General features: G+C 38.3%; 3 protein-coding genes and 1 long non-coding RNA gene across 4 annotated transcripts; 3 read left to right on the plus strand and 1 right to left on the minus strand.

Annotated features, from left to right (window-relative positions):
• Positions 1 to 17,200: 17,200 nt before the first annotated feature.
• Positions 17,201 to 19,063, plus strand: LOC110707474 (pentatricopeptide repeat-containing protein At2g36980, mitochondrial-like). The gene has a single exon (XM_021885485.1). It carries the CDS (start codon positions 17,201 to 17,203, stop codon positions 19,061 to 19,063), a length of 1,863 nt encoding a protein of 620 aa, XP_021741177.1.
• Positions 19,064 to 19,485: 422 nt separating this feature from the next.
• Positions 19,486 to 21,715, minus strand: LOC110707423 (putative clathrin assembly protein At1g25240). The gene has a single exon (XM_021885446.1). It carries the CDS (start codon positions 21,358 to 21,360, stop codon positions 20,143 to 20,145), a length of 1,218 nt encoding a protein of 405 aa, XP_021741138.1. The 5' UTR covers positions 21,361 to 21,715; the 3' UTR covers positions 19,486 to 20,142.
• A 20,882-nt stretch (positions 21,716 to 42,597) lies between these two features.
• LOC110707494 lies at positions 42,598 to 47,917 on the plus strand. Its single transcript, XR_002508508.1, has 4 exons — positions 42,598 to 43,366; positions 44,556 to 44,654; positions 45,648 to 45,741; positions 47,698 to 47,917. It is a non-coding gene; the product is annotated as an uncharacterized LOC110707494 (long non-coding RNA).
• Positions 47,918 to 48,585: 668 nt separating this feature from the next.
• LOC110707475 lies at positions 48,586 to 50,295 on the plus strand. Its single transcript, XM_021885486.1, has 4 exons — positions 48,586 to 49,131; positions 49,231 to 49,543; positions 49,679 to 49,878; positions 50,206 to 50,295. The coding sequence occupies exons 1-4, from the start codon at positions 48,586 to 48,588 to the stop codon at positions 50,293 to 50,295; spliced, it is 1,149 nt and encodes a 382-aa protein (XP_021741178.1).
• The last annotated feature ends 21,794 nt before the right edge of the window (positions 50,296 to 72,089 follow it).

The following is a 72,089-nucleotide window of genomic DNA, read 5'->3' on the forward strand; positions in this document are numbered from 1 at the left end:
TTGACTCGAATCAGTTTGACTTTATGGCTTTTATTTTTAAAAAAAAGTATGCATATTTTTAGGGAGCAATAATGTACATGTGTTTAGGGAACTTAAGTATTATTATTTATTGGAGGATTAATATCTGACTTACCCCCCTAAAAAAAATGACGCGCGCACACAAGACTCCCTTAATCATGGTCAAGACATGTGTATTAGTGTGTGTATTGAGTGTAAGTGACATGCTTGGACTCTTGTGTAAGACCATGGGACTTAGTGCCTAAACTTGAATATTTATTCAATTAAGCATTATTGCCGGCAAAATTAACCGAATTAAACAGGAAACTGATTAATTAAACATAAGGTGATGACTCGACAAATAATCCGAACTGTCGGCCAAGCAACAGGACTGGCGTCACAATATGGTGGTTGGCGCCAGAAATTTTAGTACATGCCTGGCGCTACACACCGTACAGTGGCGCTACAGCTCAGATTTTAGCACCAATATTGGAGCCTCGGTCTGGGACTGTTTTCGATATTATTAGTCAACTGGGGTATGCCTAAAGTCGTACTAGGTCAATTCCGATTAAAAGAAGAAAAAACTTTATTGACTCGAATTAATTAATTAATTAATTAATTAATTAGGCAAAGTTCTTTAAGTCATTAATTATAATCTCAACAGAAATCAACAAACGGTTAAGAAGAGCATAGGATATATATGCACAACAAATAATGCACAATTAGGCAAGTAGGCACAATATGATGCAATGAGTTCGCAACCTAACCATGGCTTTAGTTCTGTAAAGTTCGGAATATGGTTTAGTCAAATAGGGTCCATGGTTAATTGTCCAGATGCACTGCGTAGAAGCCTAACCGTGAAGAGTTAACGCGTGTGGATTAAACACCGCGAGTTTTTAGAAAAAACTCGCTTCCATGGTTTGGTGAATTCAACCTCTCAGATGTACCCTTTGTTGCAAGAAGCGTTCAATCGGGTAGATAGAGCATGAATTCCCAGAGGGTTATGTCCATATGTAGAACACATATGGGTTTCAGAAAAGTGAGAAAAAATTCAATCCGGAAGTAGGATCGAGCAAACAATACGAAAAACCGGTCAAAATTAGAACGCATATTTCTGGCTCGGTATTGGGGGAAATTGGCGCCAGCAAACAGAGACTGGCGCCAACTTTTAACTGTAGTATCTGGCGCCAATATTGGCGCCTGGCACTATGGCAAAAAGTGTGACGCCAAGCTCTGGCCCCTGACGCTACTTCCCACATGCCTCAGCAGCTTTCTGTGCTCAATAAAATCATCCAGTTTCGCGCGGTGTTATTTCAGTCCTAGTTGTGAAAGTCATTTCTCAAATTTCCTACGCGTAAAATCCTATGTTTTTGACTCATTACAGATGGTCTTTCCAATGAGAACCTTTTTATGCATATGACAATAATGTTAATCAAAATTACGCGCATGAAATACTTAGAACTTTTCGAGTCTCATCCACTCATTCTAAATCAATACCGAAACAAATTCAGGAATTAAAATAGAAATCCTCCCCAGTGGAGTCGCCAAAAAACTGTAGGGAATAATTTCAAGCCTTTAAAATCCCACTAGCTCGAACCCCACTGTGATCATACACTAAAGTGCAATGGCGTCCAAAAGGGAAGAAGATAGAGCAAAAGAGTCGCCAACAAGTTTTTAAGGAACTTGTAAACCGTTCCATAGGATGAAGGTTACACCCCTTAACGATCCAAGAGATCGTCAACTCCATAAGGTCATGAACCAAATAAGGGTCCGGGGATGATGGTACAAATCCAACCTAAAAGAGATTGAACCTTCCCTAATAATAGGCCTCTACTTTATTCTGCTCGTATTCATGTGCGCTTTCTGATTAACATACAATCAATAGGATTAACCCTAAACATGTTTAATCTATGTTGGTTGAATTTAATGCACAAATAAACTATTATTGACGATCACTTGAATTATAATAACAATTAACCTAACAAGATTATTAATTATCTTATTAAGCGTGATTGCAAATACCAATTCCCTTTAAACATGCAATAAAAGGTGATCAAGCAATAACAATAATAAATATCAAGCAACATAATAAATAATAATAATCAATCATAATCAATAATCATGATCATAATCATGACAATAATAAATATTAGGGAGAATATAGGAAGCATCATAACAATCATATTCAATATTAAAAATACCCTAGGCATGATACTGGGAATAACATAAACAATATAAACATGATTTCTACATCATAATATCAATTAAACCATTAAAGTACTTACTTGGATGCCTCGTACCTCTTTTTAATAACAAAATACACACGTTAGTAACTTCAAGGAAAATAATAATCAAAACAATTAAATTAAATAATTGAAATAGAGATTTGGGACCAAACCCTCAGAAATTAAAACCTTTCACGTCTAGGGCGAAGGCAACTTTGAATATGGCTAGGTGTTTCTAGATCTTGCGAATGCGGAATTTTGTATTAAAAAGCAAAGTATTAAAGGAAGAATGAATGAATGATGTAGAATTATTGATGAAAGAGATGAAGATGATGAAAAGAATTGGATTGATGAGTAATTTTGTGAATGAAGAGAGTTAATTATTGGTCAATGAATATTGATCATTGGTGAAAACCTAAGAATAAAGAGAATTGGTGACTCTTGTTGAATCCAAACGGAGTTTTTCATACGATATTTATAGAGAAAATCATCCAAAAAAGATAATTTATCAAAACAGAGTCTGAAGATCGCAGAAACACATTGGCGCTAGCCCTGGCTCATTGGCGCCAGGACCAGTAGCTAGCGCCAGGCGCCAATGGCTGGCGTTTGGCGCCAATCCTGATTCCAGGCGCCAAGGCCTGGCGTTTTCGAAAATCTGATAAATTTCCCGTACTGGAAGATAAAAAAATATAATTTCAGTCGAAAATGCTATTTGATCTAATTAAAACTCTGAAGAATCCTAATTGAATTAAGAATGATAAAACCTTCTAGAATGTTCTAGAAGACTAAAACCATTCCTAATTTCATTAGGAATGATAAATCATATTAGGCCCTCCCCTAGATCATTGGGCCATACTTAAAGCTCAAAGCGGGTTTAGTAAATTGGCCATAACTTCCTCAATATTCATCGGAATTGGGCTTATAATATATCGTTGGAAAGGACTTTGCAAGCCCCATCCAACTACACCATTATTGGACCCATATCATGGAACAACCAAACTGGATTGGCTGTTTTCTTAAAATAAAGTTTTCAAAAACAGGAAGAAGAGAAAAGAATTAAAACTTTCCGCAACACCAGACCTTTCCACACTTTCGTTTCATTCGATTATGATTCGACGTGAAAGGTACTCATCACTGGGTTTGGTTTTTGGGGAGACACAAATGGGTGTCTAAACTACCCTTTTCACTTCAAAATTCCTTCTTCAAGCACTCAAAGGATTCCATATTTTACTCGAGGTTCTGTCCTTAAACCAAGGCGTGAAAGGTAGAATCGTTTGAGGGTTTGGCCCCAAAATCAACCTTATTTTATTTAATTTAATTTAATTATTGTTTTATTATTTCCTTGAAGTTACTAACTCGTTTATTATTTTGTAGTTGCAAACAAACAGATTCAAAGTAAGGATCACGCTCTTTTTATAATTGTTATTTTTCTAACGATTTTTATGTTGTTAGAATTATGATTAAATTGGTTTTTATATTAATATTGATTCTATTATTTATTTTGATCACCATATTGCATGTTTAAAGAGAATATGTAATTGAAAATCACGCCTAATAAGATAATTTGGACAACCGGTTTAGGTTCCTTTTTAATCTTATTATTAATTGAAGTGATCACCAAATTTTTAGAATTATGTGTGCATTAATTTTGAACCAATTTAGTTAAATAATAGTTTGGAGCGAATTGAATCTTTGTTTGTATGCCTTTGAGATCGCAGGAATCACTTTTCACTATAAGAATCGAGTAGAGGCCAATACGGGCGAATGTGACTCCATGACTCACTTCGTACCATCACCCCCGATCCTCCTTTCGTGGTTCCGAACCATATGGAGTTAGTAATCTCATGGATTATGAATGGGGTGTAACCTTCATGGGTCAATCGTTGTTGCCTTCGTTGTCCGTTATTCGTGGTTGTCTTTTATGATCCGTGAACGGTTTACAAGTTCCTTAAAAACTTGTTGGCGGCTCCCTACTTTATTTGTCCCTAATCGTATTATGTCAATTCCCACTTCCTATGAGTGTCGAGCATATTCACACATGCTTTTAACGTAGGCGCACTTCGAGCGATGCCTACAATTTGGGGAAGGTCGGTACCCTCCATTACTCCACTTATATTCTTCGTCGCGTCATTAATAAGTACACAATGACACACAAAGAGTCTCAAACACACACTAACACACGTAATAATAGATGTATAAACCGTAAATAATGTACAAGGAGTCGTAATATATAAATATGTCAAGTGTCATCATGGTATGTACAAAGAGTCATAATACAAAACCCTCAGTTAAAAATCTCTAGAATCAGAATCAGTCGCGAATCCACCCTGTGCATGTGGTTCGCCCTGGGTATATGGGAACGGCGAACCAAAGAGTCCCTCGACCATCCGAGTATGAGGAGTAGCGTCCCTACTAGTCCTCGTAGGCCCAGTAGTAGCCAAGCTCAAAGCAGGACCCGTCCAGCCGGAGATTGGAGTAGACTGGCCCAAAGATACTGGAATCTCGGCGAAGGCATCGTCCCATACAGCGGAACCGAGAATAAGCCCGACAGCGGTGGAGGAATCCCGGATAATGGAGCTGAGAATGAACCAGAATCCAAAGGAGACCCAAACTCGGGAACTGGAGGCTGTGAAAATGACGGACGCTGAGAAGACTGACCCTGCTGCCACTAGGCCTCCTAGAATGGCTGAGTAGTCTGAGGCTCTCGCTGAGAACGCCGGTGAGCCTCAGGAGATCGTCTACCACGACCAAGCTCCTCCTCGTCCGAGCCTCTAGGCCTCGAGCGCGAGCGGGACCTCCGTCGCTCCTGAAAAAACACAAAATCAAAAGGTGTCAATGATACAAAATAAAACAAATGGCAGAAATGAAAAAAATAAGTGATACCTCAAGAATGTCGCTAGAGCTCCGACAACTCGCACCACGCCGAAGCTTGATGATGCAATACTTCGGCGCGTCCACCAGCTTCATAATTCCCATCACCTCCGGGCGGTTAGGCTGAGGATAAAACAAAGAAAAATCAGTAATAAGCAGCATTAAAAGAGTGGATAATGCGTCAAAGAAAACTCACCGGCTCAAAAACCTCGGGCACTGATTCCTGCACCTGTCTATAACCCTCCGGCGCGTCGGCAATATCGTCCTCCGTGATACCGATCGGCCCAGGGTAGCGGACAGACTGAGGAGGAATCTAAATCCTCCCCACAGGGTGGATGGTCGTCTGAAAATATGATCGAATAATCAAGTTATTCGACTATTTAAAACAGAGACTAGCAAAGAAGATTCTCGAAAGAAATTATACCTCGAGAAGACGGGGTGGAGGAGCCAGAGAAGGAAGCAAATCCCGTGCGTAGTCGCTCTCCATGTAAACGAGCTCCTCCCACGGAAGAGTGTAGCGCTCTCCCCTGTTGATCAACCCTCTGATCAAACGGGAGTCCCGCATCGACTCTGGTGGGGATGAAGGCACCACAAAGCGATCGCCGCTATGCTGACGAACGACTCGCTCCCCCAAATACCAGACGAAGCGCTCAGTACCAACCAAAATGGTACGGTACACTGAAAGACGTAGGGCCTCGGGTAGATCAGTCATCCCGGCCCTAGGACGATGCTGGACATCGATGGGAACCTGGAAACCATAAAAAGTTAGGCGTGAAATGACAGAAACAACATCAGAAGGAAAAAACGCAACAAAGCTAATCCTTACGCTAACGGAAGAGGTGCCTTGGCGTAGTAGCCCACGAAGCGCCGGAACAGACTCCACCCGTGACTCTCCTCGGTCACGCCAGCTGGCTCCGACGGGGAAGTCATGGACCACTCCCCGACGCCGGCGAGGAGCCAAGCCTAGGAAGTACTCGTAGAACCATAATTGCAACAAAAATAACATTCAGCACACGAATCGAACAAGCCGAAATGAAACAAGAAGGGAAAAGATCATCACCTCTACGACTCTCCACATGTCGTAAACGATGATAAGGGACTCGTCATTTAGCTGACGGCAGCCATGACGGAGAGATAGAAGAAGATCCGCGTACCCAAGACTGGCCCAGCTGTAGGATCCTATCTCGGGAATCCTGGCCAAAGAGGGGAGGTAGCAGAGGAGCACGCGTGAACTCTTGTTGGGAGAGAGGGTCATAGAGATCAGGATCAAGATGAAGATCCGCACCCGCTGCTCGGTCGTCGTATCCTCCATATCAAACCCGCGAGCAAGAACTGAAGCCGACTCCGATCGTCCACTCCTAGGACCACCTCGAGACACCGGTCGGGTCCTGATGTGCTAAACGACCGGACCCAACAAATCAGCTACCTCAGCCGATGTCCAAGATAGATCAGACATCTGGCCTACTGCCCGGTCAGTAAAGCGCTGCCCGCTGATCATGCTGAAGTCCAGGAGGGTCACCGTCATCTCCCCCCAAGCAAAGTGAAACGTGTTGGTAGTATCCCAGAAATACTCCAACAATGCGCGAACGACCGTCGCGCCGTAGCCCCGGGGGCTGCGAAACCCTACAACCGCCACGTAGAAATCGACCAAGCCAGACGACTCCCATAGTGCGCTCGTAGCAGGATTTCCCGTAATGACCTGGTAAAGTCGAGGGATCAAATCACCGGCCCCGGAACCATGCTGGCGAAGTGTGCCATCGACTATGCCGGAGAGTGCGTGGTGATAGATGTGGTTTTCACGGCTGAAAACCAACTGGTCTGGGGTCCACGAAGGTGGAACCCACCTACCCCTACTCGTAGAAGTCCGAGGCTCGGACTCCAAGACGTCGTCGTCCACGCCCTCAGGGACAGTGGGAGTGTCCTCCCGAAAAGCCCGACGGCGGCCGCGGGTAGAAAGGTCGCAATCTATTATAAAAATCTAAATGTTTAGCATCATTCCCTAAAAATTTTTAAGTTGCATATTTATAATGAAAAATAAATATCTAAATACTTAGCATCATTTCCTAAGCTATTTAGTTGTATATTGAATTATATGCTAAATTTGATTAAAATTTAAATGTTTAGCATCATTTCCTAAACATTTAATTCAAGTCGCATTTTTAAAATAAAAATCTAAATACTTGGCATCATTTCCTAAGTTATTTAGTTTTTTATTGAATTATATGCTAAATTTTTACCTCAAGGCTAAAAATTGGCAAAATTATGGTATTTAGTTTCTCCATGACAAACTAATACTACAGTTCTCCTAACCGCATGATACTATGTTCTCCATGACAATATATTACATATGAAAATATGAATCAACACATCATTTCACAAGATTCACCACTATTTTTTCACCATTTCAAAGCATGAACATTATTTCACAAACTAGCACCCAAAAATGGTGATTTGCTCAATTCTTCATCAAATCATGCAATTTTTGTCTCAAATTTCTCACAAACACACATGTACACATATACAAGTAAAATCATGGCAAGAATTTCAACATAAAGCTTCAAAATCCAAAAACCCCCAAATTGATTTTTTAAGGTTTGTCATGAGCGCGGCAAACCTGAGCCTGGTCAGAGAATATTCTTAGCTTTTTGACCAGTTTGGCTGACTTTCCGAGTTTATTGGACGATTATTATTCTCCGTCCCTATCGACTACTTTGACTATCGTTTTCGAAACTGACGTTTCTACAAACTCAGTCAAAGTGGGGGCTTCTGTAGACATCTAAAAATGTCTCCCCAAAACCAAATCCGATGATAAATAACCTTTCACCGCCACTATTGGTCGGGTTTAGTATTTAATCCCGAGAGTGCTTAAAAAATTGTATTTTATTAAATTCTTATTTTTGAAAGGTCTATGGATCAGTCTTGGTGTTTGGTAAAAGCATAGTTTTAATTTTAGCCCAAAATTGTTAATTAATTTTAAGCCCAAACCTTTTTATTTTATTATTTTATTATTTATTATTTTTGGCCCAAATATTTTATTTATTTTTATTTTATTATTTTCTTATTTTAGCCCGAATAATAAAAGTCGGAAAAAAGCCCGAAATTATCAATCGGCACTTAAAAAGCCGAAAGAAATTAGGGTTAAAAATGAATTTAGACAAAAATGGACTGGAACTAACCGTGTCACGGTACAGCTTGACCGTGTCACGGGAACTGTTCCCGTCTGACGGTGGGACTTCCTGTGACACGGGAGGTCTGCCGTGACACGGGAAGTTCCGTGTCCTTTCCGCGTAAACCCTTAACGCGTTTTCCGTCCCTTTTTCTGAAAATTTCCCGCATCACTCCAAAACTGACCGTGTCACGGGAACTTGTACCGTCTGACGGTACAGTCTAACCGTGTCACGGTACAGTCTGACCGTGTCACGGGATACTTTTTTAGGGTTTTTACCATTTTAGGGTTCCGTGTGCTCCCTCAGCACATTTCCCTATAAATACCCCCTCATTTCTGATGTACGGGGCAACGAGAATTCGATTATTCTTATTTTTCTCTCTTCTATGCTCTTAACCTAAACACTAGCCTACCCTTTTCACTTCAAAATTCCTTCTTCAAGCACTCAAAGGAGTCCATATTTTACTCGAGGTTCTGTCCTTAAACCAAGGCGTGAAAGGTAAAATCGTTTGAGGGTTTGGCCCCAAAATCAACCTTATTTTATTTAATTTAATTTAATTATTGTTTTATTATTTCCTTGAATTTACTAACTCGTTTATTATTTTGAAGTTGCAAACAAACAGATTCAAAGTAAGGATCACGTTCTTTTTATTATTGTTATTTTTCTAACGATTTTTATGTTGTTAGAATTATGATTAAATTGGTTTTTATATTAATATTGATTCTATTATTTATTTTGATCACCATATTGCATGTTTAAAGAGAATATGTAATTGAAAATCACGCCTAATAAGATAATTTGGACAACCGGTTTAGGTTCCTTTTTAATCTTATTATTAATTGAAGTGATCACCAAATTTTTAGAATTATGTGTGCATTAATTTTGAACCAATTTAGTTAAATAATAGTTTGGAGCGAATTGAATCTTTGTTTATATGCCTTTGAGATCGCAGGAATCACTTTTCACTATAAGAATCGAGTAGAGGCCAATATGGGCGATTGTGACTCCCTGACTCACTTCGTACCATCACCCCCGATCCTCCTTTCGTGGTTTCGAACCATATGGAGTTAGTAATCTCATGGATTATGAATGGGGTGTAACCTTCACGGGTCAATTGTTGTTGCCTTCGTTGTCCCTTATTCGTGGTTGTCTTTTATGATCCGTGAACGGTTTACAAGTTCCTTAAAAACTTGTTGGCGGCTCCCTACTTTATTTGTCCCTAATCGTATTATGTCAATTCCCACTTCCTATGAGTGCCGAGCATATTCACACATGCTTTTAACGTAGGCGCACTTCGAGCGACGCCTACAGCGGGCGAAGTCTTCAAAGACTTAGCAAGGGTGGAGGCAGTGTTGTCTCGTCCCCGCTTGAAGAGCTTGTAGAGGGATCTGGGAACCTCTCCACCGTGCAAATGAAACTGCTTATCAAACATACATCCGGGAAATCTTCTTTAGTGAATGTCGAAGCAAAGGGCCAGGCGGGTTATTACCTTAGCTTTTATTTCAGCCGCTTTAGCCTCTGCCAGATCCTTGCGGATTTGGGTGGATGACCGTTTAGGGGTCTTGTCTTCGGGGAGCATCCTTAAAGCCTCTTTTGCAAAAAATAAACAAATAAACTTAGTTCAATAATATAACGAGTTAGACAGAGCAATAGTACAAATGGAAAATTGCCAGATTTGCAGTAGACGTACGCTTTGAGAACATTGTACTTAATCCGCAGAGGACAAGAACGTCTCATCTCTCACCCATGCACACATAGGTATCCAATTCGTTGGAACCTTTATTACGTCCCCGGTTGAGAGATTCTCTGTTTCAAGTTCAAAAAACTTTGATTCTATGATTTCTTTTAGTCTTCCTCCAGAATCAAGGGGAGAAGGTCAGGTTTCTTATTATACCGGTGAAGTTCCCAATTTTCATACCGGGTGGGGACAGACAGCAAATAGAACTGTTGTTTCCAGTTGTCATACTTGGACACCTTTTCCAAGGTCATTTGATATTTTAGGTATGTGGTCAGAGTGTACCACGCCCTTCAACCACCTAGGCTGCGGCTAAGGTAGTGCATGTGTGCAAAAACTTCCCAACCAGGATTCAGACTCTTAATCTCGCACGCGGCGACATATCTAAGGATGTTAACCCAAGAGTTTGGGGTTAACTGCCAGACGCCTAGGCCATAGCCCCGCCCAACCCCTCTCATAGTCCTCTCTCACACGGCTCTCTCCTCCTCCTCGGCGCACGGTGGTGTCTCGTGGTGGTGGTGGTTTGTGCGGTGGTCGGTTGTCCATAAAGGTGGTGATCACGGTTTTCCTCAATCACTCGACCAATCTAGTATTGGTAGACGGCTCGTTCGAATCTCGTGGACTAAGTAGAGGAGCAACGCTTGGGGCTCTATTCTCTCCCTGATTTGCCTGTCGAATAGCTTTGTGGAATTCACGCGTCAAAGGTATGATTATGTATCTTGTGTGTTATGCATGTCATTCTTGGGATTGGTACTTAATTGTATATGATTCATATTATTTCCGCTGCGTAGTACCTATAAACTCCTACAGTGAGGGAGCAAGTGGGACGAACTAAATTTTCATGAACATAAATTGAACAGTGAAAGGGAGTGAAGAATATAGAGCAAGTGGGAGTAAGGCATAGGAATCGGATGAGGAAATGGAAGGGGTAGAGGGAGATTGGAAAATAGTTATAATGGTGAAGTATTGATTGATTACATGAGTGATTTTATAATTTATTACATTATGAGTCGTGTACTGTATTATTATAAAGATAAAAGAAAATGACGATTATGGTTGTCATACAATGTACTGAGAAATTGGTTGGTGAAAAAATACCTGAAACAACCAAAGAGATAATTAGAGAGAGAATGATCATCATCTACAGAACAATCTATAGTAAGAATACAACTCAAAGAACACTATTATCCCTGTCAAAACTTGTATTTTAACAAGATTTGTGTACTTATCAATAGCTCCCTTTCAGCTCACTATGTATTTTCATAATTCAACTAAGATAATGTGTTATTTGATAATTGCAATATAAGATCACATATCACCAAATAAGTGATTTCAGTAGCTTATGAGTTTCTCTTAAATTCAAGTGTTCGAATGTTCATTTGGTCTTCTGTACATTGCTTTGCAGGTATATGAGCTGTGAGACTGACATTCTTCATTTATTTGTAGGTCTGTAGGATAAGTTTATCTGAATATAGGCTGTAGGAAGTAAAACATGCTTCCGAAAAGACATTTATTGTTGAATATACTAACAAATTATCGAGTAGCTGACTGAAAGACTAGCATCTCAGCTGGCATCCAACTATTTATGAGTTGAGTATTATAACAAAAATATGCCGCACCCCACAGGTAATTCAAGATATAACAACATCATTCAGAAACACACTTCATCTCACATCTAATAATATTCAAGCATGACCCTTTGATATTGAAAAATGCTCAGTCAACCCCAGGAATATGCATATGGAAGTGTTAATGGATCATGAATTGCCAGAAACCTTAATTGCTTTTCTTGTAAGAGCTAAACTATAGATCATGAGAGTAGAATTGTCAAGATACCGAGATACATGTAAATGGAGAGTGAGAAGGGAGGAATCTAGGGAATGTTAAATAAAATCAGAAAGCTATATAAATTAGTTTGACATGTAAAATCTTCGAAAAATTCACATTCCTTTTTTAAAAGTAAAATTATTTCAGACTGTTCAAATTGGAGTTCTTGCCTTGAGGTTATATTGTAGTTGGGTATTATTGATATGTATTCTTGGCTCGAATGGTATACATTAGATTTGCTATATTGTCCTCCTATACGCTTCTACAGGTCTTGGTCTTACGATATCCTAGAAAAAAAATCATAAACGGTTATCCCTAATTTATCCTTACATTAGTTATATGATAGTTAGCAGTTAGTACTGTGAGAGTATGAGTTATATTCAATTTTTTTTTCTTTGTTGTCATTCATTTCAGGTTGTTAACTTCATGGACAAGATGCGTCTTTTGAAGTAGAACATGGAGGACTATTAATTTTTACGAATGAACCACCTATCACACATGCATGCAACATCAAAAATAATGCAAGAAGAGCCCATTATTATTGAATCTACTATTGTGACACTGGGGATCCCCTAGTGATGAGTGAATTTATGTCACTCTTAGGGAGTAGTTTTAGAGTCATTTTCGTGATTATTTTCCTTTATTTTCCCTTTTATTCTCTTGTTTTCTTTTTAATAAAGTTTCTAGTTTATTTCTTAGTTTTATTATGTTTTAATTTAATTTCTTTATTTAATTAGTTTCTAGTTTATTTTCATATTTTATTTGCTTTCGATTTATTTTATTTCGTTCCTTTTCTTTGTTACTTTCATAGTTTTTATTAGTTTTAAGTTTATTTTGTTATTTTATTTTATTTACTTGTATAGTTTTATTTTATTTTTATTAGTTTAGTATTGTTTCTTTTATTTTCTATTTTATTTATTTTATTTTATTCTTTGTCCCAATCCCTTTCCTCGGTTTTGTGTGTAGGTGTTCGGGTTTTAAGTCAAGTGAGTTTGGTTTCCGAATTCATGTCAAAAGTCAAACTCCAGCCACAACGAATCACCAACGCGAGCTGCAACCACCACCACCATCACCCACCAATTTCACCCACCTAACAACTCCCTTGGCAGCAACCTACCACCAAAATCACCATAGTGCCACCACCATTTCACACCAACCCATTAGTCCCCGAAAACACCACTCACCAGCCACCAACTCCCACGCTGCCACCAACCAAAACCAGCCTCAACAGCCACCACAACCGCACCTTCAATTCCTTCACTCACGCATCAACCAACACCACCAATCACCCCCGCAACCCCAGCTCCACCTACAACCTTCACCACACCACCAAACTAATCCACGCACCCCAACAACAGCAATCACCACCTACCCAACAACCATCGCCACCGTTGCTGCCTCCAATCAACCACTAAACAATCCGCAACCAATTCCCCTGCTCCATCTCCACCACAATCAACCACAGCAGCCGCAACAACAACCCAGCCACACCGCAACCCACAAAAACAACCCCTGCACCACCGTCCACCTGCAACAATCAGTCATGAAACCACCAATTCGCATAAGCAACGGCAAAAATCAGAGCAATCGCAAATTAATCGGGTTCGGGCAAACCGCATAGGAGTTCGGTCGAAGTGCCAAAATAGTCAGAAACTTTTGAAGTTGTCTAAATTGAATAGGTGTGGTCGAACACACCCATGATTCGACCGAACCAACCCCGTAGTTCGGCCACACAAACCCATGGTTCGACCGAACCACTTCACGAGCCTCGCACATGATATTTAATGAGATCAAACAATTGAAGCTTGGTGATGGCCGTTGATCTTCGATTTGTGATTATGATGTGCGGTGATGATGGTGTACAGTGGTGATGAAGTTCAAGCAGCCAAGAAAAGTCGAACAAGAAGATTGGAGTCCGGTTGTTTTGTAGGAATTGATTTTGTTTTTAATATTTAATTTTTCTTTTATTTTTTATTTCTTTCTTTTCTTTTCCCTTTTTCTTATTTCTTTCTTTTATTTTTATATTGAGTTTCTTATTTTATTTTTTCCTTTTTACTTTCTTTTATTTACTTAGTATTTTTTTATTAGCTTTGTATATATACCCATTTTTAGGGTAATTAGAAGGGGAGGAAAAACAATTATCATCTATTCTATTCTCTAAGTAGTTTTTAAGAGAGCTACTCTCTAGGTTTAGATTAGGATTAGAGTAATTTAGAGAGAGAAAGTGAGGGTTTCACCATTGTTGAGCTTGGATATTGAAGAAGAAGATTGATCATCTTGTTTGTAGATTTTCACATTCAATCAATGAGAATCTCTAAATCTCTCTCCTCTATTTTAATTATTATTTTAGTTGTTGGTATTGCTTGTTAATCATGTTTATTCTTGATTATTTGTTAATTAATCTTGTTATTAGCATGATTAGTGAGTAATTTTCCCATTAAGGGGATGATTGTGGTGTAGTTGGATCTTGAGCATGTTCTAGGGTTTAGAATTGATTTATTTGTGATTAAAGTCTTTATTTTCTTGATATTCTTTAATCTTCTTGCAAGTGCACATTGTTGGTTAATTAAAGGTGAATATTTGCTAACAAGAAACGGAAGTTGACTTAGTTAAGGTTTATTACTATCGATTGTTATTTAATAGTACCTCCTAGTATACGGTTCTAATGTGGAAACATAGAGGCTATGTTAGGAGAAACCAATTGACCCCGTAAGGCGGCTAGATTGGATCCTTTGTTTCGATATTCGAGCATGTTTAGTTCATAATTAATTCAATTTCTATGCCTTTGTTTATATTTAAGTGAATGTTATACCTAAACCATTTCCCTTAATGTTTTATTTCTTATTTTAGCATCTTTAGACTTTAGTTTATTTATCTCTTATTCCGGACTAGCTTAATTGTCGATAACATTTGGTGGTGTTTATTCGTTCTCTGTGGTTCGACCCCTATGCTTGCCTTATACTCGTATTAGGTTTGTTTAGGTCGTATAAATTGTATTTGATCTAGGGATAGACAATTGACGACGCGTTTATTCCCTTGTCACCTAGCAGCAGTCTTTAGCTGCAAACAGGAAGACATGACCTCTGTTAAGAGCTATGTTAGCCATTCTCCGATCCCTTTAGTGAGCTCTATCAAGGTATGAATTCTCTTTTTTCATAATTAATTAAAATATACTCGAGCTAGATGTATCCCTTTAATTTCCTAATAGATTTAAGTTGCTTTATTAAATTATTTCAGCCATACTTGAGTAAGGTGATGAGGTTCTTTATTTGAGCTCAGTGATAATAATGATGATTAAATTAGCAGAAGAAAGACATTGGTCAAGTATGATGGTCGAGGCTGGGGAGAGATTTGCAAAGCTTACACTCTTTAGATTAAAATGCTTAATTGAATAGCTCTCATGCAAACAACCAGCCACCTGGAAAAAAAATGAAATCCCGTTGCAGATTATGTGCATCGGTTGATCATGAAATGCTTCCCTTAAGTGAATTTACACTCTTTAGAATGCTAAATTGTTGGATTTATTTAATGGGGTAGATTGAATGCTTCCCTACTGTTGCTTCATTAGCATATGGGTTTGAGAAGAAGAATAACGAGACGATTTTGGTTTTCGATCTTGGAGGTGATACTTTTGATGTTTCAGGTGAGTTCTTTAGAAAGAAAGGCTCCAATTGTGAGAAATTCTATGTATTTATCTGCATTCTACATTAGTCTACTTTTTGATGCAGTACATCAGATTATCTTACATTGCAACTCTTTCTGCTTTTTGTAGTTCTTGAGGTTGGAGACGGAGTTTTCGAGGTGTTATCTACATCAGGTGACACTCATTTAGGAGGCTACGACTTCAATGAGGTAGGAACAAGGAATAGGTTCTTTATTATTGTGCAGTGAAATGATACAATTTTTGTAATTGCTACTGCAGAGAATGGTAGATTGGCTAGCAGAAACTTTGAAGAAGAATGAGGACCGGTATTAATCTTCGGAATGACAAAGAAGCTCTTCAGCGTCTAACTATAAAGCCGCTGATGATTGTTTAAATGTTGTTTAAGGAATTAGGTGTTACCATTTCTTTGTATTCAAGGCTAACCTAATCAAGGGTTGAATCTTTGAAGCGTCTAACAAAAGTAGTGTATCATGTACATATTTTTGCGAAATACAAATTAGTCCTTGTACTTATCTAACTATAATCAAGATACTTAAATGAAATCAATTTTGTCATTAATTGCGATAAAAAAATTGCGATAACTTGGGGTAGCACGCATGCAGTTGCAATAATCTAACCATGGAATACACCTCTTGTTTAAGAGTTTTTAATGTAATTGCTTTTTTTTTAATTTTTTTTTTACTAAAACAGATGATTTTTTCAAAAAAAAAAAATCGATCCATATCCAGCAAGTTACATGGAATCGGGAACAGGTGTCGGACATACAGACATGTCCAAGTGTCTGATCCAGCAAATTCCAAAATTTTAAGACACGAGAAATTTGTCCGATATTTGAACACGGGTATGGGGACATGTCTATACGTCACTTAATTGATGCCAAATGTTTCTACAGAAATCTTGTTGTACATAATTGATGTCAAGTGGTGCTGTCAAGATGTTTGTGATTGGTGGCAAGAAGGGATATAATGGTGAAGTACTAAGGGCATGGTTGTCCATTCACACTAAATATCGGTGATTTTGATCAACAAAAAAAAGTAGAATAGTAGACAAAATTAATCAAGGTTTCCGAAATGGGATATTAAATACCGCCAACAAAAATGATAATTTACTCTAAATTAAACAAATGTAACCTATTAAATATTGTAACTATTTATCTAATATTTTTGGAATGAATACACATTTTATATATTAAGTTTATTAACGCAATTATCAAAACAATCATTTCTCCAAAAAAAATTAGTCATGTATTATTTTTTGTTTAAAACAAAGATTATCTTTTAAACAAATTTCCTCAACTTTAATTAATTAAATGGTTACATTAGGTATTACGTATTGGCATTACGAGATTTAACCACGCTTAATTAACCTATTAATAATTTTGCCAATGCACACTATATTAAACACACCAACATTATTATTTTAAAAGTTTTTCAGCTGACATATTTAAACTTACATCTACATTTAATACCGCTCTTTTGATTAAAAAAAAAAAAAAAAAGAAAGAAAAAAAACGTGGTTTATACTTTCCGTTCAATTTTATAAAATCGGGGGGCGCCCGTGTTGCGGGTGCTCCAACAACTAGTCAATTGAAATTTGCCAAAGTTAGCAAACTGGTGTGCCACACTATCAATGAACAAAGCTGTTTCCTCCGATTTCAGAAAAGGTGAAGAATTTGGGTTTGTTCTTTGAATTTAACAGAGCTTCAATATATATTATGTCTTCAAATTTGTTCAAAACCACATCAATAATTCTGGCAACTGTAAAAGCAGGACAAATAGTGTCTGCTCGCAAGATGTTCGACGAAATGCCTATAAGAGATACAGTTGCTTGGAATGCGATGCTCACATCTTATTCTCATCTGGGTATTTACCCAGAAGTGTTTTCGCTGTTTCGGAAGATGAGAATTGCTAATACAAAGCCTGATCATTTCACATTTACTGCTACTCTAAGTGCTTGTTCTGGTGCAGGAGATGTGAAATATGGTTCTGCAATTCATGGTATAGTTGTTATTTCTGGGTGTCAGAATTCACTTCCTGTTCGCAATGCTCTTATTGATATGTATGGAAAGTGTATGATTCCTTACAGTTCTGAGAAAGTGTTCGAGGAGATGCAACTGCCGAATGTAGTGTCATGGTGCTCACTTCTGTATTCCTATACAAATGCTGGTCTTTTAGGTGTTGCTGCAGAAGTATTCATCCGTATGCCGGAAAGGGTTGAAATATCTTGGAACATAATGATTGCAGGTCATGCGCGGCATGGAGACTGTGAGTCGTGTTTGAACTTGTTTAGACAAATGAGAGAAGATGGCGGATGTCCTGATCAATGGACTTTGAGTGCCCTCGTAAACTCGTGTGTTGGAAGGGAGGAAACCAACTTTGGACTCATGATCCATGCTTTTGTGACTAAAAGCGGATGGTATACTTCTGTTGAAGTGCAAAACTCAATTTTAACCTTTTATACTGAGTCAGAATCTCGAGATGATGTTAGCAAGGCCCTTAAGTCCATGGACTGCTGGAATCAGGTTTCCTGGAATTCTGTCATTGATGCTCATATGAAAATGGGGAATACCCATGAAGCATGGATTTTGTTTCAGCAGATGCCAGAAAAGAATGTTGTTTCCTGGACATCGATGGTTGCTGGATATGCTAGAAATGGACAGGAATCAGAAGCTATTTGGCTGTTTGTTCATATGTTGAGAGCTTCTGTTAACCCTGACGAGTTAGCGTTTGGTGCATTCTTCCTTGCATGTTCTGGTTTGGCTTTACTTGGGCATGGTTTGATGATACACGGATGCTTGATACGGCATGGTTTCCGTGCCTCTGTATATGTAGGGAATGGTTTGGTTAATATGTATGCTAAATGTGGAGACTTACTAGGAGCAAGTAGAGCATTTGGTGATGTCGTCAGCAAAGATTTAGTGTCGTGGAACACAATGTTGTTTGCATATGGGTTGCATGGACGGGCCAACCAAGCCCTGCAGCTTTATGAAGAAATGTTGGCACAAGGGAATAGACCAGATGTTGTGACATTCATTGGCTTACTAATGACTTGCAGCCATGCTGGTCTTGTTGAGGATGCTCAATGTTTTCTGGATTCTATGTCATCAGTTTATGGCCTATCTCATGAAATGCATCATGTAGCATGTATATTGGATTTGCTTGGACGTGGTGGATATTTAACAGAAGCTAGATCATTAGCTAAGGGAGTAAAAGTTCTCAAGGGAAAGTCATCTGAAACAATGTTAGGAGCATGTTCCATGACCTTAGACATACTGTTAGCAAAAGAAATTGGGGATGATTTGATTATAACCAAGCCTCTTGATGAGATGAGTTATGTTTTAATGTCAAATTTGTATTGCGCTAGTGGACAGTGGAAAAAATCTGAGACGGTAAGGAAGATTATGGCTGATCAAGGAGTAAAGAAAACGCCTGGATGTAGTTGGATTGAGTTAAAAAATGAATCAATAAGTTTTGTTTCAGGAGATTTTTCACACCCATACATGGACAAGATGTGTAAGATACTAAGCAATCTTGAACTTGAATTGAGATATCCATGCATTTTGAATTGCAACAGTTAAATTTTTATCCCTGACATCTATATCTTGCCACTTTTCCTGCTTTATACTGTAACACATCTAACTCACCTTATATAGTTGATTCGGTCTATAGTTTTATACTATACTTAGTGCTCAGAATTATACTAACATTTTCTGAACACATGCATGTGTATTTACTTTTGTTCAAGTTTTTACTTTGTGTTGCTTCAAGAATATCTTTTTCTGAGGCTGAAGCCAGAAATCCACACTTTTGTACTTTTGGCAAGTGAGCTGTACACTTATCTCAAAATTACTTGGTGAGTAAACTTTCTTACTGTGTGTTGTTCATGGCAAGGCCTCGTGAAATCCAATGAGAAAAGGAACATCAAAGAACACTTCCCTCTGCTCATTGAAAAAGAATGAACTCCTGGCTTATAAGCTTCACAATGAACTTCATTTTTTGAATTGTAAAGATGATATACAAGCACTATATTTCATTGGCGATTAAGACATTTATGGGAACACAGCTCGAATCTGAGCTGAGCAGTAAACCCCAAAATAATAAAAACCTTAATTTAAATTTTTTTTTTTATTTATTTTTTATTTTAATGTTATTTTGTGATACAGGGTACTCTTTATGAAATCAACAATTGAAAAAAGTGACCTTTTTCTCTATGCTAAGGATCCCCTTAGTGCTTTACGCATCACACATTCACATCTCTACTAATTCATAGTATCAACTGATGACTGATATATATGATGTATATACTTTCTTCTTATTGGCTGCACTAAGCCACTGTCAATAGAGCTGATTTCTCTATTTGAACTAGTACAAGTAGTTGCTAGATTTGCACATTGAAAGTTCAAATGCTGTAGATGAATATGTAATTTACAGAGTGTGTATCTAATTGTGATTGATTATAGGTGTACAATTGTGAATGATTTTGCTAACAAACTTTTATCATCAAAAAGTGTATGATTGCGAGTGATTTACAGAATGTTTTGAAATACCAATAGAACCTTCACTATTTGAAAACCCTATTAGCCAGGCAAACTTTAAGGAAAAAGCGGTCATATGGTAGATAACCTGGAACAAGAAGAGATTTCAAGCATTTAGAAGTCTACAACAAGCAAAGTACATATTGGGAAGGTTTACCTTCATAATCAATAAAGGGGTTGGACTGAGTTGCCTGTGGGACAATAGAAGAAGCAGCAAACGGATCCATCCATGCTCCACCTCCATTCTTAGCTTGGCTGATATCTTCGTCAAATACCTCCCATTTATCTGTAATTACTGTCTTCAAGGATGGCTTATCTCTTTCCATTTGATCAATATCTTTTCTCTCACTAACACACACTATTGTTGCTGTACCTGTACCAGGATACTCCTGATTGTAAGAACCTTTTTCTTCATGATCATCTTCTGAAGGCGAGACCCCATTTCCATTAATAATTTTCTCAAGTTCTAATAAGTCGTCCTCTAGGATTTGCTGGATTTGTGGACATTCAGTTGCATGAAGCACCCCAATTATTTGGCAAAACTCAAAATAATCAGACAAGTCTTCTCCTTGTTTGTTGGTTCTATGTACTACATCCAGGGCCATTGAAGCTTCCACTTTTCCCATCCGATTAGAGTAAATTTTCACTAGAGCCTTGGCGATTCCATCACAAATCTTACTATACAATTCAAAAACCTCAATAACCATACAATCCATAGCCTCGAGGAACACCACTTCATCTGTCATCCTGATGCCCCCATATGGCCTGACATGTAGTACTGCTTCAAGCAGATCCTGCCACCGCTTCACCCTTTCCAGTTGCATCCTTATTCCATCTTTCTTCTCTACAATCACTGGGAATGCCATCTCATCCTGCAACTCTGCTGACTGCGTGACAGACTTAAGGTCTGAGAACAAGAAGTAAGCCTGAACAAATGAACTGCAAGCCCCACGAAGAGGTCCATCACGAATATACCCATCCTGAAACCCCGACAGATCAAAGGGAAGCCGTCCAATCTTCTGTGTGCCAGGAGCCTTGGTGCAGAGGACTCCATGGAGGAGGATCAGAGACTTAAGAGCCACAATCCAGTCAAGTGTACGTTCCAACCGGCGTGTTAAAGCCCACAGAAAAATGATCAAATGAGATGGTGAGGTCCTGACCCACATGAACACCCTCTGAGCATTCTGGTAATCCACACAAGAATCATCATGACTTGTTGCTCTGATCAATGCTGCCTCTAGATCAGGATGCCTGTGCCTCGTTTTCCTCGATAGGCTTGCCATTATAATGCTGTTTCGATCCTTAATTATACCCGATGCTCTCTTCCATAGCTGCTTCATTATTGTGAAGACTATCGAGCTGGTTTGAGTCACCGGATGATCAAATATGATATTATGATTGGTGATATTGAGTTTTTGATTTTCGTTTGTTGTTGATTTGTTTGAGTATTGAAATTGTTGATAGGATATGAGGTGTTGTGGAAGTGGCAAAATCGAAGGAAGAAATCAAGAGGGAACAGAAACTGCTGGTCGGCAGAAGGCTGTTTCCTCTTGATTTCCTTCTTCCTGTTGGAGTTTCAAGCCTACAGCCTGTTGAATATAAACGTGCGCGCATGCACTTTGAAGCAATATGCCTTTTTTATTTTTATTTTTTATTTTTTTATTATTATTATTTTGATCTTTCTTTGTAGTTATATATGTTTGAAACTATGTTTTTTATTATCTATTTTCTTTTCTTTAAAAACTAAATTTAATTTTGCTTGTAGTAGACATTACATTTTAAAAAAATAATAATAAAAAAAAAAAAATTAAAGTCTTGTTATGTTTGGATCCATGCATATTAACTTCTTATTAATTTTAGTTAATAATAATTATACAAATACATCGGCAAATTTAAAAGTCAAAAAGTTGCCAGCAAAATAGAAGTATAGAACAATGGAAGCTTTACCAAGGGGACTCCATTACCCACCCCTTGGCTTATATAAACTAGTCCAAATGTATGCATTATGTGTACGGGTATAATCTTGTTACAAGTATACAATGGAAAAAAAATATTAAAGATAAAATATCATATGAAAATTAATAAATTAATTCACGAATACAAAAGGGTATGCTAAAAGTTGGAAGTTGGGCTTGATACCTCGACTAACAATGTCAAGCGACTGAGTTTGATTGACAATAATTCTACGCCGACATATGGGACATAAAACAGATCTATAATGAGAGTTGTAGTAGTCTGTTATGTTTTAGGCCGAGACTCAATCGTTTGCAAATGTATGTTTAAAGTTTAGATTGGTTTTTAAATGGCCATGGGTTCGATTCTAGGATTTCTCGATTTTTTTTTCATCCTTCTCTTCTAAAGAAAACCTGTACAAAGTATTGCATTTTTAACTAAAATATTTTGATTCAATTTTAAAATATACAGACAAAAACTGTTTATTAGCTATTTATATTGTGCAAAATTGGCTGAAACAACACAAACTACAACTTGGTTGCACTGAACAACATGGACTTTAAATGGAGCTAGCAATGAAGAGAACTTGGGGACGGGATTGGGTACTGTAAATGACATAAATGTGTTCCGGTGTCAAAGATTCAACTATATTAGATTAAACACATATACCCCTGTAGGGAGTATTTCAAGCATCCCACACTTGAGCCCCACTGTGATCATACACTTAAACATGGTGGTGTCCAAAGGGAAGCTAAGGAAGCTAGAGCAAAAGAGTCACCAACAAGTTTTAAGAACTTGTAAACCGTTCACAGGGTGAAGGTTACATGACGTGGGGTGAGACTAGGTTGTTGACTAATTCTCTCTCGGTCAAAACTAAATTTGTATACACTTAACAAACCTAAATACAAGTATAGAGACAAGTCAAGGATCGAACCCAAAGGAATGGGGGGAAATTAGCTATTGCCAAAGTCAAGCTATCTTGAAGCGTGAAAGGGAATGTAGGTTGTCTAAGCTCAACTAAACAAACAAAGCAAACAGAAAGTAAATCAATATATCAAACACTAGGGATTTAGGATTAACCTTTTCTTGCAATGGACACACACTAATCAAGTTGGAGATTGATCAATTCGAGTATTGCGAGTGAAGATAGATAATGTAATCAAAAGAGCTCAACAAGCTATCTCCTAGGGGTCTAACTAGCGCCAACTACGAAAGACTCTATTTGAAACGTCATAAACCAAGCTCAATCGATAAATGTGAGCTACAAATCAATGGTCCGTGTCAATGTAAGCACACAATGCAATCTAGCATGACAACTAAAGTTAGCTACTCTTTAACTAATCACACACATGCACAAAATCAATCAACCAATTTAATCACAATGCTAAATCAATCAAAAACTCCCAATTAGCTATGATCCATCACTCAAACATGATTCCCCACATCCCTGGCAAGTAAACTACTACTATCCATGGAAGAAATCAAAATAAAAACCAAGCTAATCAATATATTCATCATCATCATTTCAATAAAACCAAATTCAATTAACTAATCAACTAATTTGAACAATCAACAAACAATTGAAATCAAAACTAAAGATTGCATTAAAGTAAAAAGAAATCCTTACAAACTTTGGTGAAATCAAAGGAAATACAAAGGAAATTTTGCTTAGAATCATCAATCATCAACCATGAATTTATCTCTCTAAAATCTAAGAACAAGTATTTCTCTCTCTAAGAAAATCAAACCTAAATTTCTACCAAATTGATTCTCTCTCTAAAAATAGAAGAAAATTCTATATATAGTAAAACTAACAAAGTGAAGTTAGTTAGATCGTCCAAAATAGACCCGTACAGGCGCGGCCTTCTTCAAGAGGATGCGCGGCCGCATAAAAATGGGTATGGAACAGGGAGAGCAGCATGCGCGGCCGCGGCACCAGGCCGACCAGGCCGCGCACCCGCGCCTGGGAATAGGGCAGCCTCATTCCTTCTTCATCTTGATGCTCCTCGTGCGCTCCACTTGGTGTGCTTGATGAACACAGAGCATGGCAGACCCAAAAAACACCTTAACAGTGGGTTCAACACGAGAATTGTTGCCCCCACAGCTTGAAATCAATTGAAACTTACACATCTCCAAACTTAAGCTTCAATTGGAGAACACTAGGCATCCTAATCAATGAAAAACTCGAGAAGAAACCTCGGGAATCCTTAGACAACAATCTTAACCTGAAAAATGAATGAAAACAAACAAATAAGAGGGAAAAAGACAAGAAAAACCAAGAAATGCATAAAAATGGAAAATCAACTAAGTAAAGTGCAAAATAAAGAAATAAAGAGCAAAACTAAGGGAAAAGGAGAGTAAAGATCTATAAAAGCAATCTAAAATCACCCTAAAATAGAAAAAATAAGTGCTATAAATGACACTCATCATTACACCCCTTTACGATCCATGAGATCGCTAACTCCATAGTGGTTCGGAACCATGACTGGATATTCGGGGATGAAGGTATAAATCCAACTTAAAAGTGATTGAATGTTCCCTAATAATAGGCCTCTACTTTATTCTTATCATATTCATGTGCGCTTTCTGACTAACATGCAATCAATAGGTTAACCCTAAACCTGTTTAATCTATGTTGGTTGAATATTAATGCACAAACAAATCTATTATTGGAGATCACTTGAATTATAATCATATTATCTTAAACAAGATTATTAATTAACTGATTAAGTGTGATTACAAGCACCAATTCCTTTTAAACATGCATAAAAGGTGTGATCAAGCAATAACAATAATATATCAAGCAACATAATATTAATTATCATCATCATCATAATAATAATAATCTTAATAAATAATAATAATGTTAGCAAGATCCTAGGCATGATACTAACAACATTAATAAAAAATCCTAGCATGTCACTAAACATTTAAGATCAAAGCTTTGACCTCAATAAAGTAGCTGTTGTTAAAAACCTACTTTTTCAGATTAATTGTGATGTTATTGGGCTTTTTGAGAATAAAGTAAAATAGAAAAATGTTGTGGTTATCAGAGGAAGATTGGTGTTGGGTGGTCTTGGACTACTAATCTTTCTTGCTCTCATAAAGGTAGAATTTGGGTTGGGTGGAAGGATGATAGGTTAGCCCTGGATGTAATTCAAGTTCACGAACAGTTCATACACTGTGTAGTTAGTACCAAGTGTTTCGGGGTTTTCTGATGTCCTGCGGGAGAGTTACAATTCCGAGACTGGAACCGGACGCCTGTACCTGCAAAATAACGGAGACTCCTGAGAGCTCTGCCTCCAACGGTCAAGTTAGTACCTGATTAAGGAGTAATTAATACGGAAATTAATGTAATAAGACCTCTCTAGGTGAGAGTGTTAAATGTTGGTAATCTGCTTTGTTAGCGAGATTAGCCGGTTATTAGTGTTCCGTAATGTTTCTGTTCTTCTCTGTTCTTCAGGTGAGATTAATTTCTTGATCAATTGCCTCTCAATTGCTTGATTTCTTTCTCCCTTTAATGAGAATTAATTAAGTATTTATAGTCTTGAGAAGCGTGCCACTCTCTAGGTTTAGGGTAAACCTAGGGCTGACCGGGCCTCTAGACAGGATTGGGCCTTGTTGGCCGGTTTTCCCATTTGGCATGGGTGGACACGTGGCGTGCCTCGATTGGTCCGTAGAGGACGTATCTGTGATTGACACGTGGCAGGCTCCTATTGGCCTTCGTGAAGGACACGTGGCGGAACCTGGTTGGTCCACTTGTCAGACGGTGATTGGTGGATAAAAATCCCCTAATCATTTGCCCCTCACAGGTGGCACGTGACTGGTCACGTGTCGCCTGTGACAGGTGTCGCACGGTGACAGGCGACGGCCTGCTACAGGTGTCACCTTGCAAACGGCCGAGAGATTTTCCCGCCCAAATTTTGAATTTGGAAGCGACCTTTTGCCTTCTCACTTTGCCTATATAAGGAAGTGCTGACTTCGGTCATTTTCACATTTGAGAACTTTGCGAGAACATTCGGACCCCTGAACTTGCTCTGACATTTCGGACCTTTTCTGCCTACCGCCTGTTCTGACAAGCCGACTGCACCGGATTTCCAGAACTTCATCAACCGTCACTCGTTCAGGTAACTCAGTTCTCTTACTCTTAATTTTCTTTTTATTTTTTGAAATGGCACCACGGAAGCACACGACACGACCTAAGTTAGTGATCAGCCGGTCACCGGGGACGGCTGAATCTAGGACTAGGAGTGCCGCCTGCCCTTTTCTGGACCCATCTTTGCCCTTTATACAAAGTCCGACTGTATCTGTGTCTATGCAGAACGTGATGGCCAGAACAAAAAAGACTGCTATGATATCAAACTCAGACGGCTCCTCCCAAAGGGTGCTCATTAGTGAAACATCTGACCAGGCGCCAGATGTAGAATTGAAACGAGGCGGCTGCCAAGCCGACAGTTCTGAGAGAGGGGCCAAGGTGGTCCCTTCCCATCTTACCGTTGATATGTCTAATTTTCCTCCTGCTCCTTCTAAGGGAGAGGAGGCGGGCCCCTCTGGGAGAGGGGAGGAGTCGTCCTCTTCGGACTCGTCAGAGGACGAGTCCGAGTCCAGCTCTTCTGGCCACAGTTCTCCAGGCTCAGAAGAAAGACATAGCCGCCTACAAGAGGCGAGACTTTCTCATGCAGTTGAGAAGGGGGACAATTGGGCGGAGCCGTCCGCCTCTTACAGAGAGGAAAACGCCCCCTACTACTGCATGGTACCCCGGGGCCGGATCGCAACCATGCAAGACAAAGTGGAGAGCTTTATTGCTAACCACATAATGGGCCCGGAATTTTTACTGTTCGTGCCGGATCCAGAAGACACTGTCGTCTGGCCGGCTGGTACCAGCTATGATGACGGCTGCTTTGGCTGCTATGTGGCGGCCATCAAAGCTGGACTGCGCTTCCCATTACATCCGGCTGTTCAGCGGATTTTAGATGGGTATGATTTGGGGTTATGGCAGTTAGCCCCCAACTCTTGGGTAAACGTACTCGGCTATGTGGCCGGGTGCGAAATGTACGGGGTGGAGCCAAGCTTTGAGGCTTTCGCACACATGAACTATCTCAGCCGGACCCCTAAGTCGGGAGGTACCGGCTGGTATCAATTAACAAGCCATAGGGGTTACCTCATGACGAGAGGTAAGGCGAACAAATGGAAGGATTGGCGGAACACCTTCCTTATCATTGAGGGTTCAGACACGGAGCTGAACCAACGTTTTAACAAGTGTAATAGGGATCCGCCTCTTCTCGCAGGCGGCCGCAGCATGCCGCCTGTTCCCCCAAAGGCTAAAAGAGAGATCCTAGACAAAGGACTCTTCAAAGTAGAGACTAGGGTGAACTCTACTTCAGGGGTACGAGAGCAAGTACCCCTAAACTGCGTCCCGAGCTTCAAGTGGCTCTATGACGAGTACTTTTTGGCCGCCTGTGGCCTCAGCAGTCGGTGCTCTAGAGATAGCCGGCCTGACAAATACTCTGTTTTTTTTTTTCACGCCTTGTTTACTTGGGATCTTTACTAACTTTGCTGTTTATTTTTTGCAGCCGACGCCATGAGTAAAATAACAGCATCCAAGACTGCGGCGGCCATGTTGCGGGCCTCTCTCATGAAACAGTCTTGTTCCGACTCCCCTAACAAGGGGGCACCCTTGGTAGGCTTCGAAAACTCTTCCTCTTTTAGGAGTTGTCTTATGCATATACTAACTCTTTTTGTTTTCAGTCTGGCACTCCAAGAGCTTCTTCCTCGCAACAGCCGGACCCCAAGGCCCGGAGGACGACTGTTGCAAGCTCTCCTGGGTCCTCCAGGAAAACAGTGGCGGCTGAGAAGCAGCCGGCCACTTCTTCTAAAACCCCGGCGGGGCCGCCTAGAAGTATGGACAATCACTTGTAAAAACTTTCACACTTGCTTCCTTCTTGACTAGGTCTAACTTGCTTTTTTTACGCTTGATGCAGCCGGCCCTCAGGGGCTTGACTTGGTTGAGGTAGCCAAGTCCATGATCAAAGCAGTTCCTCCATCTGAAAGGGAGGCGGTCAGGGGTGCCGGCACCCTTGACCTTGATGGGATTGCAGGGGTCCTTGCTGAGGTATACTTAGCATATTTTTGAGTATTTGAGTTCCAGGACGCCTGTTATCTTTTTTGTTTGGAAACTGACGCCTGTTTTTTTTTTTTGTACTTAGGCCCTGCTCCGAGTTAACAGCCTTCGCAAGCCGATTGATCGGAAAAACAAAGAGGTAAAGGCCGCAAAAGCTATGGCCGCCTCCAACTGTGATAAGGCAATGTTTCAAATTGCCCAAAATGAAGTACTGACCATTGATATTCTTTATTATCAGGCGCAGGCTACCGCCGCTGTTCGGGCTCAGTTAGAGGCGGCCCAGAAGAAGAATGACGAGCTGGAGGCGACCGTCACAAATCTTAAGGCCGAGCTGAAACCTCTTCGCCAAAAAATGCACTCTTACGAAGCCATGGAGAAATCTTTGGCCAACGTAAAAGAACGCCTGGTGAGCCAAGAGAAGAGTCTTACCCAAGAGCTCTCGGAAAAGGCCGAGCAAGAGAAGAAAGAGCTCGTCCGGGAGATGGTGGAAGACTCCGCTCAAATCCAGCGCATGACCTGGGGCCGCCTGTTCCCCAATGCCGACTTTGCCTCATGGGAGAGAACGTACCGCCAGTGTTCGGAAACATATAATCAAGAGATCCTGGCGGCTGCTGAAGAAGAGGCGTTGGGAGATACGTTGGAGGAGGAGGAAGAGCCGGTTGTGGCGCTTGTGCCACTTGGGGGTAAGGCATCAAAAGAGGGTGCAGCTGAAGCCGAGTCCAGCAAGAAGAGTGCTGACCAGGCGGCAGCTGCTAATACTGAACTGCCCCCTTCTTAAGCTTTAAGTATTTTTTCCACGGCCTGCGTGCCGTTTGCTTTGTATTTACTCGGCCAGGGGGCCGGGGTTTTGAATATTTTGCTGGTCTTTAATGACCGGCTTATTTTTAATCAAATTTTTGTTTTGATTCAAGTTTGTCTAAGTATTCCATATCTAATATCCCATTGTTCACTAGACCGACTGTTGTGTATGGCCGAACGTTGCAGACAGGTACAAATAGTAAGTACGCCGCCTATGCCCCTGGACGACTGGTTGTCTGTTTCCAGGATAGACGATCAGTCGGCCATTTATTCAATCGGTATTCGAACTATTTATTCAATCGGTCTGACCAAGTAAATAGTATTACCTAGTCGCCAAGGAATTAAGTAGGATAACAATCGGCGGGTACCGGTTGTTTCCCTTTATTGCCAATGTTGGCTTTTAACTCGTAATTTGTTAACCTAGCAAGAGTAGTGGTTGAGAGCCCCTGTTTATTAAAAACAGGCGGACGACTCATACCTTTTAGGCTCCATACTAAGTTTGAGTGACTATTAAGTTAACATAGGAGTTACTTAGTCTTCGTCACAATCTAGATTGAGTAGTAGAGGTACCAGGCGGCGTAGGCCGGCTAGACCCCTTGATTCGTCAATGTTTGTTGGCTATTAACTCAATAGGTACCCCCTGCATTTATCCCAAGTAATACAGGCGGTCATCTGACTCAGATGTCAACTGCTACCACTGGTTTGGTTAGTGATAGAGTTATCCTTGTCTCAAAAACGGCTACGTGGTTGCCCTTGGGGACAGTCGTATAGGTGCCGTGTAATTAGTTTATAGAACAATGTTCCACCCAAAAGGGAGCTGCTCTCTGCGACAAATTTCATCCGGAGGGATGCCGTCGGACGCCTGCTATGATGTTGGGACAGGTCGTATTAGTTTTGTATATTTGATCAGGTGGCTTGGCGCCTGGTCTGATTATTCGGCCGGTGGCCTTGGTAAGTTCTTGGTGAACGTAGGTGCTAAGTAAAAGAAGGGTAGCCGCCTGTTAGACACAGGGTCGGCCAGGCCCTAATCTTTTTAGCTAAGTATTGTGAGTAAAATACTCAATGGAGAGTAGCCGACTGTAAAGGTACAGACGGCATGCCCCTCTGAAGATAGAGTGAAAAACTCAATGGAGAGTAGCCGACTGTAAAGGTACAGACGGCATGCCCCTCGTAATACAAAATTGAATAGTAAGTGCAAACTTTATTAAGTAGCTCTTTACTTTACATCATTCAGAAGAAATATTTTTTGAGGTTATCTACATTCCAAGTTCGAGGCAACGGTTGTCCGTCTGGTGTTTCCAGACGGTAGGTACCGTCCCTGACTTCCTCATAGATTCGGTAGGGTCCTTCCCAGTTGGGAGTTAGTTTGCCAGACTCATTAGCCCTACCAACTGCTTCCATTTTTCTAAGTACAAAGTCCCCTACTTTGAGTGGACGCCTGTGTACTTTTTTGTTGTATGATCTAGTCATTCTCAGGCGATAGATCTCATGGCGCAAAACAGCATTGCCCCTCTTTTCAGGAAGTGAGTCTAATGCCAGGCGCATGGCTTCCCAGTTTGCCTCTTCGTCATATAGCATTACTCGAAGAGTCGGCTCGTAGTGTTCTATTGGAAGAACAGCTTCCGCACCATAAGTTAGGAGGAATGGAGTTTCTCCAGTCGCCCCTTTTTCAGTCGTCCTAATGGCCCAGAGAACATGTGGTAGTTCATCCGCCCATAGGCCGCCTGCTCGTTCAATCTTTTTCTTGAGACCGTCTGAGATGATTTTATTAAAGGCTTCTACCTGGCCGTTTGCTTGTGGACGGCCGACAGATGCAAAGTAGTGTGCAATTCCTTGGTCTCCCAACCAGCTTTTGAGAACAGGCGTCTCAAATTGGGGACCATTATCAAAAACCATAGACATGGGAACCCCGAACCGAGTGATGACGTTTTTCCAAATGAATGAAATTACATCTTTCGTCTTGATTCCCTTTACAGCCTCCGCCTCTACCCATTTAGTGAAGTAGTCAACGGCAACAAGTATATACCTTATGCCGCCTGTAGCAGGCGTATATGGACCCAGAATGTCCATGCCCCACTTAGCAAACGGTAGTGGGCTGTGAATGGTAGTGAGGTCAGTAGCCGGACGGTGAATTAATTTGCCAAACCTTTGGCACTTGTCACATTTTTTCACCATCTCCATTGCATCTGCTTCCAAAGTAGGCCAAAAGTAGCCCTGCCGCCTTGCCCTTTGAGCAAGCATCCTACCACCTATATGAGAAGCACAGTAACCAGAGTGAAGATCATCTAGTATCTCTCGTCCCTTTTCAGGAGTAACACACTTTAAGAAGGGTTGAAGGTACCCCCTCTTGTGAAGTTCTCCCTGTATCATTTCAAAACAGGAGGCTCGTTTTTTCAGTGCTGCCGCCTGTTGAGGATCATCCGGAAGTGTACCGTTTGTCAGATATGCCCTGATTGAATCCATCCAGGTTGAGCTTCTGTCTAGGATTCCAATAGGGTTTTCCTCGATGCTTCTCTTCTCCATTACTTCCCAAAAAACAGTTCGAGGAGTATCGGAGGAGGCGGATGATGCTAATTTTGACAGTGCATCTGCCTGGTTGTTTTCTGATCTCGGCACTTGGATCAGATGGAAATCCTCAAGGGAGCCGACTGCTTGTCGGACCGCCTGTAAATACTTGATCATGGCCGGATGGGTTGCTTCGTATTCGCCATTGTACTGACTCACTATCAATTGTGAATCAGAACAGGCGTCTATTTTTCTTGCCCCTGCCGCCTTGCACATGCGGATCCCGGCTAGTAAAGCTTCATATTCTGCCTCATTGTTTGAAGCCTGAAAACTGAAGCGTAGAGCATACTCGAACCTGTCGCCCTCTGGAGATTGACATACGACGCCTGCTCCACAACCATTTGAAGTAGAGCTTCCGTCCACATATACCTTCCAGACTTGGTCTGGAACTTGAGAGTCAGGAGGACGAGTCATCTCTACAATAAAGTCAGCAAAGGCTTGCCCCTTCACTGCTTTTCTAGGCTCGAAAGTAACTTCGAGGCTCTGTATTTCTATGGCCCATTTGATCATTCGTCCTGACGACTCCATGATGGTAAGGGGCCGCTTGATTGGTTGGTCGGTATACACGACGACTGCATGTGCCAAAAAGTAGGGCTTCAATTTTTTAACAGCCATGAAGAGTGCAAGACCAAATTTCTCCACTAAGGGATACCTCAACTCGGCATTTTTCAGTACGTGACTGACAAAGTAGACCGGGAGCTGACAGCCGTCCCTTTCAGCAAGGAGCACAGCGCTTAACGCATGATCAGAGACGGCCAGGTACATGTAGAGATCTTCTTTGGGCAAAGGGCTGACCAGCCTCGGCAAGGAATGCAAGTGAACTTTTAATTTCTGGAAGGCGGCCTCAGCATCCGGCCCCCATTCAAACCTTGCCTTTTTCTTAATTGCCTGGAAAAAGTATAGGCATTTGTCGCCTGATCGGCTTAGGAATCTCCCCAAGGCCGCCAGACAACCTGTTAACTTCTGAACCTCTCGGATGGTACGAGGCGACTGCATGTCAATGACCGCCTGCACCTTCTCAGGGTTCGCCTCTATTCCTCTCTGATTGATAAGGAATCCGAGAAATTTCCCAGACTCAACTCCAAATACACATTTCTTGGGATTGAGCATGACATGGTGCCGCCTGAGTGTGGCGAAAGTTTCTCGGAGGTCCGTCAGATGATCTTTCTGAAGTTTAGTCTTGACAATCATATCATCAATATATGCCTCGACGTTTCTCCCAATCTGATCAAAGAACACTGTGTTTATCATTCGTTGGAAGGTAGCCGGGGCATTCTTAAGACCAAACGGCATGACCGTGTAACAGTATAACCCCTGATCAGTGACAAAGGCCGTCTTCTCCTGATCTTTCTTCCATAAGGGAATTTGATGGAAACCAGAATAGGCGTCCATAAAACTCATCAAGGCATGACCCGCTGTTGAGTCGACCAGGTTATCAATTTTAGGCAGAGGGTAACTGTTTTTGGGGCACGCCTTGTTTAAGTCTGTGTAGTCTACACACATTCGCCAGGTGCCATTCGGCTTTTTAACAAGCACCACATTTGCAACCCAGTCTGGGAAGTAACATTGCCGAATGAACCCTGCATCAAGTAATTTTTTAACTTCGGCGGCTGCCGCCTGACTTCTTTCTTCGCCATGGTTCCGCTTCTTTTGCCGTACCGGCTTCTTTTTCGGATCCACAGCGAGTTTATATACTGCCAGATCAGGACTAATGCCTGGCATTTCATGGACTTCAAATGCAAAGATGTCCTTGTATTCTTTCAATAGGTTGTGAAAGTCGTCACCAAGGTTTCTCAGAGCAGTCGTCCCAACTTTGACTGTTCGGTCAGGACGTGAGTCGTCTAAGATCAGGTCCGCATGCTCACCAGCCGGCTGAGGGCGGAACTCATCCGGCCGCTCCTCTGCCAATGATTGCTATTTTCTTGCTTTTCTTGCGGACTCTGTCTGGGACGCCTTTCTCTTTTTGTCGCCTGTTTCTTGAACAGGCGCACTCTCCTTGACATTGTCAAGGTCTGTTTTTTCTCCACTTGACCCAGTGGCCATAACAGTGGGCTTGACATCCGAGAGATAGCACTCTCGGGCCATCCTCTGATCTCCCCTTAGGGAGCCGACTGTTCCATTATCCCTCTCAAACTTAAGCAGCATAAGAGACGGGATTATAACAGCCTTGGAATTATTCAGGGTTGGTCGACCCAGAATCATGTTGTAGGCCGAGAGTTCCTCTACTACTAGGAACCGGACTACCATGTGTCGTCCTTCCCCTTTTTCGCCCAGGCGAATGGGTAAATCTACTCGTCCCAGTGGGTGGACGACTCCTCCTCCAAACCCTATTAAAGGGTGGGAGGCCGGATGTATGCAGTCCGTCTGATATTTCAGTTTTGACAGACATTTGCTGCTGATGAGATCTGAGGAGCTCCCGGTATCTATGAGGATTCGGCCAACTCTCTGGTTGGCCACTTTACATTCAATAACGAGAGGGTCGTCATGCGGCCCCCTTACCCCTCCTAGATCCTCTTCAGTGATGACAATCTCAGGAAATGTATATTTGGACGGCCGTTCTTGGTGAACGGAATTTACATCTAACCGCCTTATATTATCTTTGTTGCCCCTAATAGTGGGGCCGCCTCCTGAGAAGCCGCCTGCAATGGTGTAGACGACTGCATCATCTGTATCGGAACTGTCGGCCTGTTGATTCTTTTTGGCCGACTGCTTTTTTGAGGAAGTGTTCCCCGTAGATTTCTTGACATAAGTGTCAAGATCACCTTGCTCAGCCAAGCGGTCTAGGTACCGCATGAGACTGATGCAGTCATTGGTGTGATGACCAACGTCATCATGATAAGCACAGATTTTGTCTTGGTTCCGGTTGTTTGCAAAACCCTTCATGGGGACCGGCTTCTCAATTGAGAACCGCCCCTTTATTTCTTTTAGGATAAACTGGTTATCCTTGTTAAACACATACTTTGGGGAGTATGGTTTGAATTCTTTTTTCTTTTTCTGGGCCGGCTGTTTAGAGGAATCAACCGCCCAGACCTCTTTTCTTTTCTCATCTTTGTTAGACGACTGTTTCTGTCGTCCTTCTCTTTTGTCGAACCTTTTCCCGTCCGACTGTTTTATCGTACACAGATCAGTCGCCTGTATATAGGCTTCTGCTTCAATCAAGGCCTCTTGAAGAGTCGCCACCCTTTTTTGAACTAAATCAAATTTGAAGGTAGACCCGTCTTTGAGACCTCTAAAAAAGTCAGTATAAGCTACCTCATCCGGTAACCCTTGAATCTGTATTCTCATCAGGTTGAACCGCCTGATGTAAGAACGAAGCCCCTCCTTCTCGCCCTGCTGAATTGTTCCCAAATCAAGGGTCGTTTTCTTCGCAGGATGTTCATGGCGAAGTTGGAGGCAAATAAGTAAGCAAGCGTCCTGAAGCTGTTTACACAACCAGTCGGCAGGTTGCCGAACCATTGCTGTGCGATTCCCTTGAGAGTCGCTGGGAAACACTTGCACCAAGTGGGATCATCCAACCCTTGAAGGTACATCAGGTTGGTGAATGCCATCAGATGGTCTTCTGGGTTAGTAGTGCCGTCATAGGCGCCTACTAGTACATTTTTTACTTTGGCCGGCTGAGCGGCTTCAGTAATTTCCTTGGAGAAGGCCGACGGCTGTTCACCAAGTCTAAGCAACCGTAGCTGCCAGTCCATAGGTTGGACGTTTTTTGCTGCAGGTCCACCGAATGGAGGTGGCTGCATAAAATACTGTTGTTGCGGCACAAATGGTAAGTTTGGTACCGCCTGGGCACTATGAAAGCCGGACTGACGGGAGGTGCCGCCTGACTGACTCTCATGGTACGACTGAGTATGCCTCATCGAGGCATTTCGCAAACTGTCTTGAAAATTTGAAGTAGAAGCCGACTCTGACAATCGGTCACTCTTCTTCTGCTCTAGCAGTAGCCGAGCATCTGTGAACGTTTGCTTTGACCCGTCCGCCTGAATATGACGAACCGGTTTCCTATTTCCCGTAGGATAACGAAATTTTGTGAAATCAAGAGCAGGTGGCTCCCGCTTCTTGGATTTAGGATGAGGAGTCGCCTCTCGCCCTTGAACTGGCTTCCTCTTCAGTGAAGTGGAAGGTTTTTTGGCCGACTGCTCTTTGACTGAAGCAGGCGGCTTTTTGTTGATCAACTCTTGAATCTCTCCCTTGAAGTCCCTCATGAAGGTCATGAGTTCGTTCCTTGTGATGGGAGCAGACCCATCGGTCGGCTGTTGCCGAGCAGGCGGTGCGCCTGCTGGCTCGCTTCCTGTTTGAAGATGCTCCCGTTCCCTCCTTTTGGTATGACGGGTACGTCGGGCCCTTAGGGTCCCGTCTGGAGCTATATGAGTTTCCACTTCAAATTCACTTTCGGTGTCATGGTCCGACTGAACTTGAGGGTCGTCTAGGGGACGTCTCTCTTCAGGAGTCGGTACAGACTTGGATGCCATCTCTGAAGTACTCTCCCCACAGACGGCGCCAAATGTTTCGGGGTTTTCTGATGTCCTGCGGGAGAGTTACAATTCCGAGACTGGAACCGGACGCCTGTACCTGCAAAATAACGGAGACTCCTGAGAGCTCCGCCTCCAACGGTCAAGTTAGTACCTGATTAAGGAGTAATTAATACGGAAATTAATGTAATAAGACCTCTCTAGGTGAGAGTGTTAAATGTTGGTAATCTGCTTTGTTAGCGAGATTAGCCGGTTATTAGTGTTCCGTAATGTTTCTGTTCTTCTCTGTTCTTCAGGTGAGATTAATTGCTTGATCAATTGCCTCTCAATTGCTTGATTTCTTTCTCCCTTTAATGAGAATTAATTAAGTATTTATAGTCTTGAGAAGCGTGCCACTCTCTAGGTTTAGGGTAAACCTAGGGCTGACCGGGCCTCTAGACAGGATTGGGCCTTGTTGGCCGGTTTTCCCATTTGGCATGGGTGGACACGTGGCGTGCCTCGATTGGTCCGTAGAGGACGTATCTGTGATTGACACGTGGCAGGCTCCTATTGGCCTTCGTGAAGGACACGTGGCGGAACCTGGTTGGTCCACTTGTCAGACGGTGATTGGTGGATAAAAATCCCCTAATCACCAAGGATTTGACAGCTCATATCAATTGTACATTTGTCTATGGGTTACATTTTATTCAGAATAGGAAAGCTTTGTTGGATGGGATTAGAAACTTGCCAATTTCAACACTACAACAATTCACCACTTGTGCCACGAATTATGCCACGGGAATTCTAAATTTGTGGCATAATTTGATCTTGCCACGGGAAAAATTAAAATCAATAATAAACTTAACATGACAACAAATATTATGCCACGGGAAAAATGATGTTCGTGGCTAACCAAAACTAGTGCCACGACTTTAGTTTTTTCCCGTAGCAAATAAACACTTATGCTACTTGTATTTATCTTCCCGTGGCAAATAGATAATGGTGCCACGAGAATAATGACAACATTATTCTCGTGGCAAACAAACACTTATGTCACGAATATTTTTTTCAATGTGACAATCATTATAACACTTGTGCCACATAAAAATTTATTTTCGTGGCAAATATATGCTAATATAAACCGACCATATTTCTTTTAAGGAAAATAAATTTAGTCTAATGATAGGAATCTTACGACAACATTTCTTTTTTCTTGTTTAAATTTACAATTAGTTTCAAATATGAAATACAAATTAATATGTAAAAAAATAATTTACAAATTCTTTCAAATAAAATTGATGGAAGTATGATTATGCATTATTATAAATTTATAGATGTATGACATTTACCCAAATAATATTCAAATAAATTCATTTAAAAAATGTTGTATCTTATAATTATTGATTTTTTACAAAAAAAAAAAAAAAAAAAAAAAAAAAAAAAAAAAAAAAAACCAATGTAGTGTAAAAATGGCCAAAATAATATTTTGTTTTCTGTTTTATAATTATAAATTTTTTTTAAATTTGCAATTTTAGAGCATTAGCTTAGTCTTTATGTTACAATAATTTTGAAAAAGTGGAGTATCAGTACACATTTACTACGGTTTTATTCAAACCTTTTGCTCTGATTTTGAACCGCAAAATTAGGAGTAGCACATAGCAACATGTATTTGCTACGATTCAAAATCACAACATTTTTTACCTATTTGCTACTGTTTTATGAAAAAAAACGTAGCCTTTTCTTATTTTTCGATGTTGTTCTTAATATGCAAATAGTAATCCAAAAGAATTTTATTTTCTTGTTTGCATTGTTAAGCTTAATTGATGTTGAGATTATATCTTCTTCCTTTGCTCCTATATTTTTCAATGTATTCTCAATCCACAACTTCTTATGTGTACATGAAATAAAGGAATGAGAATCAAGATCAAATTTATATCGAGTCAATAAAACATGGTCCATTTCCTTTGTATTTTGTTTATTTTTTTTTTATAAAACCCACAAAGGGGAGTTAATTAGATATATCAAGAAGAGCTACATCAGGAATAAGACAGGGAATTACATCAAACCACATATGTTAACCCACTTCCCTATGTTGAAACGGGGCGACCTTGTTTCACAAAAAACCAAGAAACATTAAAAATGTTATTGCAAAATAACAAAATACCCCCTAAAATTACAGAAAATTCACAATAGCCAATATCTTTGCTCTTCATAGCTTGGAAGACCTGCAAACAATTACCCTCAACAACTATATTCTGGGCCCCCATATTCGCAGCAACTGCTGCCCCCACCACACGGCTTTTGCTTCAGCCATCCTCACGTCCCACTTCTCACTGCCCTGCTGGACCCCTGCAGCCTTAACAGCACCAAGACCATCCCTGATCACTGCCCCCAAACCACACCCGAAGTCACCTACAAAGTCAGCATCAACATTAACCTTTAAGAGACCTGCATATGTTGTCCAACCGACAGCAGCCTTCCCTAAACAAACAGCAGCAGCACATCAGAAACCAGACTTGGAATTTCCAGCTTCGGCAGCTTCTGCATAAGTCTTTATAGCATAGCTCAGCACTTCCCCATAGTCCCTACACTTCTCCATAATCTGAAAGTTCCTAGCACCACAAATAGCCTAGCAAATGGCTATAACGTTTGCTACATCACACTCATCCATCTTCAGAAAACAGGACTCCCACCATTCAACTACACTGGCAGCATACAGTATAAAAACAAAATCATAACTTGACTTACCCAAAATAGCCCTCACCTGAGCACAATCTTTGAGCGCATGAATTGTAGACTCAGGCTCCCTGCAGCAAATAAAGCAATCAAGGTCATAATTGTTAATACGAGACTGAATGGCACATTAAGTGAGCAAAGCATTCTGAAAACCGCTCCACGCAACCAACTTAATCCTCGGAAGGACATTTAATTTCCAGATTTTCCTTTAAATCGTAGAGGCATTTGTCTGGTCAGACTAGTGGATCCAAGGCACGCTGTCTCGCTGCATAATTTCACCTAGAGACAATCATGATGCAGGCTTAAAGGTTTGTGATCTGATTTGATACTACGACTAGCTGCTAGAAAGTGGAAAAAATTTCAAAAGTTCTATTGCATTTTGAAGTGAAGAGGGTGCTTAACATTCCCCTGAGTTCGAGGTTACCTTCTAACTCTTTGTGCTGGGATCAGGGGGGGATTATTCTGTCAAACATGGTCTATTCTTAAAGTTAGAAGATATTTCTACAAGTCAAAAAATGAAAATCTCAAGGTTAGAAAAGATCTTGGACTTCAATACTTCATGCTTCTCAGCTTCAGATGTAGTCAAGGTAAGTCTTCATTGATTTCAAAAGGCGAGTGCTCTTTGCACCCTGTGTACAGAACAAAGTCAGGCCAAAAAAACCTAGGCCACTAGTAAATTATAATAAAAATTAAAAGTACTTGGTTCTTTCTTATGATACTCTCGCACATTTTTATGTTACCAACATACTCCAACAGAAACTGAGCTAGCCTACTAGTGCAAGCTAATGTATAATGTATAATAAACAGAGAGGAATGGGGTTATAACGTAGTCCGTTAACTTGATAATGCTAGCAGAAATAATTAACAGTTTATTGTCACTTTAAGTGGATAGAAAAGTGACAATAAACTCAATAAAATTGTTAAAGGATATATTTATCACACTTTACATAACTCACTTCTCAAATGAATCAAGTTATGAAATTGTTCACATCGCAATATAACAATCAACCAAAATAATTAATCAATACTCAACAGCAAATTAAAAACGAATCTCATAAAAATTCCCTATTAGTTTCAGATAAAAAAAACCAATTAAAAGTCAATGAAAAAGAAAAAGCTTTATGCATTCTTACACCTTCTAACAGGAAAACCAAGAAGCTTGTAACGGAGAGACTCACATTGAGCAATAGTGCAAAGTCCCCTATTGTTAACCTTTTCCGCGTAAAATTCAATGGTGTTTTCTAGAAATTTGATTCTCTTCTGCAGAATCGAGGTCAGCTCCCCTTAATCCTTCTTCTCTTCTCACGTAATACAATCAATCAAAATAACAAAATCAGAAACAAAGAATTGAAAAGATCGAATCCAAAACACAAAAAAGGGGTAAATTACGAAGAACATTCTGGGTACAAGTAGCCCTAACTCCGTCACCAGTGTAGCTATCTTCAGTGAGTTCTCTACTGAAAACTTTATTCAGTTCAGCGTAAATGACACCATCAGCACCGAACTTCCAGTTCTTGCTCATCTGAGTAGCCATTGTAGCAGAGATCTCCAAGGAGAGAAGAAGTGTGTGAGAAAGAGAGGCAAAAATCACAGAATACTTAAGTCCAAATTACTTTCAAGTTACGACATATCCACAACCAGATGACACACTTGGTTTAGCTCGATCTAGATGATCACCTAACCATCGGTTGCAACTTACAAACCAATTACTCCATTCCTCAATTACAAGAGTATATAAAATTCTTCTCGTCAAACAAACTTTGATGTTGTCACAGGTTTATAGCCATGAAATTCACATAAAAGCAAAAATGCCATGTTTGACAACAGCAAAAACTAACAACACAACAATGATTATATAGTTCTATAATTCTATTAACTCCGGAAAATAGAAACATTGTAAAAGATATCAATTTTTTATTTCTTTCAATTTAGTAGTTGACCACAAATTGTTATAAGAAATTGTTTTCTGGCATCCAATAGATGTTATTTATGAAAGTTGACATTCATTAAGACATAACTCGATGTGATTAAATTAAAATTCTATTAATTTATAAGAATCAGACCATGCCGTAATCTCTAAATTGATCCAAAACCCCACAATCTGGAAAAATCGAAGCTCTATTTCCCTAAAACCAAAATTTCAAAATTTTATTATACCTAAAATTCAAATCAAATTATTGTAATTCAAGAATACTGAATGAATTATATCTGCAAATTAATTAAATAATCCGAATGAATTAACAAATATATCAGAATTAGATTGACAATTTCACCTGAATCAAATTATTGTAGAATAAGAAAAGATAGAAAGCCTACTTGGATGATGCAGTGGTAGGGCAACAGTGCGGTGGTGCGGAGATGCAGTAGTGCGGCGGTAGGAGCGGTGGTCGAGTGGTGAAGCAGTATCGTTATTCCAGAGCAATATCACCAAGAAGCTTTTGTTAACCTTATTAAGTTCTCTGGAGCTTAGATGTGCCTTGGAGGGAGTTTATCAGCAGAATATTGCTCTTAGAGAGAGGAGTTTCCCACGAAATTTTAAGTAGGTTAATTAGAGGGAGGAGTTTCCCACGAAATTTTTACTTGTATGAGTATATTTGTAAAATATAATATTTGATAGATGATTATTATTATTATTATTATTATTATTTAATTATTATTATTAATATTTGATAGATGATTATTATTATTATTATTATTTAATTCACTTATGTGTAAAATTGTAATTTTATATTCGATTTTCCACTAAATAAATATAAATTAATATCGTGTATAACAATTATTACATAATAATATTATGTAATAACATGAGTAAATATAATTGAAGATCGTGTATAACAATTTGCTATAGGTAATTCGAATAAAATTGAGCCAAACTGAATTAGTAATTCGGTTTGAAAATTTTTAAGAAATAATTTTGTTCGGATCGGGTCAAAAAAGTAAAAATGTTCAAACTTAGGGTTGAACCTAGTTCATTTAGCTTATAAGTGGAGTCAATTCGGTTGTGATTAGAAAAAGGTTCGTTCGGATTCAATTTTGTTTTTGTACGATATGTATTCGTTTTAGGTTATAAACAATCCGCATTAGAAATGACTCGAGTTTAAATCAAGTTGGTTTGAACACATCGATTTTGGAGCGGGTTTTCTTAGGTTAATGCAGGTTTAATTTGAGATCATATTGATTGAGCTTTATACTCTATGCGGTGGCTAAAGGGGTCTTGTTAATCAAGTAACGTGTTAAAATGACTCGATTCAAACATGTTTTAACAATAAAATAATATATTTCTAATCATTTTATTTAAGATCGTTAAGATAGTATTTTTAATAAAATTATATTGTTGTTACATGTTTTTAACAATAAAATGATAAAATTATGTAATAATAGTTATAATCAAACGATATTGTTCTTACATGTCTTTATAACCTTATTTCATAACGCATGTTTTCAACACTTAGCTTACTTTTCTGATCGATAAGTGATCAGCAATTACATATTTATACATTATCGCCTATAATTTTACACAACCACATTAAATTAGAGTACTTGTCAAAATAAAAATAAAAATTAGAGTAGTAGATAGTGTAAATAATTAAGGAAAATGATATAAATAACTCCATCTATTTCAAATTTGAAGGAAAGTATATGTATAATTCTTAAAATCTTAGGTAAACCACAATATATTCATTTGAGAAAACAATAAGATATTATAAGAATCGGTTGTTATTGTACTAATTTCTTCATAATAATAATTAAGTTACTGTCAAGACAACATATAGTATTAATTAGGTTACATAAATATGCATGCAAGTTTCATTGATTATTAAATGTAATAAAACACAATTATGTTTCTACTTGTTCCAATACATATAGTTCTTGTTTCTATCAACTCAAGATTCAAATTATATTAACTTTGTTTCTAATGTAACAAAATCTTACATTAGTTATATATAGAGTAGTCAAAAGTTAGTTGACCCGACCCGAATATTTTAACAGAACGAACTTAATCATCATGACTAAGTATATTTGAACTCAAGAAAATAATGACCAGAACCTGACCCAAATATGAGAATCACACAAACTCGTTCTAACACATTGAAACCCAAATTAATCCTGACTTGTTACTTATTCGACCCTAATTTTAACTCAACATCTTGTTGATGAATGAATCAAACCGAATCGGATCATAAGAATAACTCTAACTGATTTGACTTAATTGATTAAAAATGAATTGACCTGTTTTAGACTCGATTGGAATAAAACCCGTAATAAATATAAACAAACTGAACTGATGACCCGGTAACTTTAAAAAACGACCCGAACCAACGTATTAGCTCTTTGACCCCTCTATAACCAAATCCATTATTACATAAAACCGACAAAATGTAACCCAAAATTGAACCGTTGACCCGAATTGACCCCTAAAAACGATCAATTGATCATCATTCCTCTAAAAAAAAAAAAAAAAAAAAAAAACAAACAAAATTTACTTCTCTAGTAGAGCTGGCTATTAGGCGGTTTATTAAAAAAAACTCAAAATTTTTAGCACAAAAAATCATTAGCCGCCAATTTGATTATAAGAAAAAGAAAAAACAAAATAAGAAAAATCCACTAATTTTGCCTCAAAACAAAAACCCTCGTTGCAGAAGGATTTCCGTTCGAAAATCCGAGAATCCCTAATTCTAAGAGTCGATTATACTCGCAAGATCACATGTTCAACAAAATTTCAAGGTAAGATCTATTTACTGACTCTTGCTGCTTGATTTCTTTTTTGCAATTTGGATTTTCATTATTCTGATTCAGTTTCTTATAATCTGATTTTTCTTATAATCAATTAATACTTTCTACTTTAATCTCAGTATTTTTTGCAAGTTCTTTTATTGTCTAATTATTTATCTTTCATTTCAGTTATTTTGTATAGCATCTTGCCTAATTTCATGTAATTAATTTCATTTCTGTAATCTCTCAAAAAAAAAGGTTAATTTCTGTAAAAAGTAATTACTTTGATTTTATTTCTGTGTATAATATAATCTCTTTTTTTCTGATAACTGTTTGCATGCGTTTCATTTTCATTTTTTTTATTGTGTTCTCGTAAACAAATTAATTATTAGAAAATATAATCTCTCTAAAAAAAACTAATTATATTTTAATGATTAAAGTGTATTCAATTTAAAGCATTATAATAAGGTTGTGTGGTGGACTGGTGGGTGATGTATGTGGGGAGGGGTTGCATTTTATGGGGCGGTTGTATGGTGGGGGGGGGGGGGCAGAATGGCAGATGCAGGGAAGGGGAAGAAGTTGGGAGGGTGCAGGTGCAGTGAAGTGGCAGGTGCAGGGGAATGTTGTCCTTCCTATCTGAACTAGTGCCCAGAGTAGGCAAAGTGATTTAGGCCACCAGAATGAAGACACATTACTTCATGATTTTTTCTACTTCAAGAATTTAGGAGCAAGTTAGATGTTCTTGCTTAGACATGATTATTAACTTTGTGATGTCGGCCTTCTTGTCTGGCTTTAAAGCTAAGACTGCCATAGTTTGTTGCTACTTTCGTGCATTTTTTTGGTTGTTGATTGATCCAAAGAGCTGCCGATGCTATCTCTGTGAAGCTTGTAACATGGTTATTTGATGCTATGGCTTGTGGCTTTTTGTTATCTAATAAGTGTATACTACTTTGCTGGTTATGATATGGATCTAAGTGATTCAAGTAGTAACTCACATGCAAAAACTAACTTTGAACAATGTCGTGAATTTTGTATGGCTCAGTTGATTTGGGTTAATTTTATTTTCTTAATTTCGAGATGGTTCCTTAGCTGATTTAGTTTAATTAATTTGGTATTTGTACGGTAATTAATTTTATTTTTGGGTTAAATTTGTTCAATTTTCTGATACATTATTTGCTTTTTTGGGGTGTAATACTACAAGTGTATTCACGGTGGAGGAAGCGCAGCTTTTGAAGACAATGCCAGGAGGCAGCTTGAGTGAAAGCAGAAAAACAACATTAATACTCCACTAAGGATAGGGGTATTGGTAGCCTGCAGTGTTTGAATTTCTGATTCTCTTTAATTATTATCTATTTGACAGTCTTGGTGGCCATTAGGCCATTTTAGTTTCATATGATGTTCCAATTTTTCACCTTTGTTGAGTTGTTCCTTCTTTCTCTTTGGTGGTCTTAGTGAGAGAAAAGTGTTTGAATTACTTGATAGTTAAATATTGGTAAATGACTTTGTACCTTAGAAAGCTAGACTAGTGATATGAAAATTGAAAATTGATGAGTACAATTAGTTGCAGCCTTTGATTGACATTTTAGTGATAGTCTCCATGCTAATTGCACATGATATCTAAGAGTAGCTGTGAATGTAGAAATCCATGTTTGATTTTCTGCTCGTGTACTATATAGTATTCACTACATGCATACACTGCCGGTGCAACCTGCTGCCAGCTGCTGCACTGTGATCCGCTGCTGTGAGCCTGCTTGTTATATATATATATATATATATATATATATATATATATATATATATATATATATATGTGTGTGTGTGTGTGTGTGTGTGTGTGTGTGTGTGTTATTCTTCTTGTGTGTGTGTGTGAGCCTGCTTACATCACGGTAATATGTTATCATAATAAACTTGTTTATTAGGCTTTTTCTTTCACTTATTCATTAGTAAACATTGCCAATTTCCCTTTGAGCATTAATTTTCTAATTTTTATCTTTTGCTTGAGAACTGGTCATTTGATGATCATGAAAATAGGCGGGAGAGTATTGTAAAACAAACATGCACAAGCTCTATTTAGAGTTGCAAGGAACAAATTGAATTCAAAGGATTTTATAAAGAGTTAAAGACAAAAGATGAATGTCTCAAAAATAAGCCTAGTCATTTGACTAAAATTGAATGGAAGTTCTTTGTTGACTATTGGAGTGATGAAACAGTTATGGTAATAATATACACCATTATTATATGTTTATTGTTATGTAGATAACACATCTAATTAATTAAATCATTTTTACTATAGGAGAAGAATGAAAAAGCAAGTGAAAGTAGGACTCATCAGGAGATGCCTCACTACAACGGCACTAAACGCTTCGGTCGCACTAGACAAGAAATTTGTATGTAACTTTTTACATTTAATTTTTTATCCTAGCATTTTATATTTTAATGGCTACATTATGTGCACACTAGCCCTGCCCACTACTTGCACACATTCCACTGGCTCCCCCCTTCCCCCCCTTGCTTGGATATATCCCGCCCCTCTCTAGTGATTTAATACTCATTTTCTTATCTGTATTCATCATTTTATTCATTCCCACAACCAAGAATACTAATTCTTCATTCAGAATCATTTCTGCTGATGTAAATACTGTTTGAGCTTAGCATACTTAGTTTTGGGTTCATTGGTTTTTGAGTATAAGATAAGAAAGGAAAAGACTATTTTGTCCTTGCATGGATGGCTGGATTCGTATATGTGTGCATTGATTTTTCCCCATCCAAAATTTTCAGACTTATAAAATATATTTCATAATAGAATCTGAATACAGATCTTCACCATCCTTCCATAATTAAGATAATTTACATTCACACAACTAAAAAAAACTGCCAAAATCTTTTAGATGTCATAAGCCACCGTAATTTACACCAAGGCTAGCCTTCTGCACAAGGAACCACATCCTGTAAATCTTTGACAACTTCAGCTTGTGTGCTTTGCCTAGCCAGCTATGACATCCACTGATGATGCATTGTTTTCACAAATGAATCCCTGGAAAACATATTCTGCATACACATAGTAGACAATCAGAATTCTTTTTGCTTGCTTAAAAAAAATTATTTTCTTCATCTAAAAGGGGGTGGGGGTTGTGGGGGGGGGGGGGGGGGAGGTAATTGTTTAGATGCAGAGTCAGGTGCTGTAGTAAGTGCCGGATTAGAAGTCTATAGGCACATGATTTGTGAAGATTACTCTAGAATAGTGATAGAAGCTATTGAAAGGAAAGCATGAAATCAGTGTTTCACATAATTTGCACATTTTGATTGAAATGGAAGGTGAACCTTCTCCAACTTGCCCAACCTGCAAGGTTCATTCTGTAACTAATTGTAGTTTTTGGCAAACTGAATTCTTTCTTACTTCATGTTTAGAATCTAGTCCATTATTGGTAGGGTTTTATCTGTTAGCTCAATGTGGGTTAACTTATTGAGACATTGCTGTGTGCTTGGAGTAATTTTGTTTTAGATTGTATCTTTTACCTCTAAGGGCTTTGACTGATAGTTCTAGTTAAGGAGGTGAGGTCTGTAGCCGTCCAGGCTTGGAAAAATCAACCCAGACCCAATTCATAATCTGGATCCAAAACAGTGACCCAAAACTTAACTTGAAAGCTGATGTAACTGAACCGAAACCCAACCTGACCCAAAGTAGAGTTGACTTGCTTTTGACATGATACTTGATTTTACCTGAACCTGAAGTTAGGTAATAGCATAAATGGTAACTTCCTAAAATGAACAACTGAAGAAGCAGCCTATAGAACTTTTTAATTTTGTAAGGTGTAGTTCCCTGCTTCCCTGTATTGTCTGTGATGTTCTATTGCTTCCAGGAGATGTTTTGGTACGCACCACACCAGCCTCCATGCACGCACACCAGCCTCCCTGCACACCAGCACCACACACTCCTGCCACCTTCTTGTATACACCTGCCTACCCTCCTGCACACACCCCCTCGGCGTCAGCTTGCACAAACTTGACCCCTTCCTTGGCACAAAATATGATTTTAAAAACTCTTGAATGTTTTTAGAGGAAAAAAAATGGTGGGAAGTGTTCTCGAGTTGGTGAATTTTTACATGGACATCAGTATGATTAATCAACTTGAACTTTTTATTATTGTTAAGTCGTTAATATTTATAGGTCATCGATGCTTCATTCTTGGAACTCTGTTATACAATAGTTACAATAAATTTTTCCTCTTGTGCTACTTTATATTTACAGTCAAGCTTCTTTTATATTCAATTTCAATAAGATTTGAATGTTGTCAATTTGACATTTTCGTTTTATAGACTTGATTATATATTTATGTATTGTAGGTAAAAAGGCGCGAAGGAGCATTGTCGCATGCTATAAGAGTTTTTTTTTTTTTTTTTTTTTTTTTGGGGGGGGGGGGGACGAATATGTATTTATTGGTCTTTAACAAAAAGATTATTTCAATTATGTTTGTAACGGTTGCCGAATTCTAATATGTTTGAATGTATGGGATGCTGTGATTATATCTATTTCAGCAATGAAAAATGTTATGTTTGAGAAAAATTCCCTTTTTAATATTTAGCTATGCTTGTACTGTTAATTCTACAAAAAAAGCTTAATCCTATTGAATTTAGTAGCTACGGATAGTAACGTGGCAATGAACTACAATAGTAATGTGGCAATAGATTTATTTGCCACAGTATTAATCCTGGCAAAGAAATTAATTAGTCACGGTAATATAATTAACTAGGCACGGTAATATGTGCGGTGACAAAGTTTATTAGCCACGGTATATTATGTGGAAAAAAAGCTTATTAGCCACGGTAATGTTTGTGGCAACAAAATTTATTAGCCACGATAAAATTCGTGGCAAAGTACTTTTCAGCCACGTTAATATTCGTGGCGAAAATAATTAGTTTGCCACGGGCCACCCGTGGTATAAAATTCAAAACTTGCCATGACATCTATTTTCCCGTGGCAAATATCCTAGCCACGGCCTCTTGTGTCACGGGAGTAAAATTCAAAATTCCCGTGGCTATATTTCATGGCCACGGGAATTTTAAACTTGTGCCACGATTTTACACGTGGCACAAAGGTCAATTTGTTGTAGTGCAACTCTCCCTTGGTTATGTATAGGAGATTTCAACTATGTTCTGCATTCTGAAGACAGGATTCATGGTAATGCTGTAACTGATTATGAAGTGAGGGATTTTTAGCATTTCATTGATGACATGGAGATGGCTGAGATTAAGAGTAAAGGATTGCCTTTCTTTTGGTCTAATAAGGCTCATGTTGGGTCTATGACCTGCACCAGGATTGATAGAGGCCTGGTTAATCAAGCGTGGATTGATCAATATGGGCATGTTGAGGATATTTATTTACCTCCTTCTCTTTCTGATCATACCCCTCTTCTTTTTGAGGTATTTCCTTATTTTCCTGGTAAAGCTAGAACATTCAGATTCTTGAATTGTCTTACCTCTCATAAAAAAATTAATTCTTCTGTTCAAGCTGGTTGGCAGACAATTTATTCTAGTGGGGCTATGAAGTGCATATGGACTAAGCTGAAATTGGTCAAGGAGCAGATGAAAAAGTTAAATACTGAACATTTTAGCAATATCGATTCAAGGATTAATAATGCTCATAATTATCTTCTTACAGTTCAGAATTTTCTTGCTAGTAACTATGATCCTTTCTTGATTCTTGAGGAAGCTGAGTGTATTCAGAAGATCAAGTATTGGGGGAATATACAGGAGAATATTTATAAGAAAAAATCAAGGGTAAACTAGATCAAATTGGGTGACTCTAACACTCACTATATCTTTTCTGTTATGAAGACTAGGAATAACATAAACATAATGGATTATATATTCAATTAGAGTCAGGTGCTTTTAAAGAAGCATGATGAGATTAAACAAGAGATTACTGGGTTTTATAAGAATCTTATGAGGTATAGGGCCCCTTCTCTGCCTGCAGTTGATCTTGTTACTTTGAGAAAAGGGAAGCAGCTTTCTAAGGAGTCTCAACAAACTCTAATAGCTCCTATTACTACAGCTGAGATTGATACAACTTTAAAAGGAATTGACACATCAAAAGCTCCTGGAATTGATAGATTTAACTCCTTTTTTCAGAAAGCTTGGCATATTGTGAAATATGATGTGTATGCTGCTATTCTGGAGTTCTTTGATACTGGTACTATTAAGAGAGAATGGAATTGAACAACTGTCACCTTAGTGCCTAAGGTGCAAAATCCTTCATATACTAAGGATTTTAGGCCTATAGCTTGTTGTTCTATTCTTTACAAGATTATATCTAAAATCTTAACAGCTAGGCTAGCTAGGGTTGTTGGAGAGGTGGTGGATGATGCTAAAGCTGGTTTCATTCCTAGGAAACATATTTGTGACAATATTTTTCTTGCTACTGAGCTCATTAAAGGGTATACTAATAAGTTTATCACCTCTAGATGTATGGTCAAGGTGGACCATAAAAAGGCATATGACTCTATTGAATGGAGTTATCTCAGGAAGGTTATTAATGAGTTAGGGTTCCCTGGTATCTTTGTTAATTGGATAATGAACTGTCTTTCTACAGTCTCCTTCTCTATCCTTATTAATGGGGTTCCTTCCCCTCCTTTCCCTTTAAAGAAAGGGCTTAAACAAGGTGATCCTATGTCTCCTTTTCTTTTTGCTATTGGAATGGAGTATTTGTCAAGGTCTTTACATGAGCTCCATGAGATTCCTTATTTTAACTATCACCCTAGATGTGAAAAGACGCAGCTTACTCACCTCATGTTTTCTGATGACCTGCTCATGTTCTCTTGAGCTGATAAAGTTTATGTTCAGCTATTGTTTCAGGATTTCTCTAAGTTCTTTGAGGATTCTGGTTTGTCTCCAAACTTGGACAAGAGTGAAGCTTATTTTGATGGGGTTTCTTCTGATGATTAGGCTGCTCTTCTTTCTGTTCTTGGGGTTTCTCTAGGTAATATCCCTTTTAGGTACTAGGGGTTCCCCTATCTTTAGAAAAGCTCACTACCAGTCAGTGTAAGCCATTAGTTGATAGAGTTACTTCTAGAATCAGTAGTTGGGCTGCTACTCATCTCTCATATGTTGCTAGGCTCTAATTGGTTAAGAGTTTTCTTTATAGGGTTCAAACCTAATGGTCTCAAATCATTGTGTTGCCTAAGAAAATTTTGAAAGAGATTGAGGCTAGGTTTAGGGCTTTTCTATGGACTGGGAAGTCAATCCTTCAAAGAAAGCATTGGTTGCTTGGAATACAGTTTGTCTTCCCAAAGTTAGTGGTGGGTGGAATGTTATCTCTCTCCCTGAGTGGAATATATCATATCTATCACTAAACTTTTATGGGATATTAGCCACAAAGCTGACTCTTTGTGGGTGAAATGGGTATATAGTTACTATTTCAACAACAAGAATGTTTGGGATGCTCATGTGCCTCAAAAGAGCTAATGGGTGTTGAAAAGGATCTTGAAGTGTAGGCAAGTTATTAATAGCATTGGGGGTCGGGATAGAGTGAAGCATGAGGCTTGTACGAAAATAAAGAAGCTTTACAACTTATTGAGACCTCAGGATCCAAAGACTGACTGGAAGAGACTTGTCTGCAATAATACAACATCCCCAAAAAGTGTTTTCATTCTGTTACTTGTTTTGCATAATAGATTGTTAACTAAAGAAAGGGTTCTAGTTTGGAATCCTCTGTGTGATGTTACTGAAAAGAATAATGTCCTTGATAAGTGACTTTTATGTCACTTTTAGGGTGTTTATTGAGTCGCTTTCCGGCTTATTTTACAATAATTTAGCCCATTTTGTTCTTTATTTCTTTTATTTGCTTATTCTTGTCTTTTATCTTTATTTTGAGTATTTTAGTAGTTTTTAATAGTTTTTACTTTATTTTCGTATTTTTAGTTAATAATTCCTAGTTTCTCTCATTTTCTTATTTTATTTTATTTTCATATTTATTTTATTTTATTTTATTTTATTTTATTTTATTTCTATTGATTTTATTTTTAAGTTATTTTATTTTATTTTATCTTTATCTTATTCTATTTTATCTCGTGGTAATACCCTCGTGATTTTGGTTGTAGGCGTTCCGGGTTTCAAAGTGATATTCGTGTTCGGGGTCCGAGATTTGAGGCAATTGCACAATACTCCTTGCATAAACAACCTGCTGCCCCTTTAATCTGCCCTCTTACCCTTCACCACACCTCACCTTAACCTCCACCGCACCAAAACACCAAAATCCCGTGCTCCCTCTACGTTACTGCTCCCCTGCTCCAATTCACACTCACCATCAACAACCACCCAGCAATCCGACACCACCAGCCACCGCATCCTCACAGCACACCACCGCTGCCACCAATAACCCCAATTCAGCCCACCAATCAACCAACCAAACCAGCCCCAGCAACCCACCACAACCGCACCAGCACCTCAACTCCAATTCACTTGTTGCGCCTCCCATTTCGCCACCAATCTCAGCCTCCCTGTTCCACCACTTTCATCACACAAAACCGCAACCACCTGCGAACCTCCACCATCAACCGCTCCCCTGCTCCCATAAACCGCACCTTCCACCAGCCACCAAAATCACCACCAACACCCCGCAACATCCAATTCCCCCATTTAATCCACCTGAACCACGCAACTGAACCAATTAACAACCACCAGCCCTTCACACACAATCGACCACCAATCTCCAACCCAATTACTCAACAATTGCAGCCGCAATTCGCCCAACACCCAAACTCACAACCAAGACAATTCGCGACCGCGCAGCACTGTCAGAAAGCGCGCAAATTGGACTTCAAAACAGATTGTAGGCAGTAAGTTATGCGCGACCAATGCGCGACTTCTGCGCGGCGAGCAATTGTGGGTAAATCATGAGCTTTCCATGTGATTTTAATGAAAATCGGACGGCCACGATTCCTTCAATTAATCCAAAGGCCGAGAATCTGGTGATGCTAGATGATTGTGGTTGATGAACGGTGGTGATTGAGTGATAATTTCTGATGATGATGGAGTATGAACGGTGATATTGATGCGTGAATGGTTTTTGAATTGGAGCAGCCAAATTCGAAAGTGAAGGGAGAAAGGAGGTCTGATGATTCGTGGGGTTTGGTTGGAATTGTGGGTTTTGGGATTTCTTTTTCCCATTTCATTTTTCTTTTATTTTTTATTTTATTGTAGTTTTGTTCTTTTTTGGTTTTTAGTTTTGTTATTTTAATTATTTTATTTAGTTTTATTTTCATTTTATTTTCTTTTGTTTTATTTTAAGCCTTGTATTATAAATACCCCTTTTAGGGTTATTTTCAAAGAAAACTTTCAATCAACATTTTATTTTAGATAGATTAAATTAGTTTAGGAGAGTTTCTCTCTCTTAGGGTTAGATTAGATAATTTTTAGTGAGAGAAAATAGATTATGGCTCAATTTTCTTCCAAGATTCAATTTTGCTCAAGTTTAAGTTTCAATCAAGCAAGAATTCAAGTTTTCATCTTTCATTAATCCTTTCTTTAGTAATCTCTTCTCCTTTCCTTTAGTTTTATTTATTTGTTTTATTGTTGTTTATTCTTGTTAATCTTATTAGTTCATCTAGTTGTTATTATTGATTTCATTGATTTTAATTATGTTTTGTTTTGAGTTTCTTGAGTTTATTTCTAGTATTGATATTATGTTTAATCTCCCTTCTCCAGGCTAAATTTTTAGCTAGGGGAAAGGGGTGGAAGATATAATTTGATATTGGATGAATGATGATGGTTGGATTGAACTTATGCCATATATTGATGAAAGACATGATTTTTATTAGCTTGGGATAATTGTTGCACTCTATTTGCTGTTTTCTAGTTTAAATGCATGAAAGTGATTTGAACTAGATTAGGATCACCTCTATTTTAATGATTACATGAGAATGAGTTATTAAATTGGAGTTTTATGGATTGTGCTTCTTTATTCTCTTGATTTGATTGTAACTAATAGGATGCATGAGAATGATCCTTTTTAGTGTAGACCTCTTTCATTAATTTTCCTAGACTATTGCATGAGAATGAATTGTTTAGGTAGAATCTTGTGTTCTTTGGCATATGTTTCATGATAATCACCATTATTCTCCTCTTTCTAATCATATTGGACACCCTTGTATCCCTAACCTCATTTTCTATTGATTTAAATCATCATTTTCTTGCTTACTTATAGTTTTAGTGTTCTACTCAACAACACCAACAAAAACAATCCCCTTTTCACTCTTGCATTAGTGATATTTGATGTTGAATTAGAGTGCTTCCCTAGTGGTTCGACCCTTTACTTGCCACTAACTAGTTAAGTGTAGGTTTAGGTAATATAAATGATTAATTTGGTTAGGGTGGTAGCATAACATCCTATTTAACCCGCGATCAAATTTTGGTGCCATTGCCGGGGAAGCGGCTTGTTTAACATTTATTTTTGCTATTGTTAGAGTCATTTTATTTGATTTCCTTTCTTTCATTTTGCTTGCTTAATCCTACTTGTCATTGCTAATCGTGTGATTAGCTTTGTTGTATTCAAAGAGAGATATGGCAAGACAAGAGGATGACCTTCTATTTAGGGAGTTTGGAAACCCAGAAATCTATGAGCTCACGAATGGTATACTTCTCCCGAACATCGAGAATAATTTCACAATCCATCCACAATATGATAGGATGGTGTAAATTGAGCAATTTTCCGGAGGCGTAAGTGAAGACCCCATTGAGCATTTGGACCGATTCCTTGAGTTGTGTGCAATGATGCAAACAAATGAAGTGAGCCAAGATTACATTCGTATGCATCTCTTTCGGCAATATCTCATCGGAAGAGCAAAGAAATGTCTCAAGATTTTGAAGCCCAACTATCTCACCACATGGAAGGAAGTTGCAAAGGCCTTTCTTAAGAGGTTCATTTCCGATGAGCAAACCGCAAAGGTGAGGAGGAAGATAGCTTCCTTTAAGCAAGAACCGGATGAAACTCTTGGGGAAGCGTGGGAAAGGTTTAAGGATTTGATTAGAGCATGTCCTCATCATGAATTCAACCGTAATTTGCTCAAGAGATTCTTCTATGTTGGCTTGGAGCCAATGTCAAGGACCAATCTAGATGCGGGTGCCGGTGGCAAATTGATTAAGATCCCTCAAAGCCAAGCTGAAGCTACAATTGAAGAAGTGGCTACTAGCTATTCTTGGGGAGGCCAAAGGAGGTCCCGAGGGAAGCAAAGGGATCTTTATGAGTTGGAGAAAGTCGACCAACTTAAGCACATAGTTGAGCTCTTGAATGAAGCTCTTTCAAAGTTAAACTCAAGTGTTGGTTTGTGTTCAAAACCTTCACAAATCATTGATTTCTCATGTGCTCGTTGTGGTGGGAAGGATCATGATGCATCCTATTGTAGAGAGTTCAATCTCAAGCATGGTGAAGTTTTGACTTTGAGTGAAAAAGAGTTTGTAACCCAATCTCAATCCCAACAATTTCAACAACCTCCAAGGCAAGAAAACACCTACCCCCAAGATGGACCTCTCTTCAATCCACCAACCCAAAACTTTTCCTACCTTTCCAACCAAGTAGAGAACTCTCAAGATAAAAATCATGACCTATGTCCTCAAGAGTATGAAGAAAAATCCCCACCCGACCACACACAAACCCAAAATTCTTCAACAACGTCAAGCTATCACTCCACAATTCCAAGAAATCAAATCTTACAATGAAGTTGTTGATTCCCAACTAGCCAAAACTTCTTCTCTCCATTTAACAACAAAGCTCCCCTTACAATCATCTACTAACCCTTCACATACTTATCAACCCGAAACTTGCAAGGAGGACAAGGTTGTAGATGATGTGGTTGAGAAGAAGGTTCAAGAACAAAATGAGGAGCCATTTGATTTTAGCGAACCAAACAAGTTTGAAGGCCCGGTTCCCTTTCCTTGTAGGCTAGTTGAGAATGTCGTTTTGAAGAGCCCTATGGCGGTGAGCGTATGTAGAGTTTATGTGGTCGATGATGTGATGGATAATGAGAGCTTACCTCCACGTGATGATAAGGTGACAATGAGGTATGATGACTTCCTTGAAGTTCCCGCTTGGTTTGAAGGCTCTCTTGAGGAAGGTGAGGTTGCCCTTCCTAATCTTGAGGATTCCAAGCTTGATCCCCCTTTTAGAAGGAAAAGAAAGAAGAGTGAAAAAAGAAGAAGATTCAACAAGAAGAAGGGAAAGATAAAAGATGAGCCACCATTGGCTCTTGATTCATTCCCTCCTTTTCCTTGTGGTGATGTGAGACCTCAAGGAGTTCTTGTTCTCAAGCTTTGGGGCATCTATGACTCAATCCTCAAGTTGATGAGGGTGATGTTCTTTAACCCACATTGAATGAGGTGAAGGGTCAAGCTAGAGACCATAAACAAGCGCTTCCCGGGAGGCAACCCGGAGGATTTTTAACCCTTTTTCTCCCCCTCCTTTCTTTTTCTTTTTGCTTTATTTCTTTGTTCTTTTTTAATATTTTCTTTTGTGTCTTGTCTTGCCTTCTAGGTTTCTTTTTGGAAGTTTGGAGCGGAGTGACATTTGGTGAACTCTATTTTATGCTCCTTAATTCTTTTAAGCTAACCTCCCGGTGAGACCTTTCTTATTTTTACTCTTTTACTCTTTCTTTGAGTGCTTAGTTTAGGACTAGTTTAGGAAGAAGTTGAATGGTTTGAGGTTGTTTGCATTGGTTCTATGGAACCTGGGATCGTTGATGTTGTTATCGAACGATCAATTGTGTGAAGATTGGGACTTATTTGGTTTATATGCCTCGTTTGTGAACCTTTTTAATTTCTTCCTCTTTATTTTGTTTTTTTTTCTTTTTTTTTTGTGGCAAACATGACTATGGCAAGATTAAATGAATTTGTTTTGGAATTCGCTCATGCATTTGGAATTGATTGCTTTGATAATGTGCTAAAGAATGTTTTTCTTCCTAATTGATGATGACCTACATGGATTGAGAGTGCTTATGGTTGAGATAGACAAATTTTAAGCTAAGGTAGCAAGGTTAAGAACTATTGAGGACGTTTGAACCCTTAGTTCACGGAAAAGTTGTAAGATGGTGTTGCTCTCTATAGTGGATTTAAAGCTCTTTAGTTAGTATTTGCTTACTTCCCATCCCTTGTGAGATTTAAATTGTTCAAGCTTCCATCAATTTTCTTGAGCGGCGCTTAGGATCCTGAACTATGCATATCTTAATCCTTGTGTTGTACTCTAACTCCCAAGATCGTGACCAAGCAGCTCTAGGGGAGGAAAAGGGCACTCTTTTCTTATTTTTCTTTATCTTCTTTTTATTTTGTTACATATTTTGTTTTTATTTTTCATTTGCTCTTCTTGCCAACCCTTTGAGCCTATTCCCTTTCTTGATTATGAGCCATAATGCAAGCCTTATGACCTTTTGTTTCCCTAACCCTTAGTTTGTGAAGCATTTCGGTTTGAGAGTTTGTTTTGTGTTGTAATGAAAATGAGAAAGTATTATGCTCTTTGTACCAAGCAAGTAAGTAAATTGTATATATTGTGTGTAATAAAGCAAATGCATCCACGAAAAAGCCGTCCTTAGTTAAAAAAGGCAAGGGTATATATATATATATATAAAGAAAGTAGGTTTCGTTTTTGTAGACACCCAAATGTGTCTCCCCAAAACCAAACCCAGTGATGAGTACCTTTCGCGTCGAATCATAATCGAATGAAGTGAAAGTGTTGAAAGTCTAGTGTTGCGGATAGTTTTAATTTCTTTTCTCTTCTCTCTGCTTTTGAAAACTTATTTTAAGAAAACAGCCAATCCAGTTTGGTTGGTCCATGATATGGGTCCAATAGTAGTGTAGTTGGATGGGGCTTGACAAGAGCTTTCCAATAATATATTATAAGCCCAATTCCGATGAATATTGAGGAAGTTATGGCCAATTTACCAAACTGGACCCGGTTTGAGCCTTATATTCAGCCCAATGATCTAGGGGAGGGCCTAATATGATTAATCATTCCTAATGCAATTAGGAATGGTTTTTAGTCTTCTAGATTCTTCTAGAAAATTCTTTTCATTCTTAATTCAATTAGCATTGATAAATTGACTTTTGTTGACTTTTCAGAGTTTTAATTAAAATCAAAAAGCATTTTTGAGGAAAATACGATTTTATCCTCCTGTATGGCAATTTTTATTTGATTTTAAGAAAACGCGTAATTTTTCAGATCGGCGCCAAACGCCAGCTGTAGCGCCAGGCGCTACGCTTGGCGCCAGCATTGGCGCCTGGCGCTAACGTTGGCGTTGGTTTTGTTTTTTGTGCTCCAGACTCTGTTTTGATAATTTTATCTTTTTGGCTGATTTTCTCTATAAATAATCTATTAAAAACTCCGTTTTCATTCACCTACAACCAGTTTTCATCTATAACCAATTATAACCAGTTTTCACCTACAACCAGTTTTCAATTCTATTTCATTCTCTTCAATAATTCACCATCTCTCTCTCTCTTTTCTAAACTAGATTTTACATACAAAATTCCGCATTCATTAGATCTAGAAACAGCTAACCATCTTCGAAGTTGCCTTCGCCCTAGACGTGAAAGGTTTAATTTCTGAGGGTTTGGTCCCAAATCTCTCTTTCCATTATTTAATTTAATTGTTTTGATTATTATTTTCCTTGAAGTTACTAACGTGTGAATTTTGTTATTAGAAAGAGGTACGAGACATCCAAGTAAGTACTTTAATTGATTTATTGTTATTATGATATAGAAATCATGATATAGAAATCATGTTTAGGATGTTATTTTGGTTCCTAGTATCATGTTAGAATGCTTTCTTTAGTATGATATTTAGGGTGATTTGCTTATATCAATCATTATTCCTGTGATGCCTTTTATGTTCTTAATATTTATGATTGTTAGTATAATGTTAGGGTTAAAGCTTTGATTTTTATTGCTTAGTGACATGCTAGGTTTTGTTATTAATCTTGTTAGTATCATGCCTAGGATCTTGCTATTATGCTTTAACATGATTATTATTATCATTATTATTTTTTTATGATGATTTATTATTATGTTGCTTGATTTTTATTTTTATTGCTTGATCACACCTTTTATGCATGTTTAAAGGGAATTGGTACTTGTAATCACGCTTAATAAGATAATTAATAATCTTGTTAAGGTTAATCTGATTATAATTCAAGTGATCGCCAATAATAGTTTTATTTGTGCATTAAATTCAACCAACATAGATTAAACAGGTTTAGGGTTAATCCTATTGATTGCATGTTAGTCAGAATGCGCACATGAATACGATCAGAATAAAGTAGAGGCCTATTATTAGGGCAGGTTCAATCTCTTTTAGGTTGGATTTGTACCTTCATCCCCGAACCCTTATTTGGTTCAAGACCTTATGGAGTTGAAGATCTCTTGGATCGTTAAGGGGTGTAACCTTCACCCTGTGAACGGTTTACAAGTTCCTAAAACTTGTTGGCGACTCTTTTGCTCTATCTTCTTCACTTTTGGACGCCACCGTACTTTAGTGTATGATCACAGTGGGGTTCAAGCTAGGGGGTTAACGCTTGAAATTATTCCCTACAGTTTTCTTCCCTAAGTTAAGCATTGAGGTTAATGCTTCGTTCAAGCTTGGGGGGGGGGGGGGAACGTTACTTCGTTTTCTTTTTTTTATGGAATGTTGGTGTTGAGTAAGCTTGGGGGAGATGACATTATTGGTATTTTTGTTTGATGTTTGGTGATTTATTGAGTTTGTTTTTGACGTTTGATCACCCTTTTGCTTCACTTAGGAAATATCACCAAAATTTTCAAATTTTTACCCCGCCTTAACCCTTTGCCTTACGTTACAACCCTAGTTAAGACCGTTAGACTTTAGAGGGGTGAGGTCTAATTCCGGTGGAGGGAGATAGATTTTAACCCTATGGAGAGAGTATGCATAGTTGAGATGTCGGGATGACCCACTAATTCTACAAATTGAATCTTTTTCCGGTTCCTTCGTGGAATCATGAGGAGCTAACTAGGGGTGATTTGAAGCTAGTGGAGAGAACGTGGACCGTCTTATATGGGGCTAGGGCGCAGAATGAATTCTCTAGTTCTCTATGCTAGCTTAGGTTTGTCTCTCTCAACCATGAGCATCTTAGAACGTGTTTTCCCTCATTATATTGAGAAAGGTGAGTATTCTTTGGTGCATGTCTCTTATTTTTTAGTCCAAATGGAGTATTTTCCGCCTTTGAGCTTGATTGGTTTTCCTAAACCTTGCTATGTTATGTTGGTCATGGTTGTGTTTGTTTTTTGTGTTTTCTTTTCTTTTTCTTTTTGTTTTGCCTTGGTTTTTGTCTAGAGTTGTGGGTTAAACTCTTAGGACACCCTCACGAGAGCACACTCTTCCTCTAGGGCGATCTAGGGGTTTAAAGGGCTTGTCTTTAGTTGCTAAAATTGACCGTGATTCCTACGAAAGTGAGTTAGTGTACATTCTTGTCTCCTTTAGTGTCTTAGATTTGCTTGAATAAATCATTCTTCTTCTCTCGTGTTTCATGTTAATTTGCTCGAGGACGAGCAAAATTTTAGCTTGGGGGAGTTTGATAAGTGACTTTTATGTCACTTTTAGGGTGTTTATTGAGTCGCTTTCTGGCTTATTTTACAATAATTTAGCCCATTTTGTTCTTTATTTCTTTTATTTGCTTATTCTCGTCTTTTATCTTTATTTTGAGTATTTTAGTAGTTTTTAATAGTTTTTAGTTTATTTTCGTATTTTTAGTTAATAATTCCTAGTTTCTCTCATTTTCTTATATTATTTTATTTTCATATTTGTTTTTTTTATTTATTTAATTTCTTTTGATTTTATTTTTAAGTTATTTTATTTTATTTTATCTTTATCTTATTCTATTTTATCTCGTGGTAATACCCTCGTGATTTTGGTTGTAGGCGTTCCAAATTTCAAAGTCATATTCGTGTTTGGGGTCCGAGATTTGAGGCAATTGCACAATACTCCTTGCACAAACAACCTGCTTCCCCTTTAAGCTTCCCTCTTACCCTTCACCACACCTCACCTTAACCTCCACCGCACAAAACACCAAAATCCCCTGCTCCCTCTACGTTACTGCTCCCCTGCTCCAATTCACACTCACCATCAACAACCACCCAGCAATCCGACACCACCAGCCACCGCATCCTCACAGCACACCACCGCTGCCACCAATAACCCCAATTCAGCCCACCAATCAACCAACCAAACCAGCCCCAGCAACCCACCACAACCGCACCAGCACCTCAACTCCAATTCACTTGTTGCGCCTCCCATTTCGCCACCAATCTCAGCCACCCTGTTCCACCACTTTCACCACACAAAACCGCAACCACATGCGAACCTCCACCATCAACCGCTCCCCTGCTCCCATAATTCGCACCTTCCACCAGCCACCAAAATCACCACCAACACCCCGCAACATCCAATTCCCCCATTAAATCCACCTGAACCACGCAACTGAACCAATTAACAACCACCAGCCCTTCACACACAATCGACCACCAATCTCCAACCCAATTACTCAACAATTGCAGCCGCAATTCGCCCAACACCCAAACTCACAACAAGCCAATTCGCGGCCGCGCAGCTTTGTCAGAAAGCGCGTAAATTTGACTCGAAAACAGATTGTAGGCAGTAAGTTATGCACGACCAATGCACGACTTCTGTGCGGGCGCGCAATTGTGGGTAAATCACGAGCTTTTCAGGTGATGATTTTAATGAAAATCGGACGGCCACGATTCCTTCAATTAATCCAAAGGCCGAGAATTTGGTGATGCTAGATGATTGTGGTTGATGAACGGTGGTGATTGAGTGATAATTTCTAATGATGATGGAGTATGGACGGTGATGAATGCATGAATGGTTTTTGAATTGGAGCAACCAAATTCGAAAGTGAAGGGAGAAAGGAGGTCTGATGATTCGTGGGGTTTGGTTGGAATTGTGGGTTTTGGGATTTCTTTTTCCCATTTCATTTTACTTTTATTTTTTATTTTATTGTAGTTTTGTTCCTATTTTGGTTTTTAGTTTTGTTCTTTTAATTATTTTATTTAGTTTTATTTTCATTTTATTTTATTTTGTTTTATTTTAAGCCTTGTATTATAAATACCCCTTTTAGGGTTATTTTCAAAGAAAACTTTCAATCAACATTTTATTTTAGATAGATTAAATTAGTTTAGGAGAGTTTCTCTCTCTTAGGGTTAGATTAGATAATTTTTAGTGAGAGAAAATAGATTATGGCTCAATTTTCTTCCAAGATTCAATTTTGCTCAAGTTTAAGTTTCAATCAAGCAAGAATTCAAGTTTTCATCTTTCATTAATCCTTTCTTTAGTAATCTCTTCTCCTTTCCTTTAGTTTTATTTATTTGTTTTATTGTTGTTTATTTTTGTTAATCTAATTAGTTCATATAGTTGTTATTATTGATTTCATTGATTTTAATTATGTTTTGTTTTGAGTTTCTTGAGTTTATTTCTAGTATTGATATTATGTTTAATCTCCCTTCTCTAGGCTAAACTTTTAGCTAGGGGAAAGGGGTGGAAGATATAATTTGATATTGGATGAATGATGATGGTTAGATTGAACTTATGCCATATATTGATGAAAGACATGATTTTTATTAGCTTGGGATAATTGTTGCACTCTATTTGATGTTTTCTAGTTTAAATGCATGAAAGTGATTTGAACTAGATTAGGATCACCTCTATTTTAATGATTGCATGAGAATGAGTTATTAAATTGGAGTTTTTATGGATTGTGCTTCTTTATTCTCTTGATTTGATTGTAACTAATAGGATGCATGAGAATGATCCTTATTAGTGTAGACCTCTTTCATTGATTTGCCTAGACTATTTAATGAGAATGAATTGTTTAGGTAGAATCTTGTGTTCTTTGGCATATGTTTCATGATAATCACCATTATTCTCCTCTTTCTAATCATATTGGACACCTTGGTATCCCTAGCCTCATTTTCTATTGATTTAAATCATCATTTTCTTGCTTATCTATAGTTTTAGTGTTCTACTCAACAAAACCATCAAAAACAATCCCCTTTTCACTCTTGCATTAAGGATATTTGATGTTGAATTGGCGTGCTTCCCTAGTGGTTCGACCCTTTACTTTCCACCAACTAGTTTAGTGTAGGTTTAGGTATTATAAATGATTAATTTGGTTAGGGTGGTAGCATAACGACCTATTTAACCCACGATCAGTCCTTCCAACAAGTGTATCAATAGTGGGTTCAGAATTATTAGAAAGCTAATATATTCAGTAAGGTCAAGTGATCAGAATGCCTGGGTAGAGGCCGCTTCCGATTAGTAATATTAATGCGTAATTAATATTACAACTTAATCTTGACTGAACCCTTCGGGTCACACCGAAGCAACTAACAAGCCGAAGCGACGAATTAATTCGGAAGGAATTAATGAGTCGATCGAGTAATTTATATTTGGACGTCGGAAATTCGAGCTTAGAGCGTCGGAGAATCCCAAATGTCAAGCTAAAATTTAGGAATTGGCGATACTGGAAAATGCTTCAAGTAACAAAATAAAACACTAGGCACGCAAAAACAAGGGAAGCGCAACAAATAGGAGTGTGCCACGTCGTAGTACACATGGTAGTACGCCATGTGGCAACGCACGTGGCAGCACGCCACATTGACAGCCTACCATGTGGCAGCGCGCCATGGTGGCAGCACATGTGGCAAGGGGGCCGTGGACCCGGGTGACAGGTAATGGACGCGGGCCAAAAGAAAGTGGCCCAACTGAACCCAAGTTGGGGCTCAAGGTTGGGTGACACATGGTTAGCTCACAATGTCCTCAAGGTCCTCACCTAACCGTGTGACTTTTGTTACTTGTTCCTTGGTTTATTTAACTTAGAGTTGAATTCATCAATCTTTCCATGTGGGATCCTTTTGTGAAAAAGTTCCACATTGAAAGATGAGTTGAATTCACAAGGATGCTTTCCTTATAAATAGCCAAGGCATGGAATAGGATTACTTGCTTGTGTAAGAGTTGGAAAAGGGATCACTAGTAGTGAAAACCTTTGAACTCAAGAGTTGGAAAAGGTATGACATTTTGTGAAAGCCTTTGAACTCAGTTAGTCAGGTTTATCGGTCGGGTCTTACTAACCCCAAGACATTGGACCTAGTCGGTGATCGTTGTTGCGGGTGAATCATCGTTGGAGGCTTCGTAATTTCAAAGCTAGCTTTCAAGTAAGAGCCCAAGCGGTCGGGCGAAGCACGCTCCAAAGGTAATCGTTTTATCTTTATCTTGTTGTTAAGTTAATTATGTTTATGGTTTTATTTATTGCGAGTGCGGTCTTGTTTTTGGGTTTGTTTCCGCGGTGAGTCGGACTCTCCAAACCCCAACAGCGGTATCGGAGCCTCGCTTTTTTATTTTTAAAATCATAATATTTTTCAAGGTGTTTTTATGGCTTAATTTTTCTGGTTTTAAGTTGCTAATTAGATTAGTAGCTCGTTTTATCCATTTTTACCTCGTATTAGAGCTGACTTCAGCTCTCGAACCCAGATTTTAACCCAATTATAGTGAAGTTTGGGTGGAAAAGGCGTTCTGGAAATTGTTTTACCCATTGAGGACTCGGTTTTTAGCCAAAAATGACAAAAATTGCACTTTTTGAGGGATTTTTTCGTTTTAACGAAAAATTTATAGTCTTTCTAACCTTGAAAATTAATTGCGTATTTATGGTGGTTATGTAATTGGTTCAATACATATTTTATATGCAACTTTAAACCTCTTTAGGCATGATTACTTGGTGGTGATTTGTGTTTGAAAGCTTTGTTTTATTTTTCACATAGTTGCACATTACTTGCATTAAGTGTGAAATTGTTGTTCTTTGAGGCTTCTAATTACTAAAGATTCAATATTTAATTATGATAAGTGATTGAAACTTTGAGTCACTAAATTCCATGAATATTTGTTGAACTTTGTTGATTTAATCATTTTTTAGTTGATTGGAATCATAAAGTTTGAAACTTGTGATAGAAATTTGTTTATCTTCATATTGGAAGATATAATTTTTCAAGGATTTACAAGTATTAAAGTTCGAATATTTATTGAAGTTATGTTCATTTTTCCAACTCCCTTTTATTTTGTCCTCTCAAGATTAATTTAAATTAATTAAATTAATAGTGAGTAATTGCCCTCTTATTTTTGTTGCACCAAGTTAAACCAGTTTTATTAAAGAATGGTTCTTGGAATAATTTTTGATTTTATGTACTTGGATGAATTTATTTAAGTTGGACTTGTTATATTTTCATTTTTCCTCAAAATTAATTGATTCTAAAATTAATTTAGAATTGATCAAGTATGTCACACTAAATCGAGGCCTAAGAGCCCCAAGCATGCTCTCGGCCAGCTGGGTTGCTCACGCAACTCGCATGGGGCTGCTGAGGCTGCTGGGTGCCTCAAAGTGGAGTGTGTTTGCGGGGAGCTGCTGTGCGGCACCATGGCAGCCGCCTTAAGGCTGGCCGTTGGTAAGCTGTGCGTGGGGCTTGCATTGACTGTGTATGTGTGCGTATCTTGGTACAAAATTGAGGGTAATATGTGTAGACATTGCTTGTAAAGCAATGTGGTTCAATGAGATCATGCGAGTTGTTTGTGAGTTGTGAGCACTCCAAGTCTTAGTGCTATGCACTTGGATATTTTGGACTAAGTTATTTTTTCTTAATTTGTCGTTATAATTATTTTGTTTTATTTAATAAAAATTTTGGAGGCTAGGCCTCGGTTTTATTGAGCGGCATTTGCAAAATTTAATTTTGGCAAATAATTGGGTTTTACCGGCTTAATTAATTGGATTAATTGAGTTGGATGCGGAATTTAGTGGGAGATTCAAATATTAATTGCGCTTATTTACATAATCGGTTAAAACAACTTTGACTAGTTTTACTTAGGCGTGTTAATTGGATTAACCACCTAGATTAAGTACTAGTTATCGCGGGTTTATGCATTGTTACTTGTTTTATCATTGTAAATTAGTGAATGAATAATGAATGGAATGTATATTCTCTCACAGGTTTTATAAAATAGCAACTAGTGGGGTCCGATTAGGATAGAAAATACGGACTGCAATCCGTGATGTATTTTTGTAAATCTAAATACGGTTTGTGTACCGTTGAGTATTTTTGTACCTTAATATTTAGATTAGTCCTAATCGTAGATACTAGTAGTTGCATAATTTTTGTCAAGTGTTGAAGACAGAGGTTCTTGGAAGACAAATCCATGAAGTTGCAAAAGACCTTTTGAAGACTTGAAGAATTCAAGGGGTCATGCTAGTTGCCAATATGCGTAAAAATGCTTATGTTTTTTTTTATATATTTAAGATCATTTATACATGAATTATATGTTAGATGCATGTTTAGGATTTCGAATGTTGTGATGATTAATTAAGTTCACTTAAATCAACCAATATATAAACCCTAGGTCCCTAAATATTGAGTAAAATTGCCATTCCAAAACAACACTTATCGACCTATTGAGAGTAGTGATGGCCTACGCCAAAGCGAGGCATCACTACTACTTCCTAGACTCATAACGCATACCAGGTATGCAAGTTGGTTTTTGTTGTACTCAACTATATGAGTGATGGAGTTCTAACATGTCGTGGCAAAGTGAATAAATTGTTGAGAGAGCATTAGATGCGACGATTTATTCAATCAAGAGTGGCTTGGAGCCATTAGCAAAGCGTTTCTTACCTTGGGAGATTGAGTGCTAAGACAAGCCAAAGCATGTTTAGTCACTCTTTGTTTCTTTGGATCTTGGAACCGACTCATTCTCGCCAAATGGGGACAAATTTAATGCGTGGATAAGACGATTAATAAGATTGAAATTTGCATGAATTCCTTTTAATTTTCAAATTTATTATGTTATTTACTTGATAAATGGTTATACTTTACACTTATATTTATAGAATTTCAAATCAAACTGTATTGTTTTCCATGATTGGTAAAGGAAATCTTTGAGAATGGTTCTCAAAGAAAAGTAAAGCATTTCTAAAATACAATTCTCAAAAAATGACCTTTATAACAAAGTCCGAAAGGATGGTTGGACATCATGTATTCAAAATATTAGGTAGTTTCGATAAAACATGAAGTATTGAGTTGCAAACTCAAATTGTCAATATTGACAAACGACATATCTTTTCGCTTAATACATAGATGAGTAGGACTCGTTGATGTAGTAATTTAAGCATGAATTAAAGGAAAAGATGGAACTTTATTTTACGGCGCATTAGATGCTTAATTATGCCTAACAAAGTATAAAAGTCAAAGACTCTTAAAGAGATGGTTCCTAAAGATAATGAGATATAGTATGATAAGAAATATAGGAAACGAGGAACAAAGAAAAGGAATGAGATTCCATTTTACTAAAGAATTCATGTTATTGAAGTTAACTTAGCAACTTATTATCTGCACAAAGTATCGGATACTACTTGAGTGTTCCACTTTGAAAGTAACCTCAAACTATTAAAGATAATCTAAGTTATCGACTTACAAGCTTAGAATGAAGCAAGTGGTGCTACATCAGTTGTAAGATCGTATGCTTTGTTTAAAGACCTTTAAGTTAAGGCTGGAGCAAATAATTGGTTATTGTATTCCATAATCAGCAATTGATCCGTTTACACACGAAAAGACTCACATTCAAAGCTATGAGCAATAGTTGCAAATTTTTAAATGGCATGGTTATCTAAACTATGAGTTAAGAATGCTGGATTATAAACAAACATTTTCTTAACATGATAAACTGGCAAAAGCTCAAAGTCATGGGCATGATTTGCGTTCCGAACATCTTTAGAAATATCACATCGACAAGAACGTAGTCAAGGCTCTATTAGATAGGCTCTTGATAGTTGATCGATTCGAAATCTAATAAGACAAACAAGTCTTACTTGTTGAAACCGACAAAGTAAAGAGCTATTGTTCTTGGTATAGACAATTGACTTCGAAATCTAAAGAGGATTAATTTACTTCAACGTTTCACAATGAATTTGAAATAATATGGCTATATTCATCAAATGTGAACAAACTTGACCTTGAATAGTTCAAGAGTTCAATGAAGTACAAAATCGACTTGGCAAGATATCAAAACATCTAGATTAGATCGAGCGATGCTTGCTTGAGCCAAGCGTGACCATCACAAAGTTATAAAATTGAAATTTTCATAAATAACTCCACAAAGAACATAGTGTGTCTTCACGAAGACCTCGATGCCATTTAAAAATGACTCGAACAATCATGGATCAAATCCCTTCCTATAAAGTTCTTAAGATTTGAACAAAGGACTAATGTTACACTAAACAAAATGTCGAAGCTAAGAAAGGACGCCATATTCAGTTATGGATAGAATTAACTTCTAAATGTCTTTTCTAGTATATGTATAAAACTCTTAGCCACAGTGGGAGTTCACTGGCTCACTGGGAGCTAAGTGACTCAGTGGGAGCTCACCGGCTTAGGAAGAGCTAGGTGCTTGAGTGGGAGTTTAATGTCTCATTAAAGGCTAAGATAGCTCAAGTGGGAGCACTGTTTGTTTTACAACGAACTTTTACCAAAAGACAATATACATGTCTCTTTGTAAGCATTTAAGTGATACCACGAGCATTACCTCCACAACCTAATTGAGAACATAGTGTTTGTTGCTCTAAGTGGTGGCTTTCTAGAAAGTAACACATTTCCAAAATGACAAGGGGGAGGAAAATGAACTCGATGACAATCGAGCTTAGCAACAAACTAGAACTAAGAATCTTGAAAGACCTTAAAAGGGTTTCGTGAGAATACTTGATCAAGAATACTCAAAGGGACTTTACAAGTGCCTTAAAAGAGAATTCATTACTTAAAAAAAAAAACTTAAGAAAATTTGGAGTAAGATCAAGAAAATCAAAGGGCTTTGGAAGCGCCTTGAAACTCAGTGTTTGATACAATAACCCCGTATAGGTATAAAATTCGTCAAAGGCTTGGATTGAATCCTATAAATTTTTTATTAAGTTAGAAATAAACGTAAGAATTACAAGCATACTATTTACTATTAGATAGTAAGGGAATAATGTCTTGTAAAATAGCTACGACAAATCCAAATTCCGAATAATGGTTAGAGGCCATAAAAATCCGAAATAGACTCTATGTTTGAAAATTATGTTTTAAAACATGATTAATTTGCATAAAGGGTGAAATACCCATCGATTGCAAATAAGTTTTCAAGGAGAAAACTAACAAATGTGGTAATGTATATGTATACATAGCTAGATTGGTTGAAAAGGATACAATTAAATTCACGAAGTTGATTTTAATAAAAATTTATTCACCAATCGGAATGCTAAAGTCTTTTCGTGATTGTTCTAGTAAAATTGCACATATGAAATATGGCAAAATAGATACCAAAGACGACTTACTAAAATAGGATTTTGGAAGTGACTATAAAAATAGTTTAATGGTTTTTAAAATCTAAATAGTGCAAGATTTGAAAGCAAGCTTAAGGAATCCATTATGGGATTTAAGGAAGCATTGCATATAGGAATTGGAACATGTTTTCTCATGAAGTTAATAAGAGGATTGACTTATGGAGAAACATAGAAATTCTTATGAATAAGAAGTTTAGTGAGAGAAAAAGTAAATTATATAAAGGTCCAACGAAAAGTTTAAGAACTATATTGTGAAATAACTCTCAAATACTAAATGCTTAGATTTGAAAGTATTTTCGACAATGGACCAAGAAAAAAGACGATACTTAGTACATATTGGGTATTAAGATCTACTGTATAGACTTAATAAAATATTTGAACGTATAAAGGAATTTACCGTGTTAGACATGAATTGAAGGACTTTGAAAGACTTTTGACCCGTATGTATAAAACTAAGTAAATTTTTGAACTAAGTATGAGCTAGGCTAAATACTAAGTCAAACTAGAAAGACTCTAATCGAGACTTTCAACAATATCACATAGCGAACTATATATTTATTAAGACTCGGTGAAACTGAAGGAGCTAAAATGTCACATAGATGGAATAAGATTGAGAATTACTCGCAACTTAATCCATCACGTACGCTATGATATAGAATCTTCGCAGGACTTACTTGCTTAGAGCATGTGAAGTATGTATGTAGTACAAATCAACCTGAATTTATGTAATAGATCATTAGATTATGGCAAAGAACATCTAAAGTACTTGGATAAGTGATAGGATGAGTTCTAGACTTGTGGAAACAAATACAATTTGAGAATTGATGTTGCAAGCACAAGCCTTAACAAGGATTAGATCCTTAACAAGGAAGCCGTTTATAAGCAAGATCTAACAATAAGTCGTGGCTTGAGAATGGTAACATGGAGGTGCATCCATGCGTAACGTGGGGGAATTTAAAGTAAATTTTCATGATCACACGTGATTAGAGTATCCCGAATCATTGTAAGTCGTTCGGTGTGAAACCCAAGCTAATCATCATCAGGAAGTTTACTAAAATATATGTTGAGAATGTTGTTGACTTAAAGGGGATAATAAAGAAGATGTTCTATGGAAAGTTCGTTGTTGAAGGTTAACGATTGTAGGTTGTCAAGTTGAAGATCTTAATCATGAAAATGAGTGGGAGTCATCACGTGGAAAATAAATCCTAATCACATATAATCCATGGCAATCTCAAATTTTATCATCTTTTTATGAAAGTAATCATTAATGAAGATTCTAAGATTAGCAAAGTGGTTATAACTAAACCTATGCAATAAGTGAACGACAACATTCACAATTGCATGAAAGAAATAAAGCATATTGGATATGGGTGTGATTTCTATAAATGTTTTATAAAGAGTGACACTCTTATAACATTTGGAAAAACCATTTATCATAAGATGAACCATTCAGGTTTTGGAGTAATTTAAAATTTCATACAATTTTTTATCACACCATTTGCTAATTAATTGTGGTTTAGAATTAAATAATGAGTCCATTGGATTCTTGGAATATTTAAAATAGGGTATCAAGACCAGTCTTGGTAAGGAAACACCTACTAAGTGAACGTTGAATATTATAATTGAAAATTATCCTTAATCGAGGTCATTTAAACGATGGACGATTAAAGACCATTTGATATTAGTGTGTAGTTTGATTTATAACACCGTTTCTTGTGCTACAAGACATGACCGTCATGACTCATTTGCACAGGTATTGGTTTAGGAACATACTGGATCGGCCTATGAGAATACATTAAGAGATTAAAAATCGTCATAACTATATTTCTCATTATTGCTATCAGAACCTTTTTCCTCGACCATGAGTATTGCTGTGAGCTTTCTTGTTTGAGCACTAGTCTGCTTTGATGATTGTCAAACATCTGTCGTAATAGGATATTATAACGGCATCACTCGGGCGGCTAGGTCCTCTTAGTAAGAGAAGCTACATTACAAGACTGGAAATGTCCCCCCTACTAAAATAGGAAAGATGTCTTTGTTGTTTACAAGCCCTCTCGTAGAGCGAGACTGTAAAAATGCATGGTCGTGCTCGGATGGATTTTAGAAATCATCTGTTTATTGACAGTCGGACTCGAAACCGAGAAACACTTCTGGATGTAATAAGGTTGACAAATAAATCTTACCTTATAGTCCATGAAGAGGCATTAAGCGACATAGGAAAAGGGCTATACACTAAAAGCACACTTGTCTAGAAGGACAAGTGGGAGATTGAAAGGAATAGTGGCCTTCGAACAAGTGTATTTTTTTGACAATGAGTTTAGAATTATTAGAAAGCTAATATATTCAGTAAGATCAAGTGATCGGAATTCCTAGGTGGATGCCGCTTTCGATCAGTAATATTAATGCATAATTAATATTACCGCTTAATCATGACTGAACCCTTTGGATCTCACCCAAGCAACTAACGAGTTGAAGCAACAAATTAATTCGGAATTAATTAATAAGTCAATCAAGTAATTTATATTTAGACGATCGGAAATTCGAGCTTAGACCATCAAAACCGAGCCTCGGAGAATCTCAAATGTCGAGCCAAAATTTTGGAATTGTCGAGACGGGAAAATACTTCAAGTAACACAGAAAAACCCTAGCCACGAAAAAACAAGGTAAGCGCTCCAAATAGGATCATGCCACGTGGCAGCACGCCATGTGGCAGCGCACGTGGCAGCACGCCATGTGGCAGCGCACGTGGCAGCCACCAAGTGGCAGCGTTCCATGGAGGCAGTACGCCATGGTGGCAGCGCATGTGGCAAGGGGGCCGTGGACCCAGGTGACGGGTCGTGGACACGAGCCAAAAGAAAGTGGCCCAACCGAACCCAACTTGGGGCTCAAGGTTGGGTGACACAAGGTTAGCTCACAATGTATGTGAGTTGCCTTGGGGACCAAGTGAGAAAGTGGCCCTCACCTAACCATGTGAAATTTGTTACTTGTTCCTTGGTTTATTTAACTAAGAGTTGAATTCATCAATCTTTCCATGTGGGATCTTTTTGTGAAAAAGTCCCACATTGAAAGATGAGTGGAATTCACAAGGAAGCTTTCCTTATAAATAGCCAAGGCATGGCATGGGATTATTTTCTTGAGTAAGTGTTTAAAAAGGGATCACTAGAAAGTAAAAACCTTTGAACTCAAGAGTTGGAAAACGTATCACATTTAGTGAAAGCCTTTGAACTAATTACTCGGGTATATCGGTCGGGTCTTGCTAACCCTAAGACATTGGACCTTAACGGTGATCATTGTTGCGGGTGGTTCATCGTTGGAGGCTTT

This window comes from Chenopodium quinoa, unplaced genomic scaffold (assembly GCF_001683475.1).
Source record: "Chenopodium quinoa cultivar QQ74 unplaced genomic scaffold, ASM168347v1, whole genome shotgun sequence".
Classification (NCBI taxonomy): Eukaryota; Viridiplantae; Streptophyta; class Magnoliopsida; order Caryophyllales; family Amaranthaceae; genus Chenopodium; species Chenopodium quinoa.

Coding starts and splice junctions, on each gene's coding strand:
- LOC110707474 (XM_021885485.1), top strand. CDS start 17,201: ATGTCTTCAAATTTGTTCAAAACCACATCAATAATTCTGGCAACTGTA.
- LOC110707423 (XM_021885446.1), bottom strand. CDS start 21,360: ATGAAGCAGCTATGGAAGAGAGCATCGGGTATAATTAAGGATCGAAAC.
- LOC110707475 (XM_021885486.1), top strand. CDS start 48,586: ATGGAGATGGCTGAGATTAAGAGTAAAGGATTGCCTTTCTTTTGGTCT. Junction 49,132..49,230: donor TTTATAAGAAAAAATCAAGG/GTAAACTAGATC, acceptor ATATTCAATTAG/AGTCAGGTGCTTTTAAAGAA. Junction 49,544..49,678: donor TCTGGAGTTCTTTGATACTG/GTACTATTAAGA, acceptor AAATCTTAACAG/CTAGGCTAGCTAGGGTTGTT.